This window comes from Bombus vancouverensis, unplaced genomic scaffold, assembly GCF_051014615.1.
Source record: "Bombus vancouverensis nearcticus unplaced genomic scaffold, iyBomVanc1_principal scaffold0037, whole genome shotgun sequence".
NCBI lineage: Eukaryota > Metazoa > Arthropoda > Insecta > Hymenoptera > Apidae > Bombus > Bombus vancouverensis.
This window is the reverse complement of record NW_027468928.1, coordinates 369,977-442,065: the sequence shown is the minus strand read 5'-3', so window position 1 is coordinate 442,065 and position 72,089 is coordinate 369,977. Positions and strand designations below refer to the sequence as shown.

At 37.1% G+C, this 72,089-nt stretch overlaps 2 protein-coding genes, 4 long non-coding RNA genes and 2 pseudogenes across 8 annotated transcripts; 5 read left to right on the top strand and 3 right to left on the bottom strand.

Annotated features, from left to right (window-relative positions):
- Positions 1 to 2,278: 2,278 nt before the first annotated feature.
- On the bottom strand, positions 2,279 to 5,715 carry LOC143304489 (uncharacterized). Its single transcript, XR_013061155.1, has 2 exons — positions 4,277 to 5,715; positions 2,279 to 3,091 (listed from the first exon to the last, which is right to left on the bottom strand). It is a non-coding gene; the product is annotated as an uncharacterized LOC143304489 (long non-coding RNA).
- Positions 5,716 to 9,915: 4,200 nt separating this feature from the next.
- LOC143304497 (uncharacterized) lies at positions 9,916 to 11,149 on the top strand. Its single transcript, XR_013061160.1, has 3 exons — positions 9,916 to 9,940; positions 10,975 to 11,026; positions 11,098 to 11,149. It is a non-coding gene; the product is annotated as an uncharacterized LOC143304497 (long non-coding RNA).
- Positions 11,150 to 11,504: 355 nt separating this feature from the next.
- On the top strand, positions 11,505 to 12,637 carry LOC143304501 (venom serine protease Bi-VSP-like). The gene is made up of 3 exons (XM_076626977.1): positions 11,505 to 11,559; positions 11,631 to 11,785; positions 12,114 to 12,637. Exons 2-3 carry the CDS (start codon positions 11,654 to 11,656, stop codon positions 12,150 to 12,152), a joined length of 171 nt encoding a protein of 56 aa, XP_076483092.1. The 5' UTR covers positions 11,505 to 11,559; positions 11,631 to 11,653; the 3' UTR covers positions 12,153 to 12,637.
- A 712-nt stretch (positions 12,638 to 13,349) lies between these two features.
- On the top strand, positions 13,350 to 15,440 carry LOC143304499 (uncharacterized). Its single transcript, XR_013061164.1, has 6 exons — positions 13,350 to 13,610; positions 13,823 to 13,918; positions 13,995 to 14,273; positions 14,349 to 14,617; positions 14,701 to 14,797; positions 14,960 to 15,440. It is a non-coding gene; the product is annotated as an uncharacterized LOC143304499 (long non-coding RNA).
- Positions 15,441 to 34,285: 18,845 nt separating this feature from the next.
- On the top strand, positions 34,286 to 35,766 carry LOC117162406 (carcinine transporter-like). Its single transcript, XM_033344297.2, has 2 exons — positions 34,286 to 34,629; positions 35,462 to 35,766. The coding sequence occupies exons 1-2, from the start codon at positions 34,412 to 34,414 to the stop codon at positions 35,640 to 35,642; spliced, it is 399 nt and encodes a 132-aa protein (XP_033200188.2). The 5' UTR covers positions 34,286 to 34,411; the 3' UTR covers positions 35,643 to 35,766.
- A 5,963-nt stretch (positions 35,767 to 41,729) lies between these two features.
- On the top strand, positions 41,730 to 49,297 carry LOC143302421 (organic cation transporter protein-like; annotated as a pseudogene). The gene is made up of 9 exons (XR_013061163.1): positions 41,730 to 41,925; positions 44,751 to 44,946; positions 45,276 to 45,481; positions 46,452 to 46,644; positions 46,751 to 46,856; positions 47,589 to 47,692; positions 47,758 to 47,972; positions 48,368 to 48,543; positions 49,002 to 49,297. The product of XR_013061163.1 is annotated as an organic cation transporter protein-like (transcript).
- On the bottom strand, positions 46,226 to 48,437 carry LOC143304502 (uncharacterized). The gene is made up of 3 exons (XR_013061168.1): positions 48,314 to 48,437; positions 46,583 to 47,986; positions 46,226 to 46,365 (listed from the first exon to the last, which is right to left on the bottom strand). It is a non-coding gene; the product is annotated as an uncharacterized LOC143304502 (long non-coding RNA).
- Positions 49,298 to 49,435: 138 nt separating the features above from the next.
- LOC143304487 (carcinine transporter-like) lies at positions 49,436 to 64,325 on the bottom strand (annotated as a pseudogene). Its single transcript, XR_013061153.1, has 8 exons — positions 63,873 to 64,325; positions 57,041 to 57,251; positions 55,940 to 56,218; positions 55,312 to 55,322; positions 54,983 to 55,197; positions 54,052 to 54,227; positions 53,013 to 53,185; positions 49,436 to 52,931 (listed from the first exon to the last, which is right to left on the bottom strand). The product of XR_013061153.1 is annotated as a carcinine transporter-like (transcript).
- Positions 64,326 to 72,089: the final 7,764 nt, after the last annotated feature.

Genomic DNA, 72,089 nt, shown 5'->3' with positions numbered 1-72,089 from the left:
GTTGCGAGTGGCGTTGCCGAGAGAGTGTGGATTGCGCTGTGTTCTGTACGTTTGGTATGAGTAGTTCAAGTTAAGCCACAATCGTCTTCTCTGTCTGATTAACATCTCTATTGTCCACTTTTTGTAAAATATATACGTATATTCACACGAACAATACTTTTGTCACTTTAAAGCAATATTAATAAATAAATGTTCTAATTGCGGTAGAATAAGGAAAAACGAGCGGCAGACGGAAAATTACTTCGATATTAAGCAAAACTAAAGACCCGTCACTATAACTTTACTGATGACATTTATGAGCAGCCATGTTAGATTTACACGCGTATAGCGACAGGAATATTAGGGATTAATGGAAGTCAGTCGCGAGAAATAAATCATGAAAACACATTGTTAACACTTTTCTTTAATAAAATCTGTGCGCAACTACAAATGTAAAAAATATATATATGTCGGAGATGAAAGAACACCGGAGTCTGTAATTGAACAATTGTAGTTATTCAATCCGATTGTAATTGTTGGAGAGTTGTGATAATGAGCTTGGGCTCGAGGCGACAGTCAGTCGCCGAACGTAGCCGCGGTCACGGGATGAACGTTTTGCCTAACAAGGTATGGAGTAATTCTATAGCTCTCCTTAAAAGAAATATTCGTGGCGACACGCGACAGTAAACATTCCAACGGTTTCTGTCCCGTGGCTCGCCACACGCAGACCCTATTCTTCGAGTAAGATGATTGCCAGATGTCGATGCGTCTCCGCAGTACATGTTCGGCTAGCCCGAGGGCCCGTTATAAATCTTAAGGTTTAGTTAACTAAAGTCCTTCAAACAGACAGTCTTTGTCCTAACTACGGGAAGATAGGGGAGACATATTTTTCAACGAGCGGCGTCTCCCACTAGCAACTTTCCCTCGAGGGCGGCTAGCATCTTTTTCTAACCACCGATATGGAGATTGACCAATTAGCAGCAACGTCAATTTCCCTTACTTCCTAAACGAAGGCTTTCCTCGACGAATCCGATGATCTCGTGTCCTTAGACACACCCCATTATAGTTTTCCTCTGTGGCATCATCGGGACGGGACGGGCATTCTTTTACGCGCTCCCGTCGACCAAAGAGTAACGTCTTTACGCTCAGCAATTATTTTTACGAGTCAGACTTAGATTCAGCGAGAACGCCCATCTGTCATCCCGTTGGCCGCGGATTCGTTATTGAACCGGAGACCACTGTCACTAGTGCCGCGGACGTCTCACCGCCGTGGTAGATTGTCAAACCTGTGTTATTCATACCTGTGTCAATAAATCGTATCTTCGTTACACCGCAACGATGGCTACCTTCAACGAAGACTCCTCAAATACCGACAACCCTATCCCCCCTGCTTCTCCGACATATAATTAATTAAAAAGGGGGAAATATAATTCTGTAATATCGTAGAATAGCTTTGATTGAAGATCGGCTGAAATTAGAAAACACCGTGTACGTCGTCTTTTTGTAGTTTGTTTACATCCAAGAGCGCCTAGTAACAGTGACGCGAGAAAAGATAAACAGCGTCAAAACAGAAGTACGGTTTCATATTTCAAGGAGTGGCAATCGAGAGGCCAGAGCATGTGAGCCAGAAAGTGTGTGCGTGTGCGTGTGCGTGTGCGTGCGTGCGTGCGTGTGTGTGTGTGTGTGAGAGGACGAGAGCAAGAGCGAGCACGACCGAGCAGGAATGCATTGGCGAGGGTCAGAGTTGATCGAGACGTCGAAGCATAGAGTCGTTAGAATTGTCGAGTGTTAGAGTTGCCAGTGAGAGAGAGAGAGAGAGAGAGAGAGAGAGAGAGAGTTACCAAATATAAAAAATACGAGCGTTGCATTTAGTTTTCCTGTTAATCAAACATCGTTTCTCTGTCTAACTAATATCTGTATTTTCAATCCATTATTAATAAATTATAATTAATCGGACAAAATTACACCTTTAATATATTCCGATATTACAATAACTTACCTTTTTCTACGTCAATGGACACGAAAGACGTTGAGTGAGGAATTAGAACAAGTGTGGATCGTTGGAAACCACTATGCTGCGGTCTACCATTCGTTTTACCCTATATATACCACGGAACAAAGGATAATTTTCACCGGCTTGGCTATGGCTACTGGTGTGGATCCAAGTATTCGGGCCATACTAGACGCTATGCAGAAGCAGAACGAAATCAAGTTAAGAAAACTGTTAAAGGAGACTATTAAAGCAGCGACTGATTTCCGTTGAGATAATAGGGGTGATTGAGTTTGTATAACACTGTGATTCACTGAATTATAAATTATATATTTCCAACACTTAGATTACACTGACGTAGAGAAATAAATAGTTAACAACTTGTCGCACGAAGATGTGATAGATATGTACGCTAGAGCAGGGCTCTTATAATGGAAATTAATGTATTAATGGACTTAGCACTATAATATATTTAGGAGAGAAGATGTATGTTCGACAACACCGAGAACCGACAAAAGATTTTCGTGAAGTATGCGACTCTCGCGCTATGTGTAGACTGCCGCGTTAGGCGTTAGTTTTTAGACTGTCTGTCGCTCTTTTTCTAATACGGAAGAAAAGTTCGGTGTGGGTGTGCCCCTGTGCCTAAAGAACGCGGATTCGTTGTTCCCACTTTCGTTAGGAAAAGTGAGGGTAACGAACCGCGGTGTCGATTGGTCATGACCTGCACTACTGCTCGAAGGGATGAGTAGGAAGTCTCCTACCATCGTGGTGGACAGATGACTGTGTGCGTGAGGAAAACATAGCTTGTTTTATTAGAGGGCTATTCGGATTTTCCTAATGGGTGCATACCCGCTTTCTCCGTGTTTTAAGTACGCCTAATAAACCCAAGGACCTCTCTAAAAACCGACTGTGTTTCGAGAATATTTTTAAGCTTTAGAAATTCTTCAAGACAAACGGATTGAAGACACATGGCGAAACAATACAGGGAAGTGAAAGTTATGGTGGGTCCTTAGGTTTATTGAGGGTCGAAGTGACGTTACGCAGGCTGGTTGTTGTCCGGTGGCGCGAGCTGGCGCGGGCTGGCGTGCAGATGTTTTAGGCGGCGTAACAACAAGGAAGATCCTAGAAAATGAGAAGGGTGGATTAGAAGAACGAAGAAAACTCGAAGAAGATACAAAAGAAGAAACTACAGAGACAGAAGTCAATTCAAAAGGTATATTAAATAATAAGTGCGATTTACTTGATACCGAAAGAGCTATTGAAATTAATGATACGGTTCAAGATATTAAATTTACTGAAGGTAGAAGCCGCACTCAAAATGATATGGAAGATGTAGTAGAAGATTCACAAGAATTATCTAATAAAAGTAAGTTATCAGAAATAAGGATTGCACTTAACAAAATTGAATATACAAAAACTATTTTACGGAATAAAAAGAATTCATTAGAAAGAGAAAGAGGAGTAAGGGAAAAGAAGAAAATGTACAGACAGAAATTATTTCAAAAAATATATCAGATGATAAATGTGATTTGCTTTAGAAAAAAAAAAAATTTTATCCACAAACTACATTAGGAATTTATCTATTTTAGTGAGGAGAAAGAGAAAGGATAGAGGAGTTGATCAATAGACTGTGGATTTTGAAGCGTTTATGGAAAACTTACAATTTTAATAAAATATTCAATGTAAAGTCTTTGTTATAATATTCAGATAGATAGATGAAAAAAATACTGAATTTGCATAATTACTCATGGCTTATTGATCAATCATGCGACTCGTTCAGAGGTAACTCGAGTTGTAAAGGCGACAATTTATTAAAAATGGTATATCTGACGTACGATGCATTTGCTCATGTTAAACTATTTAAATAAGTATAAAAATCACGCGAAAAAAAAATCTACTGAAAATAATGTTGAACTAGTTAATAATAATAAATCATATAGTGAAACACAAACCTTAAATCAAGATTTTAAGTTCAAAAAAAAAAAAAAAAAAGAAAGAAGAAGAAAGAAGTTGATAAAATGACAGCAATAAAATGACCAAAAATTGAATTACGATCCCGAGCATCAACTCGCTGATCTTCAAGTAGAATGTTCCGACAAAGACAGGACGACACAAGAGTTCGAGAAGCACATAGAGGACATGAAGGAGGAAGTGCAAAAATTAGAATTGCAACTCGACGAGTTACAAAAAAAAGAAAAACACACACGCACGTAAAAAGAGTTCAATCTTTTGGAATACAAATGGAAGAACTAACAATAAAATTAGAAGAAATAACACAGAAGAAATAAGTCACCAATATGAAATTACCTGATGGCTGATGTTGATCGTTGACGTTTATAATGATTGAATTTCGTCCACGGCGCCATCTGGATCCTTGTTGAAAAATTCAAATAGCCGCAACAGCACCATTGAGCTCATCACGTTTGTTGGTGAGTCGAGGAGCTGGAGGATTTCTCATCCTCAAGGACATAAATTTCACCGGTTCCGGTAATGTTTTTTACATGGTCCAAGCATTCGAAATCACAACATCGCTTTCCAAGACGAAATTTCCTGCATGGCTGTAGTAAACAGAAATCGATCAATTGTACAGATCAATCGTCACTCGACTGCTCGAGAATTCAGGTCATCCAGAGAATAGAATAGAGACGTGGAAAAATGTAGTGCGATCATCGCAGTGGGAGGAAATAGGGGGATAGGGACCAAATGAATGAACGAGATGTTAAGGACAACTGACGACAAGTTCTTCTTTTGTCGAGAATTGCATGTTTGTGAATGGTTTGTGGGTGGTTAGGTGGAGAGAATTGAAGAGTTTGGAGGTGACTGGAAGAGTGTTTTGGGCAAGGTAGATTGCAGAATGGTTGCGGTAGCATTGTGTTAATTATGGGTTTGTACATGTAATCTTTGTATGTATCACTACATAGAACCTAACGTATATTTTTAATAATACATCAGAGTTTTAGTTATTTCATAGCTATGAATTTTATACTCTATAATCTTGACGTTTTATTTCACAGAAGCGTTTGAATATCCATAAAAATTAAATGAACCAATGTATTCATTATCTTATAGAGAAGATATATTATTTTTAATTATGTTCCAATTATTTATCATGATCCTGATTTCCTTATTCTGAAAATTTGAAAGGAAGTTTTGTAGTTTGATACTTTCAGCGACAAAGGGTCAATATTGCTTTAGTATATTTCGTCACATATACATGTATATCTATATATCCACCGAAAATGCGCTCTTGTAGACAAACGCTCGATTCGCGTCATAGCTTTTAAAGCTTGTCGCATCTCAATCAGTTGGAAAAAGTTTTTCCTGTAGCATATTTTATTTTTACGAACCAACAAGGTCTTTGTTTATTTCCTTCTTTTTTTTGCTCTAATTCCCCCATTGTTTTTTCAAGGATAGTATTTCAGAGCCATTAGTCAAGTTCATTGTAACAATAAACGTACGTTTCGGAAACATTTTGTGCTGTGAAACAGAATACACTAAAGTTTGAAGGTCACATCGATTTTCGAAAGTTTATAAATGGAGGTGTATGACAGTATCACCAGCTGTTGCTGTCCCCAAGCGCCAAAATACGTTCTGACTACTATTTTATGTATCTCACAGAAGTATGTCTTCATTCATCATCTCCCATGCCATCCACCAACGTGTTCTTAACATGTTATCTCCTAGTAAAATATTGATGTTGAGTCAGATATCCAACTGAATAATCTTTTCGGTGTCTACTATAAGACATTTAAACCAAGGCTCGTACACACGTGTGCTTATACGTCAGATGTAATACTTAACAGGAAACCTGCTTATATTAATATTAAATTTATGCATAGTAGGATGTTCGACCTTTGTAAAAATGAAATTATAATACATACAGTTTCACCGTGGAAAAGTGAATCTTTCTAGCATGTCCACGCAAATGCAGGGTAGGGGAGGACTGTGCATGCACCAAACAACTTTACGTTCGTAATTTTTCACACAAATGTACAACTGTAGGGAAAAAATTATCTCTGATTTTTCGGATGTTAGGAGTCGACAATATCGCATAACGGAATGCTGTGTTCTACGTATTCTATTTTTGTTACGAAAGTGGTACAAACGAAGTCCACATAAGAATAGTACAACAAAATCGGTTGAGGTTAGGTTATCGTGCAGATATCGCGGCTTTTGCATTGCAAATCACGCAACTGCCAGTCTCGTCGTTCCTTGTAAACGAAAGAAAGGTATTGTAATCGGTCGGAATTAACATAAAACTCGTCGCATGCGACCATATGGCCTGAATGGTGAATAAACGAGAGTAGAGCGCGAGCTATGTGATTCTAACCGTTTAGGCGGAAACTAATGATTGTAACCAGAGCCGAGATATATGCCAATATTACTTTGTTCGACAAAGCGTATAAGATGAGGAGAGAATCGCGATAAGGTAGAACAAGAGACAGATATTCTCTACGTAAAGCAAGTCTGTCAACTAGATTGAAATCCTATAGCTATAACTACAGTGAATCCATATTCTGGCAAATTGTCTTTTCACAAATGAAGCTTCTGAAGAACGGAATTGATACAATAACTACTGTTCATTCGTAACTACTGTTGTAAGAATCTATATATTTGTCTATCTATATCTATATATATCGATCTATATATATTTGTCAGAATGTCATTTTATCAAAAAACCCATTCTCTGTAATCATAGTTTAACGAAGCATAATTAATAGAAGAGGTAGAGCGTTAAGTGGAGATGATTTAATCACAGTTAAGTAGATAAATCTCTATATTAGTCTCTTTAATTAAAATGTTCTACGTTTTATTTGCGTCATTTTTTTCCTTCATCCAATTTAAAATGTTTAAATAACAATAGCCTATACAATATAATTTTATGTAAAAAAATTGATTGTACCATGTTTATTACAGATATTTAACATTTTTGTGTACATACAAAATTTAAATTATACCTCGCTTGAGAACAAAAATTCTATTTGTTTTCCTAACATGTACTAATAATTATTGATCAAAATAGAAAAAGCTGGAGGAGATTACTTAGGAAGATTACTTAGCATCTCATATTCCTGTCAAGGCTCGAACGTTTTATCTTCCTTTAGATTTTCCTAAGTTTCCATTTCTCTGACTTGCTATTTGAGTTAGCTTAGTATACGTGCTATACATAAGTATGTATAGTGTCATGATCGCGACAGTCTTGAGTTACCCACGCTTTATCCTCTGTAAACTATTTATAAAAGAAGAACAAATTACATGTTAGAACTTTCATTCAATTTACCAATACAAATAATTTTAAACAAGAAAAAAGACCTAATGCAGTGGTTTCAACTTAAACATATCCAACAGTTATTTACGAATAAATAGTATAAATCTTTTAGCAACATGAAATTCGCGATATTTATTCAAATATTTATATTTACAGTGCGGCATCAGCAAAGAAAACGTGTTTATCGAAACGTGCGCTATCGATTTTATGCTTTTGCCACGCAAACAGGGAAATTGCAACTCAAAATTGAATTCGCACTGCAAAGCGTCGACGTTACGATATCAATTACATACTTCAAAAACACCGAAGGTATCACACGGAATCAGAGAGATTCTGTGAGAAGTTAAACGCATAGTCACCCTATTGGGAATAGGATTGCTTTGATTCGAGCTCAAACATAGGGAAAGCTGAAAGAATCTTTTGCGGATCTTCCTTCTTCTCTACATTGGATTTTATACAAAACGACTTTAACCTTTTCAAGGAAATACGGAAATAAGGATTTTAGATAGAGAGATTTATCTGGAAGGAAATGGATAGAAAACGTAGAACCAGTTCTTGTTGGTTGAAAGATTTTTTCTCTTCGCAGAGATTCAAGCTTTAAAGAACGATCAAATATGTGCGCAGCTGACTTACGAGTGAAGTTATTATTAAAAAAAATTGTTGCATTTAAAAGGATAAATATTAATATAAATTTAAAAAAATTGTTTGTTCAATTATCATAAGTTTAATTTAAATTTAAAAAAATTGTTAGTCCAATTATCATAAGTTTAAAGATATGTAGATATTGTATTTACATATCGAAAATCAGACAGCAATATTAATTAACACACCTAGTCAAACGCACACGTACTTTAAAACCGTGCTTTAAAATCGATATTCGCTGAAACAATACATCGCTCTGCGCTTCTAATTTGTTTTCGCACGAAGAATCAGTCCACTCATTGTTACCGTCACCATCTCTACCGTAATCTATATTACTCGAATAAATTCTATATCTTGATTGGAAAATCACATATTTTAACGAACTTCCCTATTTTTTGTTTTTTATGACTTTAACTGGCAATTTCCATAATGTTCTATAACTTGACAACAGACTGATAATATTTCAGGATATATATACATACATCATGTTTTTGAGGATTCTGTAGTAAAATAATTATAGTTGGGGAGTCCAACTTCCCAAACCGCGACAAACATATTTCACACATCCACGACGACTTTACAAGCAGACCCCTCGCGGTTTTGGGAAATCGATGAAGGACCCTCAATTAAACATATCTCAGAGGGCAGATCGACGATGCGAAGAACACTTCCAAGCCCACACCCGACGCACCAGCGAAGGACGATACATCGTCGCTCTACCTTTCAATGATCAGCTTCAGTCACTCGGATCCTCTAAAACGCTGGCAATTAAACGACTCGCCTCACTCAATCGCCGATTCCAGCACGACAAACGCTTCGAATCAGAATATCGAACGGTAATACAGGAATACCTGGCATTGGGACACATGACGAAGGTCAATGTCGACCACTCCGACGACAACGGATACTATTTACCCCATCATGGCGTGACCAAAGCATCGAGTCAAACCACCAAACTCCGTGTCGTTTTCGACGGATCGGCACCAAGCACTGCCGGAACCTCCCTAAACGATACACTTTACACAGGACCCAAGTTACAGGAAGATTTATTTTGTATATTAATTAGATTCCGCGCTCATCAGTACGTACTCACTGGCGACATCGAGAAAATGTATCGGCAATTCCTCGTACGACCAGAGGATCGGAAATATCAAAGGATATTATGGCGCAGCGCGAGTGGAGAAACAGAAACATATGAGCTTAACACCGTAATACTCTTATCATAGAAATAGAAGCAGTCCTCAATTCCCGCCCGCTAACTCCTATCTCCACCGATCCAAATGATCTCCTAGCCCTCACTTCCGGACATTTCCTCATTGGCGATTCATTAATGTGCTTACGTGATCGAGATTTCAGAGACATTCCATCGAACCGACTCTCCAAATGGCAGCATATCCAACAGCTTAAACAACATTTTTGGAACCGCTGGCATAAGGAGTATTTGAACGAGCTAACCAACCGCAATAAATGGAGCAAGGGTGGACACAGCATCCAAAAGGGCACAATCGTCATCCTCAGAGAGGACAACGTTCCCTCCATGCATTGGCCTCTGGGCCGAGTTATCAAGGTTCATCCAGGCGCCGATGGTGTCATCCGGACAGCTACAGTTCAGACGGCAAAGAGCATTTTGGATCGGGGCGTCAAAAGGCTTGTCCCACTGCCAATTCAACCCGATCTCGAGAAACCCGAACAACTAGCCACCGAGACGAAATAAGATGGGAATTTCAGCCACACCTCGCTAGTTTGATCGGTACCCTCTCAACGGGGGGAGAATGTTACGCCATGCGGCTTACCATAGGTCATATTCTTAACTATCGATCGCGGCACTATAATGTCGCAGACGGATCGTCGCGTCTGCCCGGCAAACAAACATTGTACTGGCAAGCGCATGGTTCATTAAGCAGGGCGACTTCCAGAAACGTCGACTCGTGGCCCGTATTTTACCTCGCGTAAAAGAATGTGGCGTGATCCGAACGTAGTGGGGGTCGCCTTCCAGAAAAAACGAAAAAAATCGAAAGGCGTTCAGAACTTTTCGAGAAGTCGAACCGTCAACACATGTGGTATGTCGCGCATTACTTATCAACCAAAACGCAGTTACATTTTTTTTGTTCCTTTTATATCTTTCTAGTTAATAAGTTGTTGAAATAAACATTAATTTATTTGTGTTAATTCTGTGGAATTTCATTGAACTACCCTTATTATCATAATCGAAATAAGGGGATCGATCAGTTCGTGGCGTCGATTATTTAATCGTAACGGGAACTTACAACTCTCGTTGACGTGCTATCTCGCGTTCGCGTCTCTCCGCGAACGGTCGAAACAAAATGATTCACTAAAAACTGTCCTGAATTCCTAAGAATTTATTTACCGCAAAACTGACAAAGTGTTTATTTAAAAAATGAGGTTGAAGGTAGTCCTTTTCTTTCATTTCATTCATTTTCATTTTCTTTCTTAAGTATGGCTAACACAATATCTAATCAATTAAAATTTTATATTTTCACGTGAAAAGTTTCTTTAGATAATTATTATCAACATGATGACTAACTCTTACGGATTAATACGTGTCTGTAGGGCAATCCGGTGGACTTGATCGGCTTTTTACTTCGAAAGTTGAGTAATCGGTGTCGCTTTCTTACGCATCTTTGAACTGTATAAATGTTTTAAAATTGTTTGATCCAGAATGTACGTACCACACCGGACAATCAAGAAGGCACGTTTTATGTCTTTCTTTCCGATTAATAATAAGCCATTTACTGCAAAGAATGAACTTTAAAGGCATTAAACAGCACATCAATGTACATTTCAATTAGACTAAATAATAATGCTATGATTTTATCGGTAGTAACTTTACTTATTAACTTGAATTATTTCTTTCTTTTACTTCATGTTAGGAAGAGTATCTTTTTGCTTGAAATAAAAAATTGATATAGGAGTAATAATATGGATAGAGATCAAAAACTGTTAGGGCAGAAATTACACGTTTGAACTTTATAGTTCAGTATAGTTCAAATAGAAATTATATAGAATTATTTGATAATTTGCATTCCACTGGAATAAAAATTTAATTTCTGTCTTTATCAAATCTCTATTTCAGAGTATTTGTACGTATGTACTTATCGTCTGCTGTATGTTCGAATATCGAATAGGTAATAATCGTTGTTACTCGTTATGTGAGAAAAAATTATGTATATTCACAACTATGACTATTGCATTTTAGGCGCTTGGCCATGGATCGCTGCATTAGGTTTTCGTAATCCCCGAAACCCAGACAAACCACTATGGAAGTGCGGAGGTTCCCTGATATCGGCTAGGCATGTTTTGACCGCAGCACATTGTGCACATATGGATGGAATAGAAAACATACACAATCATAATATTGCCATTCTTAGATTGGTGGAGGAATTGCCATTTTCGAGTAAGTCCTCAAATATATATATATATATATGCTATTGAGTATTACTGAAGTATCATATCCTGAAATTTCTTACTGTACACATATATTGTGTCATAAAGCATGTACAATTCTTTCTCATACTTTTGGTCATTCGTTTCCTGCATTTTCATTTATTCTTTTATTTTTCAGGGTACGTATATCCCATTTGTACGAAAGAGCCCCTACGAAAGAGCAACTTCGTCGGCTATAACCCCCTTGTTGCTGGATGGGGAGCATTAAGATATAGTAAGTGATATCAATTTTGTAATAAAATTAAACAGTTCCAGTCTTAAATATCTTTCTTATTTTCTTCGTAGGACGACCACGACGTAATGCATTAATGGAAGTACAAATGCCAGTGATTAAGAACGCCGAATGCAAAATAGCTTATTCCAAATTTCCTAATGCACCTGATATCACTGATGGTATAATATGCGCCGAACATGCTCAGGGTGGAGAGGATTCTTGTACGGTAATTAAGTTATAGAGTTACTACAAACTATACGGTATCTGAAGACAGGTCAATTCGAATTAACATCAAATCGACGTCTTAAACATTAGAAATAATAGATAAACACAATTTAATAGTCTTGCACACTTCTCACACCTCATTATGGTATTTAATCTAATTTCCTTCTAATCTTAGTTTTGCTCAAAATACATATAACATGTACATTATAAATTGGAGTATTTCAATACACAAATCAATAGAAGATTATTACTGTATATAAGTATAATTTCAATACAATTCGATCGATATATTTCAGTATCTTTGATTAAAAATTTAACGATCCTTTCAGGCTGACCGCGGCGGACCACTGCTGATACAACATGAATGAACCTCGTATTTAATAGGTATTGTGTCTTATGCTTATAAGTGAGGCACAGCTGGGTATCCCAGCGTTTACACTAGGGTCACATCGTACCTTGACTTCATTCTCCAAGCGATGCAATAATATGATATTACTGTTCCATAAATATCATTGTGTAAAAAACGTAAAGTTGGATTTTCTTATTGTGGAGATAAGAAACAGCTCAAATTTACATTGTTTTGTACGTTACAAATTATAGGCTTAAAATGTACGAAATGTAACTTTGAAACGACACTAATTTTTTACGCACGATAAACCTCCACGACTTAGGTATGTAAAGATGATAAACGTATATTAATTCTATTAATTTGGTAATAATAAACCAACTTTCTGAGAAGTTCTGTAAATTTCGTTTCTGTTGTATCAAGAGAATAATGGAATATTCCACTTAGATCGTATACTTCTTGTATGTACATACAAAATTTTCCGGCTAATCTAAAACACTTCATAAGATAGAGAGCTTCTGGAAATTCGGACACAGAGAGTACATAAAATACAAGATAAGTCTCGTGTCTTTCAAAATTATTTTTTATTCGCTAAAAACGTCCTGTGTATTCATGCAATCACATGCAACCTCGAAACTTCACTTATTTTTTATCACTTTCCAATTCAATACACTGTTTCTGCATTTTTGACTATATGTAAGAGAAATTTCCATTCAGCCAAAGGTGTACTTACAGATTATAGATTCCTATACGACTCTCGGTAAAAATTTATCCGCACTCCAGATAGTTAAAACTTCTGTCGACCGTATTGATCCATCTGCACTCTTCGTATGACGTCAATATCTGTTCAGTGCTGCTGCGTAGGTTTCATTGTGTTACGTCAATTCGTTTGTGACCGTTGCGCCAGTAATGGCGCTTTGCAATGGCGATTTGCAGGAAAACAGTGCAGGATGCTGTGATTCGTTTCTTGTGGTCGGAGGTTATGTTTGATGCCTATATTTATCAAAGATTTAATGCACATTATGGAGAAAGTGTTTTGTCACGAAGTGTGTTTGAATGGGCACAAAAGTTCAAAGAAGATCGCACAAGTGTTATGAAAAAACAGCTGGACGCCCGTCCACATCCACAATGACAACATTGAACGTGCTCATGAACTTATGCTCTATGGAATAGACGAGTGAAGCTGGATAATGTGGCAAATCATTTGCAAATGAGCCACGGCTCTGCTTATGCAATAGTGCACGACAGATTTGGGTTTTAAAAAGTTTGTGGGAGATGGATGCCAAAAAAGCTGATGAAAAGGTGAAGACGACGATGCATTCGTGGTTCGTAGCTCAGCCCAAAACATTTTTTAATGAGAAAATACGAAGGTCCTTCAGCAAATGGACAAAGTGTATACAGAAATTGAGTGATTATGTCAAAAAATGATGTATGTCTTTTTTGACAATTGCTTAAAATAAATTCTACACCGACAGAGCGGGTAACTTTTTACTCACCCTCGTAAGACACTTAAATTTCCAATCTATTATGATGAATAAAAGAGCTTATACTATTAAATCTAATTGTATTTTGTTGCATGAGAGTACACGTGTATGTGATGTACATTACCTTTATATCCCCTTGAACGCTTCAATATTGCGCATATATACTATATTTTGTACAGCTTCTATAAAATTTTGTATGTTTGTTTAGGCTGTTAATCCAGAGGCTGGAGTACAAAGAAGTGGCACAATGATGTGGGCTGATGACATTTATAATTATCAAGGAATCACCCCTACATTCGCTCAGGTATATATCGTTGACTATAATGTATTTAACATATATGATTGTTAGAATATTAATAATTAATTTTTAATTCTATCAGAATTTTAATGAAACTGTCCCTTGGGAAGGAAGAACTGATACCTTGATATCACGGTTTGTACATCCTATATGTACGACAAATTTTAGAACATTATATAACGAAGAACCAGATCGTCGTGGCCATGTGATGTGAATAAAAGGACTTGAATTTGATGATATTTTTATAATGTTAGATAACATAACTAAGTATCTTCACAGTAAGATAGGATGACATGGTTTACATGATCTTAATGTTGTTCACTTGAGTGATGATATTATAAGGAAAAGTGTAATATCACAGGTAGGATGATTCATAATTTAGAACTACTAACTCATGTATGTATTAAAAATTAAAGAAATATATTAAATTTTATAGGATATTTATGTTTAGTAACCAGTAATTCAGAGATTGGTATTCATGGTTACTATAACGAGGCTGTAGAAACGCACCCTTTCTTCTTTGCAAATGGTCCTGTATTTATGTCTAAGTCGAAACTGGAACCTCTGAATAATTTAGATTTATTCTTGTCATTTTCTAAAATACTTATCTACAGTATACCATAAGGAATGATACCGTATCACACCTAATCAAGTGCCTTAAGAAACATCAACAGGATATCACAGTAATCCCTTATCGACTGATATGTAAGTAAAAGTTATGTGTCATTGTTATACACAGTTATGTGTTAGTGTTATACACAGTTATTTATCATTTTCTATTAATTCAGTTGTAGCCACTACAATATCTATGACACCGGTAGTAATTATAAGATCAATAATGATGTTCTATAAGAGGAAATGATGATTAGGAACAAAAACTTACAGGTAAGTCAAAGTATATGTTATTTGCCATTTGAAAAGAAAGTTACTAACTTAGAATTTTTTGATAAATAATAATTGTGCAAAATATATTGGATTTCAAATTTGTCAAAAATTGAAATTTAAGAAGCATTGTAATAATATAACATTAATATTTTGATTTTTCAGGAGATATCATGCGGTGGATGGATAATATGTAAAAAATATTAAGCAGTATATGAATTTTCATATTGCGTAGAGATAACAAAATGAATTTTAAAAAATGTCGACATGGTAATAAGAAATAGCATCATGACAAAGAATATATAAAGACAGTTTCATTTTTTATAAATAAAAATTTGTTGTTCCAGATTTTGAAATATAGTGAAACGTTTAATTAGTATCTTAATATCTTTAAATAATTATTATTTTAGAATCAATTGTAATTGTATCATACGTACTTTTGAATTCGTGCAAGAACATATGTAATTTTGAAGTAGTTATTATTAGGAAATTGTTAGACGCGAACAGTATGCGAAAAGTTAGTATGCAGTGTAATAATTATCAATCAAAACACAAGAATTAAATTCTTGAGGAAAAAATTTCCGGAATTTCTTATTTACATGATTATAAAGAAATCCATAATAAAAAGGAGCTGCTTTCTAATACTTCTTTTCCTTGTAGTGCCTACGTTAATAATAACGAGGTTCGACTTTTTGTTTTCAGAGGGATACTGGAAAATTTGAAAGTACAGTACCATTGGGAAGAAAATCACGATATTGAAAACGATATTTGCAAGTAAATTTCCAAAAAATCTGTTTTCAAATTTTCGCTTTCTATTTCACATTAAAAGAAAGGGCTGCCTTCTTTCTCTGCAAGACAAAACAAACATTCTGAATCTCGTATCAATGAATGATGTCAATAAGTTATTTTTCTTTTCAGATTGAACAATATTCCAGATTTATTCATAATTTCATACTACGCGAAGAATAGACTTTCATAGGTATATAAAGGAAATATTAAGTATAGGAAAACTCTTTTTCGTTGTAGGTGACATATGCTTCACGGTTGAACACGTGTATTTTTGAACACATATAAATGAAAAAGTACTCTTATGGAGAAAAAGAATTGATACCTTCGATTGACATTAGATAATGTATATAAACTTATGAACAATCACTATCGGTTTGTATTTTAGGTGCACACGCAGATTTGTTGGAGTTCTTATAAAATGTACATCCTGTACGAACGTTTTATTCTTCCAAATTTTACGATACTATGTCTCATATAATAACTATATGGATTAAACGTAATATAAATAATCCGAAAATAGACTCGAACGACATTAATTGTCTTTCTATTTATATCAATATCGAAAATACAAGTAAAGCTGGAACAATAGTATGCAAGAATGGACTATTTATTATTTTAAACCAAATCATAGCATATTCAGAATGCACAGTATTATCATGAAATGTAAATGAATCAGTTGTAAACGAACGATTTTACTGTAAAATCGTTGCCTCCTTTTTTTCATCTGAAATATAGCAGCAATGAGTACATTCTTTTAATATATAATAAAACGAGATATCTTTATAAAGTTACATATGTCATCACTGGTAACTGTTATCTCGTATGACACCAAATATACCGTTAGTATGGAATGATATTTTTATGAAGATATACTTTAATGATAGATTTTATGAATGAAACGTTATATAAGAAAAATTATCTCTTGTTATTCTATGATGTGTAGTAGCTAACGAAGATTAATTTTACAAAGTATTGGAGCAAAAGAGAATTAAAAAATTAAAAAGATCTAAATAAGATTGTTCGTGTGGCTTAATTATCTCAATTCTGGTACACCACTTGTTACATTCTAACTAATTAGCGCTAAACAATAACTTGCAAATATTAAAGATATTAACACCTTAATATTAACACCTAAAGGTTTTCAGGAAATTTTATAATATTTGATTATTGTATATCTAGTCATTGATTGATAAAATTTCTTGTATAAGCATAGATCGAGGTTGACGTCATACGCAGATTGCATATCATTGACAGGTATCGTTTTAATTTATTTTATGGCTAGAATCATTTGAATATTATACGAATAATTATTTCCATTCGAACGATTAATAAATCACGTACCTATAAAAGATATATTATGAAAAAGACGTGACGAAACAAAAAAATATTGGAAATTCCGTTGTCATTAGATCAATTATTTTTGCAATGATTTTTATTTCCATGTAATTACATATGAAATGGGTAATTCATTAACATCTCCTCGAATCGAATATAATTCGTTACACTTCACAACGATTCAAATAATGGACGGGAAATATATAATAAGTTTCCTGTCCTTGCGTTAAAATAGTACTGTACAAATCAGATGATACAGGAAATACCCAAAAAACCCAATTACATCCACATTGCATGACAGCACACTTGCAATGGATTTTTGTGATTTCAATGTCACAGACAATGACACAACTAATCAGAACACGTTCGAGGCTATAGACATTGAAATTACCGCGTGTTTAATACGTTTAAAGCATAAATCTAAATTTCACGCGATTATTTCTTTGTACATTGTGAAACTCTTAAATTATCTTAATCGAATAAATAATCCTAATGTAATAAAACATCTTGAAATAGACCTAGATATCTGAAACAGAAACTCGAAGGATAAGAAATCCTAAAAGGTACTAATCCTAAAATAACAAACTCCTAAATAATAAACAAGTGATAAAACCTGTTATAAATAATAAAGCTTACCTGGAATAATCAAATCCTAACTAATCGAAAATAAAATAAGGCAAGCAATTCTTAATCTTTCAAGTAATTTTTCCGAAAACACAGAAAGATAGAGAAATTAAAAAGACGCAGCACAAATTGCAGCACAATGAAAGTTTCAGAGCGATGAATACGATCGTATTAAACTAAATAATTTTCAAAAGTGAAATTACACTGAAACGTATATCGATGATATTTGTCATTTCTACGATCTGTTTCGCTTGATCGTGCTTCTTTTCTGATGTAAATTCAATTTATAATACGAACTAAGTTTCCTTTATTATTATTAGTCCTGCGTCTTTTTAATTCGTCACTTCTTTTATTTCAGAACAATGACGGGCTCCAAGATGCTGTTCGGATGTTTGGCGTTAATTGCTTTTCTGCATCCATTAGTTCACGTTTGTACTTCGAGTAGTACAGCTCAAGGTTTGTACTTCGAGTTGTCTTTTTCCATGCACTTCAAATTCCAATACGATCTGGTCACGTGGCCTTCGTACAATTTCGAAATTTTACCTGTTTGGTAATCGTCAATGAAAAAAGAAGTTATGCGTGACCTCAACACATTGAAACAATTTTTATGATTTTTTATTTGCCGGTTGGTCAGCAAGTTAATGGAAACATTTCACTTAACTATTCGCGTTAATTTCTTCGGTTTAACTTTTGGGAAATGCTTCGTTAGCTTCGGGAATATTCCAACGATTCGTTTTACGTACAAAATAAGCATGATAAATATTACATCGCGATAATGTAATATCGGAATATATTAAAGGTGTAATTTTGTCCGATTAATTATAATTTATTAATAATGGATTGAAAATACAGATATTAGTTAGACAGAGAAACGATGTTTGATTAACAGGAAAACTAAATGCAACGCTCGTATTTACAACAAATAACTTGACAACTATTTGGTAACTCTCTCTCTCTCTCTCTCACTAGCAACTCTAACACTCGACAACACTCGCAACTCAATTCTAACGACTCTATACTTCGACGTCTCGATCAACTCTGATTCTCGCAACACGCACACTTTTCGATTCGCCTTGGATAGCGAAACCGTCCTTCTTCTAACGCGTTTTTAAAACGCGATAGCGCTATCACTTTCTAAAAGCGTCGTCTTTACATTTCCGATGGCCACGGGCACATCCGACTGCCAGATATACAATTTATTATAAGAGTATCATTACCATACTTTTCATGAAAAGAGCAATTTTTCTTGATAACTATACTCTGTAACATAGATTGAAGTCGCTGATTTGATCCCTCTGATATCGTTGTCTTATGAGAGTCTCGCCTGGTCTTGATTGGTTCTGTTGACTCTTATCGTTATGAAAAATCGATTCGTTGTGTACCTTTTTTGTATAGAGAATTATTTTGTGGTAGAATATAATGTTGTAATATTTGTGGTCTTTACTTTACTAATTTTGTCACTGAGCCGCTCTTTGGTTCGTTGAGCGATTCATATTCCGCATATATTCCGTACTTGCTTCGCTTGGTACTTTTATAATTTTCGCAGTTACAATAAAAAATTTAATTCTTAACAGATTAAAGATTTAACCTCTTGCTTTATAGTGTACAATAATTTTTTTTTTTTTCGTATAGGTTATGTGATCCATAGTTTGAGTAAGTAGTACATATATATATATATATATATATATTTCCTCCCACTGCGATGATCGCACTATATTTCATATATATATATATATATATATATATATATGTATGTATGTACTACTTACTCAAACTATGGATCACATAACCTATACGAAAAAAAAAAATTATTGTACACTATAAATAAATATATTCCGATATTACAAGTGGGGGCTCGTCCGGGATTGAATAAGACAGAGAAACGATACGATTTAACGGAGCTATTTGTGCGGAAGTAGAAAAGAATAGAATAAAATGGCAAACGTTGAAGACGAACGATTGTCGGGTGAAGAGGATTTGACGCTGGAGGAGCTGAGGAGTAAGCTCGCGCGAATGAAACTCCCTATATCTGGTGCGAGGTCAGTGCTTATTGCAAGGCTGAATCGGGCATGTAGGGCTGGACAATCGTATCCTAAGGGATCGACGGGCGATGAAGAGCTAATCGGTCAACGAGATTTAGGAAACGTACAGAGAGCTGAGCGTGATTGTAACGAAGATGAGGATGTTGAGAAAATGAATACGAAGGAGTTGAAGGAGCGCCTCGCTAGTTTGGGTTTAAAAACGACGGGAAGAAAAGTAGAATTACGCGCACGGCTACAAGCGGCCATGGATGGTAACGACATATCGTCGGAAGAAGAAAGCGACGACGAAAGTGAGGATGAAGATGACAAGAAAAACGCAAGAGGATACAAGAGAGATACGCGAAGGGTGCATCAGGACCGTGACGAATGTTGTCGAAGGGCATGTGTTGGTTCGACATTGAGTTTTAGAGACGTCGAAGATGCATTAGAGTCGTTTAGTGGCGACAAAGGTGAAAATGTCAAACGATGGTTCGAGTCGTTCGAGGAAGTCGCTGATACGTGCATGTGGTCGGATGGGCAGAAGGCAGTCTACGCCAGGAAGCTGCTGAAGGGATCAGCGAAAATATTTGCGAGCTTCGAGTGTCATGCCAGGACTTGGCATGAGTCGAAGAGGGGGCTAGTGAAAGAATTTTCGAGGAAAGTCAACAGTAGACAAGTACATCAGAAACTTGAAGAAACAAAAAAGGAGAGTGATGAAGCATGTTTGGCTTACATGTACCGCATGCTCGAAATAGCCAACCATGTGGACATAGAGGAGGAAGCAAAGGTGGAATACATAGCGGATGGAATAATAGACGACGAGAACAATAAGGCTATATTGTACGGCGCTACGCCAATCAAAGAGTTGAGGAAGAGGTTAGTGATGTACGAAGAGCAGAAGAGTCGCAGAGTAAAGTCGATTGTGAAGCCGGCTAAAACCCAGAAGAACGGGAAGCCCAGTCAATCTGTAGATGCAATGAAGAAAAGAAGATGCTTCATTTGCGGTAGTGAGGATCATCTAAGTGTTAAGTGTCCGGAGAGGGGAGAAGGTGTTAGGTGTTCCGAGTGCAGCGGATTTGGACATATTGCAGCGAGGTGTACGGCACGACCGAAAGAGACTTGCGTAGTGTCAAGATCCGAAAAGGGGAAGTATGTGAAGGAAGTAATCGCAGGAATTAAGCTTCTATTCTCTGAAATTACTCTCAAATCTCAGAGTCTACCTTTCAAATTCTCCACACTGGATCTTCGATTCTTAATATTTGTAATATCGTAGAATAGCTTTGATTGGAGATCGGCTGAAATTAGAAAACACCGTGTACGTCGTCTTTCGTGGTTTGTTTACATCCAAGAGCGCCTAGTAACAGTGACGCGAGAAAAGATAAGCAGCGTCAAAACAGAAGTACGGTTCCACATTTCAAGGAGTGGCAATCGAGAGGCCAGAGTATGTGAGCCGAAAAGTGTGCGTGTGTGTGTGTGTGAGAGGACGAGAGCAAGAGCGAGCACGACCGAGCAGGAGTGTATTGGCGAAGATCAGAGCTAATTGAGTCGTCGAAGAGTAGAGTCGTTAGAGGTTTCGAGTCGTCGAAGAGTAGAGTCGTGAGAATTGATAGAGTTGTTAGAGAGAGAGAGTGTGTGTGTTAGATTCGTTGTGACGAGAGTGATCAAATAACTGTAAAGTTATTTGATATAGATACGAGTATTGCATTTAGTTTCCGTTAAATAAATATCGTTCTCTGTCCAATTTATATTTGTATATTCAATTTAATATTAATAAATTGTAAGTAATCGGAAAAAAATTTCTATCCTTATTTTCCGATATTACATATTTGAAGCATAAATTAAAAATCGACACATTGACTACTTCAAAGAAATTAGCCCGAACGAGACATAACTCGTTCATCGTGGTTTTCGCGCGAAGTATATATGCGGTTTCTCAATCGTTGTGAGATTCCAACGACGTTAATTCTGTCGAAACAGCGACGCGCGACGACGATCGCACATTCTGTTGCTAGCGAGTGCTTGCAAATCGCGACGATATCGAGCGTAAAGACTAAGCGCAAAAATGGAGGACACTCGGCGGGGAATTGGAAATGCTCGATGACGAAAGGTATTTCAAGGTGTAATTACATCCACATCCAATTGGATCGCACCTTCGTTCGGTTGCTAGGTCAACAACCTTCGATGTTATTCAAATAATGCAACGGCTGGAGCAGCCGGTAGCGAGTCGTAAAAGTTTCAATAAAACACGTTCCTGCTAGTGAACGTATGTTAAGACTTACACCGAGTTTTATTTCGCTACGCCGTTTACTAGTTCGAAACGATCGATTGCATAATAGTAGCTGTTTCTTTCATCTCGGAAACACGATCGTAAACGGTGACAACGATCCAGCTTATTCCTGATCGTGTTAATTTCCACGCAAACTTTGTAAACATTATACGTCGCGACGCTCTCGTTAACGCGTCATTTCCTCCAACTCGAAAGTCTTGCAACTTTGGTGATCCGTTTTCTGTGTAAAATTGGTTACGAGCATCAGGGGACTTATCGTCGTAATCGGTAAATTGTTTATTAAGGATCTACAGCTTTTAAGGATTTCTCTCTAGAGATTTAGAGATTAGAAGTTTCATTAACGCGTTATCGTGTCTCTAACTCGATCTTTTTTCGCGTAAATTGGTCACGAGACTTACGAGCTTCGTTGTAAATAGAAGATTAGTAATATTTCGTAGTTTCGTGATAGTATATAGACATTTTAGTGCTTAAACGCGCAATTTTTAGTTCGCTTTTCGCTCGCATCGGCGCTATGAAACGGATCAATATCTCAACACTTTCCTTTAGTTCTACGAATCATCTTTCGACCGGCTTTTCTTGGCCTACCGTTTCCTAACGCTGTCCTAATACTATCGTCTTGCTGAGATCCTTTTTCCGATTGTATCTTCTGCTTATTTTATTATAAATCCGAACTTTCATTCACGTCGTATGTTTTACAGCGTTCCAATAAATGTAACCAGTAGGTGCTCTAATACTCAAACGCACCTGTGCGTATCTCTGCATATTTGCTGAAAAAAAAGATGAATCTTACGTTACATTTTCAATATGCGTAATAAGCCGAAAATTTCTCTGATGCTAATCCTTCGTAACAAAAGGATGGCATCACTATATGCATGAAAATAGCATTTGGCAATCGTTAGAAACACAATACATGGATATATATGTAGTTGCCAAATTAACCTTCGCGGTGTTCAAAGTGAACGGCTAGAAACGATTGCTTTTTGTTCTGCTTTTTGAACTTTTTATCCAAGGAGCATTGTGCGAGCGCAACACGTTGCGACACCACATCCTTTGCCTCTCTCGAAACGTCTTAATAACGAATTATGGTGCAATCGAACCATCCTTCACAGAACTTCTTTCCCTTCAATTTACCTAATTTAATAATTCTTCAAAATTTTCTCATTTTCATTTCTCATTACATTGTTTATTATATATTCTACAAACCCGTATGAACACAACGCAATAAATTGACACGATAAAAGCGTTGAGATAATAACCACGAGACAATACTCGACAATAATAATACGAGACAATAATAATCGAAAAGGCTGATGAAACAAAGGAATGAGTAATTTGTAAAGACAGGAAAACAGCAATTAACGTACATCCAGCTACAATTGAAAATAACTTTCTTCGCTTTAAATGAAATTCCAATCAAATACGTTTTATCAGACTCGACTAACAATCAATATTATTAGCTCAACAAATACTCGAGATTCCCAATGTTTTTTGTCGAGTTTCAAATAGAACGTTAATTACTCGCTTGTCGGAACGTCCATCGGCATCGAAGACCGTGAACCAATCTACGTTATCTTCTCCTTCGTTTCAGGCTGTCGCTGGCGATACCAGTCAACCGCGAAGGTTACTCGAGATGCAGCATGTACGATGTAAATTACACGGAAATTTTGCTAAATGGAAGCCACGCACCGGACCCATCGTGGCCAACGAAAGATTGCCAACAAGGATGGGAATTTAATTATACCACCGTCCCTTATGCGTCTGTGGCATCCGAGGTGACAGAAAATGTTCGACTTGTAATTTCCTGCTTTTTGAATATTTTATCTGTTCCTATCAATCAATCCCTTTATACTGTGTATGTCGTATTCGATTACTTGCATGATCTATTTCGATAAAAAATAAGCGTAGTGTACAATTTTTGGAAAGAAAGAAGAACGATGAAAAGGGTCGAATAAACGTTTGTGGAAAGATCGATAGTTCAGAAGTGGGAAAATTAACAATGTCGATTTCCACAGAGGAAAATTATAGTACGTAACAGAATTACCAGTACATATTGCAGTAATAATTAGTGCATGTAGTGAAATTACAGAGTACATTCTAAATTCAAGCGTTACATTGCCAAATAAAATACAATCGAATAAATATTTATAAAAATACTTAAAGAAAGAAAAAGGATAAAAAATTTCGAATTATGAAAGCTGATAAAACTAGGTTGCGATAAAACTGAAAATGAAAATATCGGATTGAAAAGAAACTTTAATAAAACGTTATAACGAGCAACAGCGCGAACACGCAGATTTGTTCGACATAAATTGCAAGACTTTTTGCTCCAGTGGATTTCCATGAACTTTGCGTCGCTCGTCAGGAGGAGAATTATTCATCGAGGGGTAGGAAGCATCCAGAAGAAGGACGCGAGAACGCGCAGGGTCTTAAGCTTCTCCTTCTTTTTTCCTCAAAGGGAAAGAAAAACGGACAGAGGCGCGCTTCATTAGGAATTTCGAAACTTTGATCGAAAATTCGTTTAATCGAGGCGTTGAAATTGCTATAAGATTTCTGTGATGCTGATCGTGATCAGAAGTAAATCATTCGACTGTAGTTTTCTGTTGCAGCTGGGATGGGTTTGTCAGTATGATGCATTGCTAACCATAGCTCAAAGTATCTTCTTCATCGGCGCTATCTTCGGAGGATTAATTTTTGGATGGGTTGCTGATCAATATGGAAGAATACCAGCTTTGCTCGGAGCTAATTTAATGGGATTTCTCGCTGGGGTGGCTACTGCGTTCACGGGTAGCTTCTGGCAGTTCACTTTGTGTCGTTTTTTCGTTGGATTCGCCTTTGATAATTGCTTCACTATGATGTACATATTAGGTAACCGTTTTTCAATAATTTCTTTTTTGCCCTGAAATTGAGTTTGAAAGCCACACAGTGGCTACAAAAAGTACTTGTACGTATGTATCCTTATTTCCCAATGAAGCGTCTCTCTTCCTTTTTTCTAAATCAGTTTTTACGTTTCATTTTGATAGCATTAATTATTTATAAGCATGTATGAAAGTATTACAAATGATACGAAAGCTAATATTTTAATCAGTTTTATCTTAAGACTTAGTCTTAATTAATTGGTATATATATAAATGCTGTTCTAAATACGATGGTGTACAGTTACTTTTTGTAATTACTGTAAGCAGAAAGATCTCTAAGTTTAAATAACAAAGTAATCTCTACAACATACTGTAAAACTGTTGTTATGCTTGATTTACGACTGACGTTTCTACAAGTATATGAATTTTGCAACAGAACTCACGTTGCCATGCAACAATTTAAATGAAATTGAAAACCATTCAAAGTTACGAAGAAAGATGCTTAAATACATATGAATATACATGAGGTCATACATATTTATTTTTTAACTGCGGCGTTTATATCAAAGAGAGGGAGAGAGACAGAGAAAAATTAATTTTCCTGTTTTATAAGAATTTCATGCAAGATAAAAATATGAAACTTTAAGATATTTAGATTTATATATACCATTGAATATTTATAATATTTAAAGGTAGTTAGTTCGCAATCATTTTCTATACTAATATTTTCCCTCTATACTCGCGATCAATTATAATTTTGTTTTCTCTTTTAACGAGACAATATTCTGATTACAAAGGATTAGTTGTTCAAAATTGCTTTTCATTTCTGGACAACTATAGCATACCAGGGTTTTCATAAATTTTCACTTCCCAACGGAAAGCGAAGGTAACGAATGAATGGTTCTACAACGAACGCTTCCACAACTATAAATCTATGTATATATATACATACATACATGTATATGGTTTTAATTAAAATGAACATCTTCTTCTAGCAAACTTATTTAAAATTCGTAAAAATATCACATAATAATATAAAACAATCAAGTAACATTTTAAATATTCCATTGAAAATTCTAATAAATTGTTTAATATAAGATCGATATAATTCATGCTGAATTCATTGTCTGATATCCATAATACAGGCAATTTATAATACAAAATTTTATTATAACTCTACATGAAAAAATTTCAATTATAATACTGTAGAAATATATTTTCCAGTTATTGTTCTAATATCAATATACTGAAGAGAAAATCTAGACAGCGTTAAGACCCTGATTGAAACTTTTGAAGAGACTCTGTTGAAACGTAAGAACGCTGATTGAAAGTTCATCAGACGAGTCATTGAAACGAGTTTTCTTGATCGAATAGCAAGTTTGTCCTGCAGACAGCATTTCAATTGTGAAAATCGAGACCAAAGAAACTCAGGTGACGTGCATTAACCCTGAATCGATGACTCAAGCCGAGGTTGGAAAAATTTACAATTTGTTCGACAAAATAAGGCCAAGTTGACGAGATTCGTGAGCAAGTGGCTGGTTCGTTAATGATTTGGCGTTCGAATTTTCTTATTTCTATTCTAATTATCAAGGTCGATTAAACGATTGATCACGAATATTCGACGGAAATATTGAGAAAGAAGGCTCGATCTGTACGAGTGTAAATCGTATTTTAATCAATGACTTGAGAAAGTGAGGTATTGATTGAAACTAAGATAAGTGATACTAATTCGTTTCGAGCGCGTAACAAATTACATCATCGGATTCATTGATTTGCAAATAATTCTATATTCAGTTCCGTATTTATAATCGAGCGTAGCGAAGATAAAATGAAAGGGACGTGATTATCCGAGGGTCTCACAACTAGAGGAAAATCGATGGGAACGAGGAAATCCTTAATTGTAGAAACTGCGTAGAAAATACCGTGGAAAATATCATATATATTTTAATAGAAATATTTTTGTACCTTTTTTTAAACACTAAAACTTTAGAGCTTTAGAAGCTTTATGTATTAGTATACGTATTTATACAGACTTTGAAATTCATAACAAATTTCTCTAGATAGATGCGGATTTTTTGTATTGTTTCGTATGTATACTTGTGTCACTTTTCTTTCTAACGATATTTAGTTAAAAAGTTCGTCTATATCATTTATAATAGATTTTGTTTTTATTTATATTAATGTTAATTTTATATTAATAAAAATCACTGAAATTTTCAGTATCATCATTATTTAGTATCATCGAATTTCTTTCTTCTTTATGTTCCATATTATTATTAAAATTCTCTAATAAACATTCAAATATCCTATAGAATATTTCCATTATTTTTCACGTATTATTTGCAGTCATATTTTCCATATTTTATTATCGATAAAGTTTGAGTTGGTTGAGAAGAGGATTTACCAAATATCATTGTCATCGAAGCGCAGAGACGCTCCGGTGATTCTTATCTCCATTCATCTCTCCGAGTGAAACTATTTGACGTCGCCTTGAATAGACTCAGACAGTTTTGTCGGGGGTCCGTGTCGTCGCCTGTAGCCAGCTCGCACGATCGTGAATGGAAAGACTCGTATAAAATCAAAGGGCCGACAGACTCTTCCTGCTTAGACGAGATCAATAAGATCTCGTTCAATAGAGAAGTTACCTTCTCGACCGCCGGCGCCGTATTACCCTTCAAAGTCACCGGAAAGTCATATAAGCCAACCGATGCAGCCTAACCTTTATCCACAGATAAAATAGGTTTCTCTTATTCCATCTGAATTTCTAAAGAAACCGAGACTTGATTTCAGTCTGGTTAAAAGCTTCGCTCGATTAAAGCTGTTTTTCAAGCAATAACCTACTTTGTGAATTTCATGCACGCGAATCCAAGTATGTATGCGGCAGAAATGAAGCTTTCGTGCATGTCTAATTGTAAGTTGATGCGAAACAATGCGCATGCGCCGAAATCCCACCACTTTGCGGACCTACATTGTGCCTTTTATTAAGACGCCTTGTTTGTTTACTCTTCTCGAGCTAATTCTTCACTATTATTATCTACATTATTTTCACTGGCTAACAACTGGTTGGTCTGCAATTGACTAACCAATACAAATTTTTCGTTACGTGCATATATTCGAAAGAATTCGAAATTAAATTATCATGTATTACGGGCAGTTACGATAGAGTGACACAAAGCAATCTGTGTTTGAATGCCTCCACTCGTGGACAATATCGATATAACCTAAATGCGATAAATCGCGAACGTTTGATTCGACTCATGGGAAATTTACGCGTTTTTGAATCGTTCCGAGTCGCACGCGAAATGCAGGTCAGAGAACCGTCTAATATTTATTGTTGAGATCGTGGGCTTGATCTTAATGGCGCGGCGGCACGCGATTCTTTACCAACTATGCTCCTTCACTCCAGCTCTCGACCTTCTTCCCTATTCAACTAGCTCGAGCAGTGAAATTGACTCTGCATGCCTGTGATTTTGACAGGGAATGGGAGTCGAGTTCGTAGTGAATGCACATTGTGTATACGTGTTTTAGGTGGTTTGTGTGAGTTTGTTGCGGAGATTCGAGACATTTATTTAACCTCTTTATCATATTCGAGCCTGTGCGATATAACCATATCTTAAATGTAATAAGTTTTATTTTTTATTGCAAAGTTCTTGAAATATATGTAATATCGTGATGTAATATGTTTACAAAAAGTGGACAATATAGAGATGTTAATCAGACAGAAAAGACGATTGTGGCTTAACTTGAACTATTCATACCAAACGTACAGAAAACAGCGCAATCCACACTCTCTCGGCAACGCCACTCGCAACCACCGTCTCCGCTCAACTCGCACTCGGCTTCTCGACTCGCACTCTGTTTCTCGACTCGCGCTCTGATTCTCGACTCGCACCCTGCTCCTCGACTGACCCTCTCTGGCCGTTGTCGCATTCTGTTGTCCTTTTCCTAGGCCCACCGCACACGTGTTCTGCAGACGCTCGTAGCCAGGGTCACGTAGGTCTTTTCCACGAAACTGTGCACTTGAAAAGACCGATGACACATTGATGGGCCCGACGGCGCCTCGGCTCTCGCGACAGTGTTCATAGTTCGCCCGATATTTCCCAGGCCTTTCGTCCACGATACTACATGTATGTAGAATATGTGTTATATAAAACATTCTGAAATTTCATTAGCATTGTAATGATTATATTGGTAAAGTTTGAAGCATTTCTGAAGATGCACATAGAAGTTACGAGATATTTAATGCAAACATTTATTTAGTACAAATATACAGCATAAATAGTTATCTTAAACATGTAATAAATGGTTATCAAATATCGGGATTTATTAATATAATAAATGTTTGACTATTTTTATAATTAAATATTTTTGTAATTACTGTGAAATATATAATTACGCTAAATAATTTTGTATGTTGTATATAGATTTTTAAATTTACTTAATTGAAACTCTGCATTATAATAACCGTATTTATCATTCTGACGTCATATTCGATATAATTATTATATGACTTTATTACGATCCTAATGAAATTCCAATATATTCATGAATATATAACAGAAACGTAATAATACTTTGTTGTACTAATTATGATACCATCATATATAATAAATATAAATAAATAAAAAATGTCTATAAATGCTAAGATACTTTTACGAGCCAACAGGCGAGAAGGAAGAAACGAAAGAAAAGAAAGAAGAGAACGAACGTTAATCAGTTTCGAAACGTTAACAACGTCCTTGCGTTGGACGGTGCTCGCGTTTATCGATTGGTCGCATTGCGAGATATCGGTCAGATTATTATTATTAATACGATCGTCTGTAATTTATCTTTGCTAACTGTGTCGCACGGAATCTTCGTTTACAATAAATGAGTTGTCGCTTTTGATCGAGCGGTAACACGATATGAAATAACAGGGTGACGGAAACAGCTGGGAGAAAAGCGAATACTTTTTCTGCGCGAATAATGTAATGTTAAAGGCAGTAAACCTTGAGAGGCGAAGTGATGAAACGAGTGGTCTCAGAGAAGCTTCTTTACGTCTTCTTCTCCTTTCTGTATCCTTTCTATGAGAATAATATCTCGTCTTCAGAAGAGATCTCCTCGCCCTATCTACGCGTTGTAAAGGCAATACAAACTGAATGATACATATATTTAAAAAACGATATTTTGTTGGTTTTATGAATGTTGATTTTTATAACGTGAGGTTCTTCTACTCTTATTTTCTATTAAATTAATGATACATATATTTTAGAATGGCTGTCGCAATGGTGATGATGATGATGGTGATGATGATTTGCGAAAGAAGATGTTGAAAATTACAGACAGCATAAATAATATTTAGATTTCATGGAAGTTGATTTTTGTAATGCGAGGTTCTTCTATTCTTGTTTTTCATTAAATTTCTATGTAGAAAATTATTAAACATTTGGATATAACTGGGAGATTATTTCCGTTCATGCGTACCGGAGTTACTCGATGGTCTCGTACCGAAGCTGATAACCAACCCAGATTTTCAGGAAAGCGATTAATAGCTTAAAATTTATTCGTGCGAGATAATAATCCAAAATGTAGTTAAAGTTTTTAAGCATTGTTTGTTAGGATTACGAGAAAATGATGAATTAACAGTTATGTATAGACACGTTATATATATGTAGGAGGTCCAGAGCGTATTGGGAAAATTTACGGCGAATTAAACAGGAAATTCCGAGATATTTGCTCAAAATATCTGATTTGTGGAATTATCCTATAGCTATTTTATTTAATAAAAATTAATTCAGGTAATTTTAGAGAATAGAAATATCTGAAACTCGTGATTTAAACGAACGTTCGTCATTTTGGTTTATTATGAATTCTAATTGGTTCATTATGAAGCATGAAAAGTAAAGATCAATGGTACAAAGTGATTTTAAATAAGGAAGCGAGTTCCATGGTAAACATGGTTCGAGCATCGCAATTATAATAAAGCAAAAAAAAAAAAAAAAAAAGAAACAACCACTGAGCGGTAATTATCAGGAAGCCACTAGTTACAACTAATTGAAGGTGATTCCGGATTAGAAGCAAGCCACTATTAAATGGCTAACACGGTTGCTTCATTAAGAGCAATTACTCCCTATTTTACGGCAACTACAAATAGACGTTGTTCACTATGATATATTTCCACGTGTTTATCGCATCTTGTCCTGTTATACGATTAAAGAGTTACAACCTTGCGTTTCTAATTTATTGGACGTATACGCATCAGACATTAATTTCGTCTACGTATTCGTGAAATTGCGAGATTCATTCATCGCGAAGGTCAGTTCAATTGTTCAAGATAACTTCTCATCGTTTTAATCTGTTTTCTTGTACGAAAATAGAGCAATATTTACTTGTCATTGCACTGTGGATATATATCGATATGTTCGTTCAGGAAGTCAATTGTTTTCATCGAATTAGACTCGACTTTCCGTAGAGAATGTTCGTTTCGACATAAATATGTATCTCAGGCTTATCGATCTTTCAATATCTACCATAAATAGCTTAACAAGGTAACACACGCTCGTGTTTGAATTATGTAAATGATCCTTTGACTCTAACGATCCGTTTATTTACAGTTAATTTATGATATTGCTAGTTACGCGTGATTCTACCTTTTGTATCTTTAAGAAATACAGGGTGATTGGTAATTGGTGGTACAAGCGGAAAGGGGGTGATTCTACGCGAAAAAAGAAGTCGAAAATATAGAATAAAAATTTAAAAATTTAAAAATTTAAAAATTTAAAAATTTAAAAATTTAAAAATTTAAAAATTTAAAAATTTAAAAATTTAAAAATTTAAAAATTTAAAAATTTAAAAATTTAAAAATTTAAAAATTTAAAAAATTTTAAAAATAACGTCAATTGAGACAACGATCTACAGTGAGATCCGTTATAACGAGACGTGATAAAGTGCACGCGTACCGAGCGAAAATTCAAAGTCGATTTTCTCGAAAACAAAGCCTCAAACGAAAAATTTTTATTCTATATTTTCGACTTCTTTTTTCACGTAGAATCATCCCCTTTCCGCGTGTACCACCAGTTACCAACCACCCTGTATAATTCGTAAATAGAAACGTATTCTTGTCGATAAGTATCGAAACACTTACGGAAATTTAAATGGGCTTGAACAATCATCGGGAAATTATTAAAGTCCTTGTTATTAGATCTAAACACGATTTAATCGTAGAACTAAACACGTTTGTTAAATTAATCTATATATTGTATATCTACTTTTTATATATTTGTAACTCAAATTTTTCTTCTTCATATTGCGTTAAGTTGCCCCAAAAGTTTCTTTCGTTTTATATTATTTTATTGAATTACGTATGATCTATTTTGTCCCAATGAATATAATTCAATAAAATAATATAAAACAAAAAATAGTATGCGTCTATTATCTCCTTACGAGACGAAAGAAATTTCTGCGACAACCTAATATATTGTTCCATTCTTTATTCACAGAATATTTCTTTCACAGATGATTCTTCTAAATATTATGTTTTTTATTCCAGTATTAGAATACGTTGGACCAAAGTGGATGACATTCGTGGCGAATATGTCGATCGCAATATTCTTCACATTTGCAACTTGCATTCTACCCTGGATCGCCTATTATTTGGCCGACTGGAGGATGACCTGTATTGTCACCTCAGTTCCTCTTGTTCTAGCCGTAGGTACGCCATGGTTGATACCGGAAAGCGCTCGATGGCTGGTCAGTCAAGGTCAGATAGACAGGGCCATTAAAATCCTTGGTAAATTCGAGCGAATCAACGGCACCAAGGTGCCCGATGACATCTATAGACGATTCCGGGTAAATAAACCGATTACCGCAATCTTTTCCGTATTTTCTACTTTTATGATCTTTCCTGCTTTATGTGCGTTCTATAAATACCAATTTATATGCCTTTAAGCATATCATATAATCATTTTCTTTGAATAGAAGTCTAATTGGGTCTTTTACGTAATGAAAATTTGTTTACAACCTAGTAATTTTATATCTTATTCATCACCTAAATTGCCAGCGATAAATTGCTGTCAATTTCTGTTATTGTCTGTTATTGTCTATTTCTGTAATGTTATTTATTGAATTTGTATATTGTTTTTATCTTTGAAAATTTTTATACAAATAGATTAAACATTTGGAAACTGCTCAGTCTATGAATAGATCATGGCAATATTAACATTAATGTACGATATAAGGAGATAATCGACTTTCAGAGGTTTGATGTTTTATAAAGTAAAATGAAAAAATTTGCGAACGTCCAAGTAAACTATTTCGAAAGGATCGTCTCATACAAATATAACATAAACTTTCTTCCGGATTTTATCGTAATCTTTGTACACATAACAGATTCACATAAATTTGTAAGAAAAACAGACAAACGACATTAACTAGTTAAAAATTTGCTAATAACAGGAAACCTGTGCCAGAATCTGCAAAGAGGAGGAAGCAGACAAAACGTACTCCGTGTTGGATCTATTTAGAACGCCACGACTACGGAATATCACGATTCTATTTATTGTTATTTGGTTCGTATCGCTATTAAACAGATATCAAATAGATTGACGTAAAATCGGAATTGTATCTTGTAAAAATCTCACGAACAGTTTTATATCTTTTGTCTAAAAATACTTCATTTCTGAAGCAAGGAATTTGCTTCTCACATGAAATATGATAGCGTGCTTTTCTTTATCATATGAAATTGTTTTACGAAATATAGGATGGCGATTTCTTTGGTGTTCGATGGTCACGTACGAAACGTCGATAATTTAGGCCTGGACGTGTTTGTTACGTTCACGATTGCTGCAGCAACCGAGCTGCCTGCTGACACGTTCCTCACGCTCGTTCTTGATCGATGGGGCAGAAGATGGCTGGCGTGTGGTTCCCTCGTCATTTCTGGTATCTTCAGCATCTGGGCTTCTGCCGTTTCCAATAGTTCGTACATTTCGTTTTTATATATTCACCCTTCTATATTACCGATCAATCTTCTAAATAACCTAAGTCGATAATTTTGACTTAATCAGACGAATATTTTTCATTCGTATAACATTGTGCTTTTTGAAAGGAAGAAAATGTATATTTTGGAATATTTATAACATGCAAATGCTTGTAGATTATTTGCTACATTGCTAGAATAGTTTCCAAGCCCTATCATGTATCCGTTGTAAAGATATTTTATTTCCCCTTCTACTGCTTTGATCATAAGATCGCTTCGTATTTCCGCATATATCAAAGGGCGTTGGCAATAGTCCTCAAAATGATGGGCTTCAGCGCTCCAGCAGTGCTATATGGCTTTCAGTAGCCGTAATCCATAATACAATCCCTTAGATTCAAATTGGCTAGATTAACGTTTTATAGATAAGAAGCTTATTGCTTGTGCTTAGCTTAGAGCTAAGCACGCTTATATTAAGCTTAGCAAATGCTTGTATCAACTATTGCAGACAACCAGACAAATTACAGACAGATAAAATAATTTCTTCCCTTTTTATTCCTTAAAATTTTCTAAAATTATTTCATAAAAAATTAGAATTAAAAACTAATGCTAAAATTTTTTTCAGGTATATATACAGCTTCTCTGGCAATTCTCGGTAGATTTTGGATAAACATTTCATACAATATCGGTCTCCAATATGCGGCTGAAGTATAACCAACTGTGGTTAGAGCTCAGGGTGTAGCTTTGATACATATAATGGGATACGTTGCTAGTATCCTCGCACCCTTCATAGTCTATCTCAATGTTGTGTCCTCGTTCCTACCTCTTCTTGTGCTGGGCACACTCGGAATTATGGGCGGTCTTCTGACTCTCTTTTTGCCGGAAACATTGAATAAGGATCTTCCGCAGACGCTGCAGGACGGCGAGGATTTTGGAAAAGATCAGAAGATGTGGGATGTACCTTGTATCGGAAGGTAAAATCACATAAAGGAACTTTCGGTCTCCTTTTTTCAAAGATATTCACAGATCTTCAAGCTCCAAGTTCAAGATTCTCAAGCATTCTGTTAGATCTACATCTTCGTATGCTTCCGTATTACTTTCTTCTTAAAATCTGTTAAATCTCTCAAAAGAAAACTGGACTATCTTCTTTCTTCAAATGCTTTTTAAATCTTTTGAACAGAAGAGAAGGATCGAGTTGGGAAGTTATTCAAGTCTTTAAGCGATTGGATTCAATATTTTTAAACGCAATGTGTTACGCCACGAGCCGTACAACAGGCTGTATTTTCTAACCGTCGCTCGCGGTCCTACAACATCGCAGACGGATCGTCGCGGCTGCCCGGCAAACAAACATTGTAGTGGCAAGCGCATGGTTCATTAAGCAGGGCGACCTCCAGAAACGTCGACTCGTGGCCGTTATTTTACCTCGCGTAAAAGAATGTGGCGTGATCCGAAAGTAGTGGGGGTCGCCTTCCAGAAAAGACGAAAATAATCGAAGGGCGGGCAGTTCCTTCTGACGAGTCAAACGTGACACACCGAACATAGCAAACGAATTTATCTAGAGATCAAAGTCGAGTCAAATTTCTGTAACATCTTCATCAGATTATTGTAAAATATATTGTTCTATGTTAACCTGTTAATACAGTGTTACATTCATTAAACCACCTCTGTTATCCTAAACGAAACAGGGGAACGACTATTTCGCGGCGTCGATTAACATGATCGTAGCGAGAATTTACGACTCTGGCTGACGCGTTCTCCTAGCGGCCGCGTCTCTCCGCGAACGGTCGTAACACAATGTTTTGACAGGAAACGCGAGGACGAGGAGACACCACCGGTCGCCATGTTCCGATCATTTTCTAAATGCAGTGCGAGGAATTCGATGAGAGCGTCGCTTCGCGGTGAACCTTTAAGGAGTAGCATGCTACGGAGATCGAGTATAAAATCGAGGAAAAGCGAAAACTCGATCACAGAGGTCGAAAGGCTGTAGCGAAACGTTCACCACGAAGTACAATATTTGTCGCGTTGATCTCGAGCAAAGAATCTTTAGTCTTCCAAAAACGTGCAATACATGTATTAGAGTAAGACAAGTTACTGAATCCAGTAATCTTAAATTCCACCGTCATTAATATTCATTATCATAAAACAGCGGATTTTTATGCAATTATGGGTGATTCGAAGATACGAAAATTTATAGAATGCGTATGACGCAAAATTTTGTAAAATATCCAAATGTACAGCACTATCGATGATATTTAATGGATAGAAACATACTTTTGCCCAAGTCCTTTCGATTGTATCAAATCTTTCAATTGTATTATTGTATCCACGAAAATATGCATTTGCATAGAGATCCGCAATGCAATTATCATCGCGATTTTTCATCAACAATGATTGATTAAAAATTCAATTATTAGGCGAGCGAATAAAAATTAGAGAAAGAACGTAGGTTAAAATAATTGTCGTAAATTGTCGTGGGTAGTTAATGTTAAAAATTAGTACTTTCCTTTGTTATAAAAGTTCCTGAAATTGTTCGTACAAAAGCTCCATCTTATAGAATATAGTGCAATAATCGTTATACTAGTAAAATAATAACATCATAAATATACAAAATATATTAACGAGATGAAAATAATATGGACAACGTGGTGTATGGCCACGAGTTTTGTACATATGTACGTGTAAGTATTTGTAGATCGATTAGCAATCGCAGAGACCTCGTGCGCATGTCACGCGACGAGATAGCGCGATTGTTTTTATTATGATGTAAATCGTTCTTAGATGTTTTGTAATAAAACTTGCCAGTAAAACCTTCCCTGGATTCTGCTAATAGTTCTTCACCACTTGTTCCTTAGTCGATTGAATTAACGATACAAATAAGTATGAGATTATCTTAGGAAATCTCATTAATATTTTTGTCGACATCTGCGACGTAAAAGCGGGGTAATAATATTTTGAAGTTTTGACGACGCGTTGCTTACTATAGATATTGTCTGTACAGGATTCATCAATTTTTAGAGAGCCTAGTCTCGCCGAGATGGACATAATCCTCTTTAAAGCTGAACGTTTTAACACGTAATCCCACTAACAAGCCATTGCAAAAATGATATTTCGATTAATGATGGAAAATCGCTTTTGAAGACAGAAAAATCTTCTTCGAAGGAAAAATTTGACCTAAATCTTTCGAATAAAATTAACGTAAAATCTGTGTTACGCCACGAGGCTTACCACAGGCTGTATTTTCTAACCGTCGCTCGCGGCCCTACAGTGTCGCAGGCAGACCGCCCTATCTGCCCGTCGGATCATATACAATGTATCGACGAGAGCATAGTTGTTGCCAAGCAGCGAGCTCTAGAAACGTCGATTTTTGACCGTTACGTTTTTCACGCAAGAAGAGGCATACGTGATCATAGGCGCGAGCGGTGGCGTGACCCGTGCATAGTGGGGGTCATCTTCCAAATGAGACAAAGGAATAATCGAAGGGGATCAGTTCCTTCTGACGAGTCAAACGTGACACTTCGACAAATCTGACGAGCAAACGAATTTATCTAGAGATATCGTAAAGTCGAGTCAAATTTCTGTAACATATTCATCATATTATTGTAAAATATATCATTCTATGTTAACCTGTTAATACAGTGTTACATTCATTAAACCACCTCTGTTGTCTTAACCGAAACAGGGGAACGACTATTTCGCGGCGTCGATTAACATAGTCGTCGCGAGAATTTACGCCTCTCGCTGACGCGTCCTCGCGACCGCATCTCTCCGCGAACGGTCGTACCAACTGTAACAAAGCATTTATTGACAAATTTAATATCTTTCTCCATAATCTCCATAAATCTGCAATACCCTTCCTTTGTATTTGTGTGCGTTATTGAATTGAATAAGACACCGATATAACAAGTTATAAATCACAGTTTATTCCAACAACGTCTCTCCGCGAACGGTCGTAACAATCTGTATATAAAATCGATAATTTCAGCATTCAACATGCTGTATATTATAATGCCAAGTTCACGTTATGTTCATAAAGAGTACAGAGATAATCTTCCAAGAAATTTCTCCCTAGAAGTGCTTGAAATCTCTTCTTGGAGAATCTTAGAAATGCGCGAAGAATATTCCAATTTCAGAGTGTTTCGAGAAATATCGTCGAGCTACAAATACCTGGAATTCGAATCGCAGCGAGTATTCGACGTATGCGTGGGAGTCGTTCGTGCTGTTACAGTGGAGAAACATGTTTTTGTTTTTACGGAGGTACAATTCAAGACTAATTGTAGATGTAACGCGATTTAAAGCTATAATAAGCGTGGAAAAACCATTCGCGATCGGCCAATTACTTTTTCCACTGTCAATTTATTAATTACGATTGCTTCTGAAAGTTTTCCTACGCGTAACTGCTAAACGAGAATTTTCCCATAGATCCCAGAAATTTCGTACACTTACTTTGCCATACCAGCTACCACAAGCAACCAAGAAAATATCGATGTCTTAATTTTCGCAACTTTCAGACATTCTTGAAATTTAGATAAATACAAATACAAATGCAAAACAATGCCGTTATAGATAAATACAAAAATTTCGAAGTTTTCCGCTTCTCAGAGAAATTTTGCTTGCATGTGTACGCAGTGCTCAGAAACTCGGCAGATTTAAGCCTAAAAGGATTAAAATTCGATGAAAAGATTACGAGATAATAAACTTCAAAGTCGATTACCACGGAAGTTTACATCGTGTGAAAGATTAAAAGGAATATTCTGACGAGCAGCTCTTAATAGTTTCAGCGTCTAATCCTCTAAAAACGTGACATTAATTGTTCGTGCCAAAGAGGCAGCTACGAATTGCAAAATATCGCGAGAATTCGATCTCGACGGGCGTAGAAAAGGCAGGGGCGGGAGAACAAAAGAGGATAACGTCTCAGATTTAAAAATGCGCTTGTCACATGATTTTTAAAACTTGTTTTTTTCGGTATCTAAAGCACACTTACAAACACGATTTTTTTTTTTTAATTCGGTGAGCCGCGGAGAGCTGAATACGACTTTCGTATGGAAAGTCACGAAGGTACGATACGTTATATTTTTGCGAACTACTTACTTCATCTAGTCGGTTTTTTTCTTCTTTTTTCTTGAAGGAACGCATGGTTCTATATCGCTCTCTTTCTCTTCTTCTTCTTCAATGTAATTTTCACGTAGGAGACTTATCCGCCTCAAGTACGTATTATAATCTTTTATTGTAGACCATCGACGAAATGATTCTTCTCGATACCGTTTAGTAGCATCGTTATGGAAAATTCTTCTCTCTTCTCATTTTAATTCCCTTAACAGTCAATGGAATCCGATGCTATGCGCACAGCTACGTACGTGCAGTGCTATATCATCTCTATTCCATAAATATCGTTCACTGCCCCAATGTTAAGGTTCAATATACGAAAGTTCGCGACCTTTATCGTAGTTTCTGTCGCTAATTAATATTAACGTGATGCAATCTGAAGCGACGAGTAATGAATATGCCCCTCTAGCGTGACGAGTTATCGATCATACATGTTACGAGACGATTGTACCATTATTCGGTGCCAACTAGTAAGGTTGCGGAGAAGCATGCTGTCGACGACAGACGAGATTAATCTTACTGATTGCAGTCTTGACACAGACACGCACATATGTAAATGGGACACTTGTAAAGTTTCTATCACGATCGTTGTATTCTTTTTTTGCTTACGTAAAATGTGAAAGGCATTGAGACTCGTTTGCGATCATTGATAGTTTGTTTGGTGAGTGTGCTGTTACGAGTGGGATTTTTATGATTGTAAATATTGACATCTTTTGACGCCGATTTGTATGTTTTTTTAATATTAATATAGAGTGGAATAGATACACCATTGGGGATTAAATGTTTTTAATCTTTCGTTTCTAAGCTTTAATTAATTACGTTTCAGAGTTACTCGAATGAACTATATCTTAAAGAATAAAATTCGAGTTTGATTATGCGTTCGTAAAAATTGGATTAAATTTGAGTTATTGCCACTTGAAGACACTTCGTTACAATAATCATTGTAAATAAAATTAAGAAGTTAAGTAAAACTAGGAACATTATATTTGTCTACGATTTTTTACATTTCTGCGAGACGCACATGTTTCATTGCTAACGAAATAATTAAGTTTATTATAAAATATGAAGGTAAATACGCTTCGTATTAGCAAGTTAATTTTCGAAAGCTAAATGTAGATATTATTATTTGAATGTCATAAATACCCGATACAACAAGTACATACATGATGTGACACACACTTGTGTATTCATGAGTTTTTAATTGCCTTCTACGAGTTTACGAATTATAAAATTTTATAATTACAAATTACACACTCGAATGATAGATTATTTAAATATTTAAATACGTGTAATAAACTTTCGATTTATTCGATAAATATTATGTTCAGATAAACTCTCCGTTTTGTCTACTTTTCATATCTTTTGGAATCTTGTTAAAAAATAATGAAAAATGGGGTTCGTTATAAATTCATGATTTAGTTAACGATGTTCAAGGACGTTTAATCTGAAGGATCAGAAGGAAAATCACGATCGTTACGAGACAACGTGAGAAAATTTAATGCCGCAGATTGTCTGAAATCAGCCATAATCGCATTGTTACTTACTGAGCGATTCTTAGATCCTTTAGTTCTGTTTGTTTTGCCGACGAAACACGTATAACATGATCTGTTACCGATACTAGGTGATAAATGAACAATAAGGAAGTGAAACTGGTAAATTCCATGAAGGAATACATTATCAGTTTGGAAAAGATAGATGATCAAGATAGATCACGATCATTATGTATTAGTATGGCAAAATGAAGACTGAAATATTTGTACAATATTACAGTAAATAATTAATAACAGATTTCGTGTTAATAAAATGATAAAAAATATTAAATTTAGGTTTAATATTTTAAGCATTTAAAAAAGATGGAACAGAAAACTGTGATAGGCTTTGATCTTTGAGTATTAGATGGTACGATAAGTATCGTTTTCGAAAAAAGAGTATTAATAAATGTAAAGCATTTTAAAAATGAAAATTTTCCATTAGCAAATTTCTCGTCTCTTCTAGTCAGAAATTAAAATTGAATGAACTGTTTTTGGGTAATATTATGGAATTCTCTTTAGTTACGTGTTTATAATACATAACAGAAATGTATCTATTGTTCAAGATCCATCGTTCTACTGTTATGGAAACCAGAAGCGAAGACAGATTTCCCTCAATCCGACCTCTACACAGTCAGTGAAAGCATTTTCATACAACAAAGTAAAGATAAAAAATTTTCCTTCGACGACGCAATGCGATTCCAGTCACGTTGCTTAATGATCTATCAAGGTAGACAGGATTCTTGAGGAACCAATGTAATTACGTGACTACGATCATAATTTTTCTAAGGTCTCTGTACCCATAAACAATATTGTGATCCCGTTTGTTATTTAATATAATTACTTATATCTAGTTATATTTAGTTATTAAATATTAGCATGATTTACTATATGTAATTCAGTAAATCGGTACAAGATCTAAAGAAAATATTTCTTACGTATGATTTTGACGAACTTTGTGTAAAAATCTATAAAACTAGAAGTTGCTTAGTTTATATACAGATAAAGAAAAGCATCGTTTATATCGTCGAGATATCACATTTATATCATTTTAAAAATAAAAATTCTTCATCAAAGCGAAGAACATTTTCATAAAAAATTACGAACAGAATATCAAAAGTGATATCAAATAATCCGTAATGACATTTATTACTCCAATCATATCAGTCAACTACTACCTACCGCGTAATACGCGATCGATTTTCAAACGCACCCTCCCCGTCCCCCCCCCCCACCCAAATAGAGTTTCCAGTGTAATTCTGTTATTCTTGAATCTTCGGCTTGTTTTTCATTTTTTAGCTCACTTTAAAATTTCTTCTGGCTTCAATTGTGCCACGATTTAAAGTTTTCCGTGTATACGTTTAGGACGTTACTGCGTGCGGAAATAGTACAGAAGGCCTCTAATTATACCGTCTACAATATTATTTATAGACTTTGAACCATATAGTACGTAAGTATGTAATTGTATATCTGTCGTGGTTCATTTTATCCTTCTCTGTTGCGTGAACCAGCGGTTAGGAGCGACACTAAATCAAGTGGGAATGAAACTCGTTGAAACAACGCTAGACATGGTAACGGATCCATGACTGTGCTTCTGTTATTACCAACGCCAGTAACGGTTAAACCTATTGCATGTGTGTAAGTTGGAAGTTACGTACATAACTTATGCACACCCGTTGTGTGTTTCGCGATCCCATATTTCTTTTAATTTGAATTTTATAAAACTTTTTGTTCGATAATTGATGTGCCATATTACATCCGTCACATTCAATGTTATATGGTGTAATTTCTTCAGTTGTGGTGTTATGTAAGTTACGAGGTCATTCCTGTGTTTGGACATGTGTTTGGAATGTAGTGTGTATCTTTCTCTTCGTATGTACATACTGAGTAGAGACTGTCTGTCTTTCGCTAGAAGAATATTCTGCATATAGTTATTTACTGTTCTTGATATTTGATTTTGGAAATTTAATTTTCGCTTTGCTTGTATCTTCGAGCGTAAGGTGAAATTTGTACAGACATATCTAGTAATTTGTTAATCGTACTGTTCGAAATTATTGTGTGTGTGAATATTTCGGTGAATATAAACTACGAAAACCTGTCCTTGATTTTTTATGGTAACAAAGCAGTCTTTTCAGAAGAAACAATATTCATAAATCAGTCCCTTCGCAAAAAGCTAATTCTACGAATCTTGTTAGAAGAAACCGGTTGACGAAACTACGTGTCCCTTCAGGAGAGGTCTAATTTATAGAGGTAGCTTGCAAGAAAAAACCAATCTCACAAAAAGCTTGAGCATTCTTAATTAATCCTCTTTAGAATTCAATTACATTTATGCCTTTTGTAAATATTAATTCTAAAATAACGATGCTAACATTTCTAACCTACAGAGTATCAACAAATAACATAACGCAATTCCCCATTTCAATTAAATATGAAAAATATACTAGAGTCGATCCAAGATCAAACCCGGTAAAACAAACGACAAATTTACCTGAAAAGTCCACTGAATTCGTTTCAATACATCCGTTATTTAAATTGCAAAAATCAGTTGTGTTTCAACGTCAATTTTTAACACCGTCCATATATCGCAATTTTAGTACGCGACAAGACGACAATACAATTCATTTCAACACCATTGAAAAGTATGGCTGGCTTCGGACAACCGGTTTCCGGCGTGGCGCCACTATGCTTTGGAGAAACAAGGAAATACATATGTATGCACCTTGCTTTTTGTGAGACAGAAGAACTCTGTGTCTCTGTTCTACCAACGTCGCTGTTGCGACGATTTGCCGCAAACCTAAATGGAGTTCGATCAATGGCGACGCGAGCACGTGGTCCTCGATGTCCGCGATCGGGAAATCGTGTTTTCCAAACTATTTCTAGTTTCGCCGGTTCCACTGTCAATCAACGTTTCTTCCTTTGGTTCCGTTTCTCTTCGATTCTCTCCTTTTTTATTGGCAAACACGTGTCACCGAGTATCGTGTTCGTCTTCGCTAAGCAAGCTTATTTCATCATATTTGTACAAGACTTCGTGAACATCGGACGTTTTTCTCCTCTCTTTTCGAATAAGAAAATCCTATCGTTGTTTAACTAACAATTGCATTTCTTTAAATGGAAATGTGGTCGTGTCTCCTTTATATTTTCAATTAGCCAGGGAATTTAGGTTTATTGCCGTGGAAACTTGATCGGTCGTTTACGTAAGGATCTGCGACTCTGCTTCATCTTCGAGGAAAATTTCATCGAATACAATCGTTTCACTCAATGATTGGATCAGTCGAAAGGGAGATTCCGTGACTGCCTGTATAAATATTGATCATAGTGTCTCTTGAAGGGAAGCTGTACCAATCTTGTTGATTTAACTACTGATCCTACTTTATCCTCGAGAAAAATTACTTACTTTGATTGTTTGACCATTAATTTTAGCGTTTCTTCGAGGGAAACAGTGTTGATCGCTCGAGTCTGCTTCTTTCTCAAGGTAAATTGTATTTACTATTTACTCGATCAGCTATTTTATTTTCTTTTCCCGGAGAAACCTTGTTTCTCGTCTGTTTGACCATCCGCGCTATTTCTTCTTTGAGATAAACTGCAGCGATTATTCGTGTAATCAACAAATCTACTTTTTCTTTCTTTACGAAGGAAATCGTGTATTTAACGAAATCTCGCTTGTTTAGTCATTGATTCCGCTAACTTTTCCAAATAAATCGTCGATCATTCGCTCGATTGCCAATTCTAATTTTGCTTCGAAGCAAACTGCGTTGATTATTCGTATAAACTTTTTAATAGAAACTGTTTTTCGCCTATTTTATCGCCAATTTCCTTTTCAAAATAACATGTATTAATTATTCGTTTAATCGCAGATTTTATTTTATTTTATTTCTATTTCTATTTCGTTTTATCATCGATTTTCCGCCGTCTTCAAAGAAACCCACGTGAATTACTTTAATTGCTTTTTCAAACTAATTTTATTTCTTTACTTTTAAATTAAGAAGCAGCAACGAAAATGCTACAATAACGGAAAAATTCTTCGGTTATCTCCACAAAGAAGACGAAGGTATCGAACTTAGTGTATTGAGACATTTTGTTCGTTGGAAGTTAGTCGACGACATTTGGAACGGAAAGATACATTTGACGTGATTTAGTGTGACGTTGAGAGAGAAAAATGGTTTGATCGAGGGTGCCCTTAATTACTAATTTCATAACTTGCTGTTAATCGATCTGACAGTGATATTAGTGGATGTGGTTGGTAGTGCCTGATTAATCGTGATCGATATTTTGAACAAAGAGCAACGAGAAACGATCGCGATTTCTGGAATTTCTCGAATTTTCGAACATTTCGAAAATTATTAGAAAATATTGTAGAAAAATTTCACGATAAGATACAAGATATTTTTGGATTACTCTGTCTGGACTTTGGTTCTTATTTTAATAATTAAAATGATCAATCATCTATCGTATGGGGTGTTTAGGATTAAGATAGCGATTCCAGTGACGAACGTTTATCCCTATTACGAACAATGTCAACGGAAGGACGTAAACTTCACAGAGCTGTTGAAGAGCGATAAGAGCCTGAGCTCATCGGGCTTCCAAACAAACAAAACGATAAAATGTACTCAATGGGAGTATAATTTTACGCAGATTCCATATCCTAGTATAGGAACTGAGGTGAAGTATTCACATCGTTGTCTGAATCGCATGCTTCGAAATTCTTACACTTCTGCTGCGTTCTTTGGGTCATTTCCGATCTAATCTAATCTTGTTATAGTAAATTTCTTAAGTTTAAAGAAAGTATAAGACGATAATTGTTAGTACGGATAATTCCTCGTTCCGATTTTACGCGAACGTTTTTTTCAGAGCATAAAGAACTCTTTCATTCATCGAACTGCGAGCAGAATCGAGATATAAAAATTCGAAGACCGCAGCAGGATTAAAATTATATTCTGAAAAATATGAATCTGGTTTTTCGCTGACTAACTCTTAACCTTGGTGATTAGCTAGATTGGGTATGCGACCGAGAATACCTCGTATCAACGGCGCAGGCCATCTTCTTCTGCGGATCCATCATCGGTGGTTTCCTAGTCGGTTGGATCGCCGATCACAAGGGTCGTATCCCAGCTTTAATGTTCTGCAATGGTATCGCCCTTTTTGCCTCCATTTTCACTGGCGTTCGATAACTGTATCAACATTCCTCTGATTATCGGTAAGCCTTCTACGAAGTAGAAAGTGCGAGAGGTTCGACCGATAAGCCAATGTTTCAGTCACGCGAGAGATAACGTTAGTATGAAGTCAATGTTTCTATTACGTGAAAGATGATGTTGCGTGAGAAATTTTTGATGAATTGTTCCTCGAAGATAATTTTGACGTTGCTGTACTCGATTGAACTATACGGTTCGAGAGTTCTTGATTCAAGAGCTTTTGCCACCACCAGAGATGAATATATTGATTTTGTTATTGTTAAAGATCGTTTCATCGATTTTCATGTCGTCGAGGATAGTTATATCTTGATATTCTTAAATCGAGTTATACAAGGTGGTTGGTAACTGGTGGTACAAACGGAAAGAAGTCGAAAATATAGAATACAAATTTTTTTTTTAATTCTTCCATCGAGACAACGATCTACAGTGAGATCCGTTATAACGAGACGCGATAAAGTGCACGCGTATCGAGCGAAAATTCAAAGTCGATTTTCTCGAAAACAAAGCCTCGAACGAAAAATTTTTATTCTATATTTTCGACTTCTTTTTTCGCGTAGAATCACCCCCTTTCCGCTTGTACCACCAGTTACCAACCACTCTGTATATTCGTTCGAAATGAAAATTATCACAAAATTTTCAACACGTAATTCGTTTAAATACGTTAGAAGCAAAACACGTGCATTATGTAGCGCTTTTTGTTATACGGACCAGCTCAAACTCGGAACATTCACGTTTGCAGAGTAAACGGATTAATTTAAAATCGGAATTATATTTATAATCTTACAATTATCCTACAATTATGTTGATGGTATCGTTCATTCGGCTCGTCATCAATTGCTCCATATTAATAATAACCGGTTTCACTCGATAAATCTTCCATGTTCTATTACTGCAACATAAAGAATAATCGTCGTTAAGTATCTTGATATAATAATCAGTTATTCCGAGAGTCATCGACGATCAATTATCCCACAGTTCTCGAATATATGGCTGTTTCGAAACGAACGTTGGTCGTGAATATCGCCTTTGGCGTATACTTTGCAGTGGCCAGTACAATTTTACCATGGATAGCCTATTATATCGCGAACTGGAGATATTTTACTTACGTTACTGCCATACCGCTGTTATCTGTCGCTATCACACCGTGGATTCTTCCCGAGAGCGCCCGGTAAGTAAACTCCTAATCGTTCGATTATTCGAATTCTCAACTTGCGCTTTGAGATTTATGCAAATTTACTTATCGATCCATATCACTCGTATTTGCTCTGTTCAAGCTGGTACGTTTCCAACGGGATGATGGACAAGGTTGTTGAGAAACTACGGAGAATAGCTAGGATCAATCGCAGAAATCCAGACTCGCGTATTTGCGATATATTCGTCGTAAGTTCGATCAAATAGAATTCTAGAAAGCTTACGCGAAATCATACGGTACAGTACTTGAATCTGTGCTGACAGATATATTTGATTCACGTCGAAAACACACAGACTCGCGAATGTATTTTAACATGCATAGACAGGTTTTAAAAATGAAACGCGATGAAAAATGAAATATGAAATGAAACTTGACTGTCGCGATTCCATTGTGGTATTATATCGATCTCGTACAAAATTTGAAGTAAATCTGGGAATTTATATAGAAATTATAAAATATTTACAATTTACAAGTACAATCGGGGATAAAAATAAGCTGCTATAGTTAATGGAAATAGATGTGAAGAAAGTATAATCAAATTAGTATCAGCCTCATATACTTGAGTTTTATTTATTATATTTCCTTCTAATAATATGCGGATAGTTCAGCAAATGATTGAAATGAATTTTTACATTTTCTCCACTAATCCACTTAGTTTTGTTCCCGACTGTATTTCGGATCAGAAAAGTATTTAATCAACCAACCACCCATTATATTAATAAATCTCGATATCAAAAGCCATGCCGACTAATTCCATAAAACAGAATGCAAAGTGCCACTGTTCGTGCTATCTATTAATGACGAATAAAATGAAAATAAAATTTCTTTTCAGTGTGTTATGAATTTTGAACTGTGTAAGGGCTAAAGGCACGACTCGTATTATATCTTTCGTTAATTATTCTCGAAATAAATTCTTGCAGAGTAACATGGAGGCACCGGACAAAATTCAAGAATCAGCGACGCTGCTCGATCTGTTCAAAACGCCACGGTTGGCGAGAAACACTATTCTTCTAGTTGCATTCTGGCAAGTATAAGATACGAGTTCATGTTGCGAGAAAACCTTCATAAATAACCGATACAATCTTGTAGGTGTTTCACCCTGATCTCGTTCGACGGTCACGTGTATTCATTAAAACTTATCCAGAGCTCGGTGTTCGTGTCGTTCTCGATCGCCTGTGCCACAGAACTTCCAGCTGGGTTATTACTCGCCCTTTTGCTCGACCGATGGGGTCGTAGACTCTGCGGATTTCTCACGATGGCAATGACCTGTGTACTCAGTATCGCTGAACTTATGCTGCATTCCAGTAAATATATCGATCTGTTTATTAAAGTAAAATTAAAACGATTATAATGACGTATTATTGAGAAAAATCTGAAATTAAGTTTATGATGAATGTAAAAGAATTTTGGCAACTTCGAAGGTATTAATCTTGGAAAATAATTATTTTGATGGAACTAGAATTTAGGAATTATTAGGAATTAATTTAGTGGCGAAATTGAAAGAGGTGTGCACATTTTAGAAGCAATAATTTTCTATATGTTGGTTTTCTAGAATTTGGAGATTTATAGAAGTTTAAAGTTTGTGTGAAATTTTAATTTGATTTTGATTAAGCTTCGATCGGACTATATTTTTAATTAATCTTACAATCAAGTATTGTGTATCCAGGATTAATTTTGTATTTTTTAATTTATTCCCCAGTGCTCGCGAAATTAGTAATGTCAATATTGTCGCGATTCTGTCTGAACATGGCAGCCAATGTTGGTCTTCAGTATGCAGCAGAACTTCTGCCCACGCCAGTCAGATCGCAGGGCGTATCTTTCATTCATATTTTCGGAATAGTTGCACACTCTTTGGCGCCATATATCACTGACTCGGTAAATAAATATTTATACTACTATTGTTGTTACAACATTTTTGAAACACCGCTAAGCACATCCACGTTCAACTTCTCTTTAATTTATTCCAAAAGATACAATAAGCGCTATTAGAAATTATGAAAAAGTTCTCATGTAAATTTTCTCATGAAAATGTAAAATAGTTTTTTTCTTACCTTAAAACAAGTTGTTTCCTGAAGAAATTAAATATTATAAAAATCTGATCAAAATATTTCTCACTTTCTAGAAAGCCCGTTTTGGAAGTTGCAACCAACGCTTTTCTTTAACTGATCTTTAATCAAAAAATTGAAATTTAAAATAAAAAATGATGGAATAACTTAAGATATGAAACTATATTGGTTGAAACTTTCTAGTGAAACTTTTTAAATGAGAAATACTTTGACCAGATTTTCATGGTATTTAACCTTTGCTCATATAAATTAATATTTGTTCATTAGGCTGCAATTTGGGAGGGATTTCCAATGCTCATTATCAGCACGGTGTCCTTTTTTGGCGCTGCACTGGTTTTGTTCCTGCCGGAAACTGTCGGCCAGAATCTTCCTCAGACTATCAAGCAAAGCGAAGAATTCGGAAGGGACCAACATTTCTGGTCGTTGCCTCGCTACCATAAGACACACTTCAATGGACGTCAACACTATCACTCCTGTGAACGATAATTATCTGATTTTTAATACTAATTCAATTAAAAAACACGAAGGAGGATTCGTGTTTTTTTAGAAGTAACAATATTACAAGCGGATCAGTCTGACGATTTTTGTACGAGAAAAAATCGGAACATATTATTTTTCTATTCTCCTACATTAATTTTTATTTTTATCGTTTACGTTTAAGAATTTGTAAGCCTTAATTCTAAAAAGAGCGAGCTTAGAAATCGTGTTCCTATATAATTTTTATTATTATCTTTTAAGAGCTTTTATAATTTTAATGCTAATTTTCACTTGCGTTACGCACGTTCGAATCGTTCAGCGGTTGGTGCTAATTTGATATTCAAAGATATTACGTAGAATAATATCGAAAATGTTACGTAAATTAATAATTACGTAATTTATTAATTACGTAAATAATAAATTAGGGAGATTTAAATTTTTGATTCCTTTAATGTTTTTAACATTTTTTACTGGAATATATTGGACAAAATCTTATTTAAAAAAATAGTACGTTTAGATAATTTTTCTTTGTGAAAAGAAACAGTTTTATATCTTTTGAACGATTATCCACGTATTTTTAACGATTATTTATCTATTCGTTATATTTTTTTGTACGATTTTAAATAACGTACAATATTAATAAAATCCAAGCTTGAAGACTTTTTAAATTATTGTTATAATTTCTTCAGCACCAACTGCTGGACTTTTATCTATCTAAAACGAGTTGTGCGTACATTAAAAAAAAAATAACTCTAATTGACTGTTTCTATGGTTTAGGAAGAAGAAAAAAAGAAAGGAAAGAATATTGTAAGCAAATGGTGCCATCGTACGACGATCAGTGTTCGTCGTTGTGCCAATAACAACGCAATCAATCTGAAGAAACCTATTCATAGTATTCATAATCATCACTCACGTATACATTCGCGTATACACTCACGTCCATAAGATTGATTCGCCGAATAAAACTTCCATAAACCTTAATATAAGAAACAATTCTACTTTTTATTTGCACACACATCGACGAATCCCCCGAACAAAAACAAACTGCTAAATATCTCTATAATACATTAAATACATTAATGCTCGATGATCCTCGTTCATCATTATACGTCTAATCTAACTCCATCCTATAATTAGGAGTTCTACGATAACGATCACTTATGTTACAATGTATTAACCCTTAACAGCCGAACTTAATTATAATTAATTATAGAAAATGAAATGCTTCATTATACGGATATTTGAAGTAATATTCTGTATTATACAGGGTGTCTGGTAATTGATACTGTGATAACCAGTGGTTAGTTAATGTGGTTAATAACCAGTGGTTAGTTAATGTGGTTAATAACCAGTGGTACAGAATAATACTATGTGAAAGGATCTGTTGAAAATATAGAACGAGAGATTTTCGTACGACGTTCGAGAGAATGAAATTCTGAAGCTTTGTCAACTCGTGTTCACACGACATTCACGAAACATATTCAAAATTTATTTTCTCGAAAATACGAAGAATCATCAGTTACGAAACACTCTGTACTATATCACATTATTATATCACTATCGTATTGATAAGAAATGTCGATATTATAACTCCTTAAGACTCCCTTAATATTTATTTGCGATTCAGCTTAATATGTATTGGCCCTGTGTAATTTCAAGATTAAAAATATAAAAGAATTCATTCCTGATTACGATATCGTACATGATTTACAAAATCATCGACCGTCAAGGGTTAAATGAGAATTCTCTCGTCCAGAATTATTTTCCAGACGATCGAATTATTATCCATTGCATCACGAGGATCGAACTAACTTGTAGCCTTGAACAATTATGTACAGTTGAATCTCTAGCGTAGGAATATTTCAAAGAATCTCAGGTTTTGAGGAACGATAGCTGATATTTGCAACGAACAATAGTATGTCTTTTTAATCGGTAACTGAAAGCAGGGGCTAGTCTCATAAGTACGCGAATGATTCTAACGATCGAATGATTCTAGTTGCTAGAATCATTGTTTAAAGGTGGTATAACGGAGATTGTGCGCTTAAGACGAACAGGTCGGAGGATCGAAAGGAACGAGATTGGAAATATTCGCGTCTCTTCACGAATCAGAATTTTACTATTTCTAATTGAACACGTGACGAAGTTTCGATCTGTTTCAAGTAACATTTAAACCTGAGCATTTTCAAAATTAACTCATTATCTATCAATTTTTCTTCTAAAATTTGTATATAATTCTATAAATTATTTACTGCTTTTTCCATTGGATTTAAACAGAAGAATTTCGGAAGAATGTCGAACATTATGTTAATATCCTTTGTATTAAAAAAAATTCCTGCTTAAAAAGATCCTACAACTTTCATTTTATAATCTCAATTGGGTATGACGGTAGCTAATGAACGCTTAGCAATTAATTGTTTTAATGCATTCCATTTTATGAATGATCAGTAATTACGGATTCAAGGATACTTATTAGAAGTAATATTCTTATTATATCTAAATATATCAAATAGAGATATTTCTCGTATTAATACTGAAAGATCATAAAAAAGAAAATATCATAAAAGAATTTCAATCTTGATGTTTCATTAGAATAATATATATATATGTATGTATATATTTAAATTAAATAACAGAGATCTCAGAGTTTTCAAAGCGTTCAACGTGTTGATGCATAAATGGATGATGAAAAAAAGCCACGTTGATCGAGCGAACGCAAAATACACTTCGGTTTAAAAGTCGATCGAAACTCTCATTTCAAGTGTCGGCGATTTATGAATCACCTATATTGATACAAAGGCGATTCGTAATAAAGGAGACAAGTTGAAAGCTTGACAATGCGCGAAGACAGCTCTCTTTTTGTGTTTCGAGTCTCGTGGCAATCCTTTGTTATTCACGGTATTTCATAGTTAAATCAATTCAACTAGAGTATTCCTTCAACGAGAAAAGAAAAAAAAGAGCAAGAAGAAAAAGATATAGCTCTTTCTTTTCGATTTTTAAAGCGAAAGATGCATAAATACTATGGTATATTATTTCCTTATATATCGTTTCCTTTAATACGTATATCCAATACTGAATTTAATTGTACATTTACATAAGATACTTGAATCGTTTCTCATTTCCAACACTTTACCGACGTTATAGTACGCGAAATAATTACATCGCAATATGTGAACGCAACGTACTTTAAATGCTGCGTTCTTAATTCTTTAAATTTCTTCACATTTTTATACAGTCATTCCAATTAAAAAAAGATACACTTTAAAGAAAATTATCTTGTGTGCAACAAAGCTACTTCGTCGATGAAGCGTCAATTAATTGCTTAAACGTATACCTTGTGTAATTTGACGATTCTTGTCTCTTTCACTGCAATAATCGATACTTCCTCCTAGTTTCTCTCAATAGCTCTCCAATCTCAATACGTTCGTAATATCTTAACATCTAACATCACACGCACACGTTTAATAACTATATTTACAACGAATTTGGCAAGTTTCACGCCACTGGCAATTTCATGTCACTGACAAGTTTCATGCCATTGACAAGTTTCATGCCACTGGTAAGTTTCACGCTACTGGCAAGTTTCATGCCAGTGGCAAGTTTCTCGCCGTCGCCAAATCTAACCGCTATAACCTAGTACAATCCATTTTTTGAACACTGCCAGTAAACGCTGGATTTGAAAGGCCTTTCTTCTTTCTATAAGATTTTTTCAGCATTTTGCTCCTGTCAAATTGAAATAAACGATTATTAGTAAATTTATATTGACATAAGGCGGAGGAAGAATATTATAGAATCTATACTTACGAGGATATACACGGAACCCACCAGAAACTTTGTTCCTTGCCGAAGTCGTTACCCTCCTGTAGGGTTTCTGGTAATTCCTGGTTCAACGTTTCTGACAAGCCAAGGGTCAGGAAGGCGTGTCCAAAAGACAGCAAACCGAGGGCAACCAGCGGTAAAGATGGATCAATGTCAGCCTAAATTAAACGAAAAATATTCTCCCTTTTATACGCTTCCCCTTATACGCCTTCCCCTTATACGCCTCCCGTTATACGTCTCTCGTTTTACGTCACCCGTTATACGTCTCCCTTTAGACGCCTCCCTCTGTGCGTCTCCCGCTATACGTCTCCCTCTATACGTTTCCCTTTATACGTCTCCCTTTATACGTCTCCCTTTATACGTCTCCCTTTATACCTCTTTTAGAAGTAATAGCGATTAATTCCGCTTTCCGCTAATTCCTTAATTTCCCTTCGATTTTCGGGAAATAAATGGATACTTCCATAAGTTCATTTTCGGTAATAACATTACACAAATAATAGTATACTTTGAGGTAAATTTATAATTCAGAACAGAATAACTTACACAATAATCGAGAGTGTCCTCGCAAATATTCCTCTTCGTATTTTCTGTATACTTAATATTTTTTTAAATATTAATAAAGAATATTGGTTAAAGACAGAATTTGAAGAAGTTGTCAATATACAAAGAATCATTGGTGTTACCTGTGTAACGAGATTTTGTAAACATTCGTTTCATTTAGAAACGAAGCTATAGTGTAGTATCGCAAACCTGTAAATAATTACAGACAATAGAAAAGTTACATTTCCTTCACAAAAAAACGAAACGGAGGAAAATATATCGAAAATCTATCTTGTTTCCGTGATTCGTAAGATCACAAGAAGAATCCATGGCCGACAAGGAACATAATTTTTCTACAAATTAAACCAACTTAAAAAAACGTATTTCAATAACAGATAATATTAGTCGTAAATTAAAAAAGAGGTTGAGTAATTTTCGGATCGTAGAAATACGATGTCGTTAACAGAAATTTCGATTCACTTACCAGATAAATAATGTAAGGTCCCAAAATGTGGGCGATATAACCGATGATATGGATCAAAGACACGCCCTGAGCTCTCACCACAGTCGGCAGCATTTCCGCTGCATATTGGAAACCAATATTCGCGGCGATATTCACCCCAAGACGCGCTATAATCGCCATGGCAACCGTTGTCGAACCTTGAATAAGTTGAGAAATATGTAAATGCCACGATCGCCGCATTCCACGCACGATACATACGCCCGATGCGCGCATGGTCCAATTAAAAATTAAATGTCATCCCTGTCGAGTATGTGACGTTGAGAAATAAATGTCAATCGTTAATGGAATAGGATTTAAAGGCGAAAAAGAAAAAGAAAAGAAGAGAAGAGGAATATTTGTATAAAAAGATTTTATAAGATTCGATTATTATTAATACTAAGTAAAATGACCGGATTGTATAATTGTAAATTCTCTATAATACGATTTTAAATAATACGGGTCTATATTATTATGTCGTTCAAGTCTGTTGTCTATAAACGATAAAAGAGAATTCGAAGGAAAGTTTTGTTGCAAGATGAGGAAATAAAAATAGTAAATTGTTTTATAACTACAACGTTCTATTCTAAATACGGATTAAAAAATGTCTATTTTCCACTCCTTAATGTCCTTGAAAACGCGGATATCCCCTAACGCTACCGCTTATCTCCTTACTATCTAACAAAAACATTATTCTTGCATCAAGCACGAGCTTTCATTTCTCAATCTCCCAAAGCTTTCGCCGGAGAAGCTTCAGAAAAGCGCTTTTTAAAACGACCGTCGATCGATAAAACCGGATTTTTTCTATAAAATTCACCCCCGCTTTCTCACTGCTATTCACACGTTCCTGCTATTTTATTGAATAATATCGATTGACAAGTCATTTATCAAGAAATAAAAAAAGAAAAAATGTTACCAGAGGGGGTAGCGATGGCAACGAAGGAGAAAATGCCACAGAGGAACATCGATGCGAAACCCATCCATCGTCTGCCCCATCTGTCGAGGAAAAGGGCGAGTAGAACAGCGGCCGGAAGTTCCGTGAGGGACGCTAAAGAGAACGACGTGAAAACGTCGGGGTCCAGAAGTTTCATGTTCCAAACGTGGCCGTCGAACACCCACACCATCAGTAACCTAGAAAAAAATCAGCCGAGTCATACATAAATCACGCTGGACTTCAAGATCGTTTATTAATCCTTCGCATACTCGTTCCCTCGCGTTTGACGTTTATCGATGCTAATTATATACTTAAGCAGGTTCTTAATGACCCACATAAAATGCCCCATATACTCTCTTAATGTTCATTCGAGTAATTTGTATCTAGTTTATGGTAATTTGTGTCTATTTTAATACTGGTTTTATAAAGACAGGGAAGTAGCGTCGAGGCTGATTGGTAACTTGGTTGAATTAACGGTATAATATAATTGGAATATCGCGAGGCTGAGAGTTAAGAACATATTCTTAGTTAATTTTATTTTAGGAAATGCAGGAAGATTCAGAATTATCGTAGTATTAAAAACAAAGAAAATATAAGAAACGTAAAGGAAGTATAAAATTGAATACCTTTCCTATCTACAGGGTGGTTGGTAACTGGTGATACAAGCGGAAAGCGGGTGTTGTACGCGAAAAAAGAAGTCGAAAATATATGTCGGGTTATGGTTAGAATTTTGTAACAACTCTTCACGTGAATTAGCCATTGTTTCACAAAGTCGAGATTATATTTACACGTATATACAGGACTATCACAAAGCTTAACAAATAATAAGTCTAATGAATAATAAGTTTAACGATTATAGTAATAGTTAATCGATACCGGTGCCTCATTATTAGGTCATAAATTATAGTTTTCCTATTCTCAACAGCTTTTTCTCTCTTATAATTTTCTCGATGACTCACCGATAATGAAAAGCACGTTGAAGCAGTTATCGAACGAGGTACCGACGACTAATCTCGCCAGACAGAAGCTCCAGAAGCTGTTGCAAAACGCAGTGCCGACAGACGCGATGGAACCAACCGCGTTACACGCAACCAACGCCGGAATTCTGCCACAATGGTCGGCTATGTAACCGAATATTAAGCCTCCAAGAATGCTGCCGACGAAGAAGGCCGATTGTGCTGCTGAGCCGAGGAATGCGTGGTCGCATACCCATTCCAGCTGAAACAGAAAAGGGAGATGCTTTATGATTGCGGCTAGTTATGAAAAAACACCGCGTGGTTGGAAAATCGATAGAAGGTGAAGAGAATAAGGAAGACGACGAAAGGACGAGTAATAAATTCCGTAGTTTTTTAATATCATCAGAATTGAGAATCTGAGTCGTAGGTTAGTTAATTGTAGTCTTTTGGTAATATTTTTAGTAATAAAATAGTAGAGGTAGTTTGCATAATTCTTGGATATGATTAGAGAATTTGTCATAGTGGAAGGAATATAAATTTGTTAAGTAGAAGATAGTATCTCCCGATTTAAGTAGGACTTTTTTAGTAATAAAATAGCAGAAATAGAAATTAGAAATAATAATAATAACAATAAATATTCGATAAAAATTTCTTGAGTCGTAAGAAGTTACCAAATGCGTATTTATACGTTCAATTCGAAATATCTGTCTATTGTGCAGTTGTAACTTTCACTTTCCGATTTATGCGATATTATATGAACGGATTCATGTTCGTGATTCAATACGCCGAGACGTACAAATAATTAAGGATGACAAGGTTAATTTTATGTTCCGCTATAAACGAGCTCTGTTAAAATGCAAACAGCATAACAAGTAATTACACCTACGTCTAAGTTCGTGCAACCAACAAGGACTTCTTTTATAATGGCTGCATTATATGCTATCGTCAGCAGCTTTACGAAAGACCGTAAATATTTATAGAACAACGGTTCCAACAGTTTTAATTTAAATAAGAATTTGTTAATCGGTGTCGAAAGTTTGAAGTTACTTTATATAAAGAATATAATTTTCTCTTGTGATTTTACCTCGACAGCTATAGATTTGTATGGTATCATCGTGTGATTAAAGGTCCATCCATATTGGCATGGTTTTATTGGCCAGGATGGGTCTGCCTCTCTGATACCACTCTCCAATATGTCGGTATAGTTCACATTGTACATGTTACATCGCGAAAACGAAGTCGCACCTTCCGCCAGCAATTCCTCACTCGACGCTGGAGGGATCGATAGTGCAATCCTACATAAAACAAGAATACGTTACATTAACGGTGATGAAATTTGCAAGAAGTATTTTTAAGAATACTAATTTTCGTTTGATTTTCTTATCGTTTTTTAAATAACCAAGGAAAAATGACAGCAAATGGTAGAGAGAGGGAGAGAAATTGGAAAAATAAGATGAAAATTCTACTCAAAAGTGCATAGTTTTTAATCCTAATCTTAAATTAGTCCAATTCCTTGAAACTTAATTCGAATCCTGTTTAAATAAAAAAAGTGACAAAAGTAATATACATAACAATATAAAAATCTATAATAATTTCTCTAATAAAGAATAACGACGATATCAGTAACAGTAATAACACATTATCTTTAATAGTGTTTACATTTTTGCATTTTAAAATTTTCTGTAAAAATAAAATTCGCATAAAAATCCGCGGCCTACTTATTATTTATAAATCTGCTGTTTCAAAAAAAAAAAAAAAGAAAAAATCAAAAATGGGAAAAGTGAAAGAATAAAGTAACAGGAAAACAAAAGCACAAAATGCAAAAGAGGAAAAGAGACAATGACCGTAAAAATAGGAACAAAGGCAAGAGCTGGAAGGACGATCGTCCCGTATCTATTGCACTCCGAGGCATTCTAATTGTGTTGGGATTTAATTACCGATCGCTGCACGTATCGGTGAGTCTATTTCCAGACAAATAAACGGTACGCGGGGAGATTCGAGAAATTGTGCGAAACGAAAAAAAATTTCCTAGCCGATCAGTTCGCGGAACACGTAATGAGAATAGCCACAACGGCGGACATAGGAGCCGAACTGATTCGCCGGGCCGCCGAGGTGGCCAAGGCTGCCGAGGCACCCCGCGGCCACAAGGGCACGCAGGGGAAAACCCTGAAGGAGGCGGCGAGAACCATCACCGCGGGCGTGACAGAGTTAGTGAGGAGAACGGACCCTGTCACCGACGCACTCGCTATAGCGCAAGGACGCATAGCAACACTGGAGGCGGCGGTAGAGGCACTCCGAAAAGAGCCGGCCTCGCGCCCCACCGCGGATGAGAGCAGCTACAGGGCGCGTCTCGCTGCAATCGAGCACCAAGTAGAGGAGATGAGATCCTTGCTGCACCGACTGGAGGAACAACTGCAGTGAACAGAAAAAGGAGAAGGAAAGGAGGTCGCCCCTGCCGCGAACACGAGAGGGATGGAGCCTGGAGCCCCAAGCGCCTCAGCGCCCAAGGGAGGCCGAACGGCTGTCACCGAATGGCAGACCGTCGGAAGGAAAAGAAGAGGAAAGAAGAAGGAGGCAGGGAAGAAGCAGCCGGCGAAGCTGATCCCCGAGACAGGGGCGGAGAGCCAGAGGAAAACTCTGGAGAGTGGATTGGAGAACGCACGAAGAGGGGGAGGCTGTGGGCCCCTCCCGCGCGCACCGCGAACGTCAGCGGTAACAATCATCCTGACGGACAAATCGAGCCAATCCTACGCGGAGGTGCTAGCTGCGGCCAAGGACAGTGTCTCCCTGACCGAGCTCGGCATCAACACGATGAGGATGCGGAAGACCATCACCGGAGGTGTCATCTTAGAGGTCCCTGAGGACCAGGGAAGGGAGAAGGCAGCAGCGCTCGCAGCACAGCTGACGCGGGCTCTGGACCCGAACGAGGTCCGCGTGGCGACCCCCTTCCGAGCCGCGGAGGTAAGGGTGTCCCTGATAGACATAGCGGCCACCAAGGTGGAAATCCAGAACACCCTGGCGAGGGAGAGCGGCTGCAAGCCGGAGGACATCCGGCTGGGAGAAATCCGCCCCGCCCGGAACGGACTTGGCACCGTATGGATACGAGGCCCTGCCAGTGCAGTGAGGAAACTCGCCTGGAAAGGTCGCCATAGGCTGGTCGACGGCGAAGGTCGAAGCCATCGAACGGAGACCGTTACAGTGCTACAGGTGCCTTGGGATAGGACACACGGGGAAGACCTGCACCGCCAAGGAGGACAAGGGGCACCTGTGCTTCAGATGCGGCGAACCAGGGCACCAGGCGAGAGCATGCACTACTGCGAGCCCGAAATGCCTGCTCTGCGAGGCGCTTGGAGCACCGTCGGTGCACAGGATGGGGGGACCGGCCTGCGCCCCCTCGAAGAAAGGAACGAAAGGAGCCGCCCGCGGATCCACGGCTGCAAGAGGCAGCGAGAAAGGCTCCTCGTCGCAAAGCGACCCTAAGCCCGCGAACAAGGAGGTAGGCGCGGAGGAAGCCACAAACAAGGAAAGAACACTAAAGAACTGAGAATGCGCATCCTCCAGACTAACCTGGGAAGGTCAAGGCGAGCACAAGACCTGCTCCACCAAACCATCCGGGAGAGCACGGTCGCCCTAGCGGTGGTGGCGGAACCATACAGAGTACTGGATGCCCCGGAGTGGGTCGGAGACACGGACGGAATGGTTGCCGTCACCTGGACATCAACGCCCGGGGCGTTCGCCCACGGAGCCCTGCTGGAACGCGGCAACGGGTACGCCGCGGTCGAGTGGGCAGGGATGATGGTGGTGGGGGTGTACGTGTCACCTAACAGCGGACGGGCAGCGTTCGAAGAATTCCTAGACGGAGTTGGCGACTGCGTCAGGCGACGACTCCCCCAACAAGTGCTCGTCCTGGGAGACTTCAACGCGCACTCCACGGTATGGGGGAACGCCAGGACCAACGCGCGCGACCGCACGCTATCATACTGGGCCGCGGGACTTGGACTTCTGTTAGTGAACAGGGGCTCGACCAGTACCTGCGTGACGTGCAGGGGGAGCTCCATTGTTGACACAACATGGGCCTCCCCCGAGGCATTCAGGCGGATCTCAGGCTGGAGAGTGGCCGAAGGGGTCGAGACGCTGTCAGACCACCTCTACATATTCATGGAGGTGGACGCACCTGGACCTGGAATGCCGACGACAAACGACGGGCGCGGCCCGCCGAGGGGGAGACACGCGCGCCCACCACCTAGATGGAAAATAAAGGAGAGGAATGAAGATCTACTCCGGGCGGCTGCTATAGCAACAGCTTGGAGCTGGGAGGCCTCGACAACGACGACCGAAGCAGACGTGGAAGAGGAGGCCGAAATCCTCCGCCAAGCCATGACTGCAATCTGCGACGCATCCATGCCACGAGCCACACCGGGCACGGTGCGAAGCAGAGCAGTTTACTGGTGGAACCCCGACATCGCGGAACTGAGGACGAGATGTGTCCGGGCCCGAAGACAGTACCTAAGGGCCCGCCGCTGGCGACGACGCGACGAAGAAGAAGTCTCCTTGCGCAACCAGACGTACCGCGCGCTACGGCGCTCGCTGCAAAGGGAAATTAAAAAAGCGAAGGACCGTGCCTGGTCCGAACTCGTCGAAACAGTCGAGTCGGACCCATGGGGGAGGCCATACAGGACGGTGACACAGAAACTACGCGCGAAGGGCCCCCTGACAACGGCGGAAATGGAGCCTGCGCTGCTGACGCGGATCACCGGAACGCTCTTTCCCCCACAAGAAAACAAAGCGGCGGAACGGCCACGGGAAACGACACGACCGCTGGAATGGAGGGACGACTGGGAAGTCACGGAGGAGGAGATATGGGAGGCAACCAGAAGAATGACCGCCCGCAACGTGGCACCGGGCCCGGACGGAATCCCTGGCCGGATCTGGGGGGAAGTGATGGGGGTCATGGCCCCCAGACTCCGGCACCTCTTCACAAGATGCCTGAGGGAGGGAGTCTACCCCCGGGCGTGGCGGACGGCGAGGCTGGTCCTGCTCCATAAAGAGGGCCGACCGACGACCTCGCCGTCAGCGTACCGGCCGATATGCCTACTGGACGAGGTCGGCAAACTACTCGAGAGGGTAGTCGCCGCCCGCTTGGAACGACACATAGCGGGCCAAGTGCCAGGTTTGCACGAAAGCCAGTACGGCTTCCGGAAGGGGCGCTCGACGATTGACGCGGTCAGACGCGTACGAGCGATTGCGGAGGACATGGTCTCCCGGAAAGGCGTGGCGCTGGCGGTTTCCCTGGACATCGTCAACGCGTTCAACACCATGCCATGGGACAGGATAGTGACGGCTCTGGAGCACTTCGAGGTTCCCAGCTACCTCGTCCGATTTATCCGAGCCTACCTCGACGACAGGTGGGTGTGTTACACCAGTAAGGAAGGAGAGTAAAAGCGATCCGTCGAGCGTGGCGTCCCGCAGGGCTCGGTGCTGGGCCCCATACTATGGAACGTTGCGTACGACGAGGTACTACGATGCCCGCTACCCCCAGGCGCGGCCATAATATGCTATGCGGACGACACCCTAATCCTGGTCGAGGGTCGTGGCTGGCACGAGACGCTGCGCATTAGCGGAATCGCAACGGCCTGTGCGATCCGTGCCGTGAACGAACTGGGCCTGAGAGTCTCCCCTGCTAAGTCGGAGGCCACCTGGTTCTTTGACAGGAAGAGGCGAGGGACACCACCGCCCGGCCTATGCATAAACATGGCAGGTAAAACCGTCCGGGTGGGACCACAGATGAAGTATCTGGGACTCACCATCGACAGCCAGTGGACGTTCGAGCCGCACTTCGACTCACTGATCCCGAAGGTGTCAGCGGCTGCCAATGCCCTGTGCGGCCTACTACCGAACATCGGCGGGGCCGGAGACGCGGTGCGCCGACTTTACGAGGGCGTCGTTCGGTCACGAGTGATGTACGGGGCCCCAGTATGGGCGGACGACCTGATGGCAAGCCGTCGCAGCATTCTGCTCCTGAGAAGGCTGCACAGAGTGACCGAAATCAGAATCATTAGGGGATACCGGACGGTGTCTCACGCGTCGGCGTCCACCCTAGCCGCGTCCCCCCCGTGGGAACTGCGGGCGCTGGCGCTCAGAAAGAAATACACCCGCCGGAGAGAATGGCACCCGGGAGAAGACCCCACCGAGCAGGCGGCTCCAAACGACACAGGAACCGCGGAGGAGGACACATGGAACCTGTGGCGATCCCAACTGATCGACGGGAGAAGCGAACACCGAGGCGCGGATGCGGTCCTACCAAACTGGGAGGCATGGAGGAGCCGCCACGGCCTCCCACTCACATTCAGGATGACACAAGTACTCACCGGACACGGCGTGTTCGGCGAGTTCCTGAAGAGAATAAGGCGAGAGACGACAGACATCTGCCACCACTGCGGAGAGGGCAGGGACACAGCGCAGCACACCCTGGAGCTCTGTCCGGCGTGGGAGCTGCCCCGCTACACCCTGCGGCACGCCATAGGAGAAACGTTGACCTCCTCAGCGATTGTGGAAGCGATGTTGAGAGGGTCACAGGAATACAAGGCCGTCCGCCTCTTCTGCGAGCGAGTTATGCTCGCGAAGGAGTGAGCGGAAAGGGAGAGAAAAAAAACTCTCACCCCTGCAGGATAAGACGATGGAGAAGGATGGCAGTCAGATGACCCAGAGCCGCCTCGCCACCACCCCAACGGACTACGACCAGAAGAAGTGACAGCGCTAGGGACAACGACCTCCCCCTAACGCCTACTCAATAGCCGGCTCGAACAAGAGAACGCGAGAAGGGGATGCAACTGAAGTTAATTCATAAGAGGTTCCTAGAGCACCCCTGTCACGCGCATAAGATGGTCATCGTGGAGTTTTAGTCGGTAGGAGTCCGACACTACTCTGCTGTTACGCGATTATTGCAGCAGCGGAGTGTCCATGAGGATTTCTCCACGTACAAAAAAAAAAAAAAAAAAGTTCGGGGAACACGTGAACGTCTAGAATCTGCCGGAGGTCGTCGACCAAACTGGTTTCCGGCGGGCCTCCGGAACGCTAAGAAATCGTCGATCTACAAAGCGATAGTTTCGCCTTGGCCAGGGTGATTCAATGGAAAACAAGCGTAACGAACGATTTTCCTCGTTGACGCATCGTAGAAAACCAGATCTCGCATGCGTCGTCAAGAATGGTAACACGATTCGTTGGAATCGTGCCATCCAGACTTCCTATCCTTTCACCGGTAATTCCTTACGTTCTTGAAATAGAACACGTGAAAAAGACGTTGATAATAGTATAACTATGGAATCGCGATTTCCAACTATTTTTATCTCGTCGCAAACTGGTTACAGGTATCTCCCCCACTCCCGTACGACACGATATTTACATATGCATTTACATATACAACGCGATACCTGGGTTTTCCTGATTCAATAAACACAGTTGTTTCGTGCAAGTTATCAGATATTATATTGTGGTTTTAAAGAAACAAATTGTCGCGATGCGATACGTTATCACAGCTGAGAAAATGGAAATCTCCGTGCAAGTGGAAGATTCTGTCGTCGAGAATATTTATTGCGACCTGCATGGAAAACAAACAGGCTTTCGAGAAGCCTGGTTTAAACTACGTGCACGTGACTTGAACAGATATGTACATATGCATATAAATTGTCTCCTATAGAAGGTGGTTAATTCTAGACATCGAAAGGAACGTCTTTAATGAAAACATGTATTGATTTGTTATACGATCAACATGATTATTGACCATTTCGATCTGCCCGAGCTGAAAATGTCTATCGCGTAACAGGGTAAATTCGAACATAAAGAAACTATGTAGGATCGTTCGTTACGTATAACTCAATAATTCAAATAAGACAAATTGCACATAAAGTGTCACTTACTTTTGTTTGTCTGTGAGGTTCCATCGTTCGAGTTCCGGAACGGTACACCAGTGTTCAGCTGGCAATAGCGTGATGAAGAACTGCGTGAAGTAGAGGAACGCGTAGACGAAGGTGAAGGAGCATGATGAAAAGGAACCATTGGTAGCGGCTGGCCTCGCCAACGTACGGTAGTATGTCGTCGAAGGTTTCGATCTTCGGACGTTCGCCCTCCTCGGCTTTTACGGACTCCACCATGACTGTCATTATCTCGATATCTGCGAATCAATGATCCTCGATCACCTACTTAACTCGAATTACACGTTACGAGGAAACTAAGTTCAAGGTGAATGGGGTATTATTAGGTCGTCGAATAAATTCGTGTTGCAATGCGTTCATACCTTTTTATGTGTTTTACGAATACAGATCGATAAACGATCAAGGTGATCGATCTTATGATATACAGTGACTCACGGAAGTACTCGAACACTTTCATATCACGAAACGTTCTATAATTTCGTTAGCACTCTAACGAGATACGATTATCGAGATTATAATAGTAAAATTTGGAATCAATCTGAGATTGTATATTGAAGATATATATACATGAGACAATGTATATATATTTCGCAAATATATATGTTAAATGAAAAATTAATATGTATATAACACATGATGATGATTTTACTACGTACATCGTGGCTTATTATTCTTATTAATTTAGCGAATAATTGACTGCTCAAATACTCTGGTAATTTTTATATATAAAATAACAATAATATATGTTTCCAATAAATATATGAAATTTCTATATACACGTTTAGATCTGTTTCAAATTTTCTCAATGTAATTACGACGATCGTGTCTCACTTCAGTGTCAATGAAATCTCAAAGTGTCTCGTATAAAAATCACCAAAGGTTTGTTTAAGTGCCAGAGTACTTTCACGTGAGCGACTGTTGTTTTAGTAGCAAGTTCTCTTATGTCTATCTCTTCGTTACATTTAGTCGGATAATTTCTCATGTTTATCAACGTGTTATGATCTTTCTCTTATTAAGCGGAGAAATCTCTTCTTCGTTAAATTTTCTTAAACGGGTTCAAGGTGAGGTGAACCACATTGTTGAAATCAAGATGAAGAAGATGAAATCTAAAGTCGAGATGAAAGGAAGTAGATGTTTGTATTGTCTAGATATATTGCCATGCTATTTTTTGACACGATATAATCTTAGGTAAAGGCTAATTCAAGGCGATACAGAGTGTACTGGAAAAAGTGATTTGAATTTGCTAGAGAGGAAGAGAAAAGGAAAGATCCTTGAACATTTTTGCAAGGTTATTGCAAAATGGAGGATACTATCGAAGGCTTATTGCTGTCACTTGTACGTTCTAACTGGAGTGTCCTTTAAATAATTTGCTTCTTATTAGATCCTTTTTGCAAATAGGAAGATAATATTTTTGGGACGTGAGAATTGTTAAATAAAAATGTAATGTAATCAGATGTAAATTGTCATTGGAATAGAAGAGTTTGTTTAGAAGAAATGATCATGAAATACACAAAATGTATCGTGCGTAATGTGTAAATAATAATTAATTCTAAAGACAATTAATGAAAATTTTAAATAATAGAGCACCGTACCTCCGGTTCCTGCTTATTTTGACACTGTGCAGAATGTCACACGATTGTTGCCTTTTTTTTTTAAAGATTATTCAGTTAAGAAACAAGCACCAATAAAAAAGCAATTATAGTTAATTATTAAAAAATCCAAGTAGGTATTACATAAATAAAATTATCAAGGAAGATATTTATCGTAAAGATTGTGTGCTTATGAAAGAAGTAAACGAAATTGTTGTAGCGCCATAGTAATTTGTATGAATCTTTGAATCTTGTTTAAATAAAATTTTCGATAAAAATTTGATTCTATCAGTGAACGATTACTACAGTTAATTACTGGATAATTAAAACAAGTAAGTAAAATTATTGTTACAATAATCCCGACAAATTTGTGACATTTATATTTCCGAGATATAAAATGTGAAATTAATATAAAACTTATCACGTGATATTTAGACTTCTATTAATGATACGAGAATTTATGACTCCCCATTTTCTCCCTTTTTCTTTCTACAGTTGAAAGTCAATCTGCTGAAATAGGAAACGTCACATAATGCTGTATATCATTCAGAAAGTAAAAACCACATCGATTAATAACGTCACCATCAAGGTGTTAGCTAATCCGTGGCCAGGGTCAACGTAATAAGGCACACCTGAGATTGATGACAGCTGTTGATGTATCACTACTCTGTTATTATGTATTTCTGTAAGAATTCTATTGTGTATTCCATTGTGTCTCGATTAAACCATTCAACAATTTAGTCTATTAATAATTTCGACGTCTCTTTTTCTATCTTGATGAAAGATACATTGCCACATTTACGCGTCTTGAAGTGACGTTTCCGGTTTATGCTGAATTTTATATATAAATCTTTCCTCTGTATTTTCGAGCTGACATTTTTCCGCATCTACATTCCCATACAAAAGTCTTCGTAATAGAAAGGCTATTTATACTCGAGTAAAATCTTCTAAAATTTCAGCGTAGAGTTAACGTATTTCGTAACAAAACGATTAACATAACTGTTTTATTCTTGCGTAATAAAACAAAAAGTAACTACGATATAGAAATAAAACTGACCAATTCTATCGAGGTTAATTAATCGTTCCGTTTCTGCGAAATGAACCCTATCTACGTATTTTGATACGTAAAATTAAAAACTTTTCAAACATCGAAATCGATCAGTTCAGCTTGTCAGATTGACTCCTACATGCTTTATTTAAACAAAGAATGTCAATGTTTTCAAGACATGCGGATTACTTGGAAATGATTGTACATTTGTCATTTTCCCAGTGTCTGCTGGTATTTCTATTCTTTCTTCCAAGAGTAGAAGCTATCGTAACGATTTGTTATATTCGTTACATTAGCATGATCGATCGTGCGGAGCAAATGATCCACGTTTCGTGTACACACGCCCTCGTTACGCCGTGTTTTTCCCTAGTGATCGAGTGGATTTCATCATCGGTAAAATGCACTATATCAGACGTCGCTGACATTAATATTCAAGGTATTTAACGTTTAAAGACGCGGGCGTGTCGAGTAGTGCCTCTCGGTAACAGGCAATTCGATTGGCAAGCAACGAGGGAAAAAGCTGTTACACAATAAAATAATAGCCATTATGACTAATCGCGCGAGTGGAACTCGCGAGTATCGCGACCCTGACTAATTGTAAGCGAGTACGCGAATTGCGGTTGAATGGAACGTGCTGTCGCGTCCCGGAAACTCGAAAAAGTCAAAGGGAAACGCAATTTCGCGATAATGAATGTGGAATGTATTAATGTACATGGTGTCTCATTTTGATCGTTCCACGCAAACATATATCCTAAACTATACGTAATTCGAGAAGGAGCGTACAATAAAATTGTACGGTTTCAATTGGCCCATCTTACGACGTTCAATTGGATTTGTCTAAGTGGAAGCGTTTACGAGATTCTAAGATAACCGTTGTTTCTTCCAATTGAATTATACGTTTTATCTTTCATACACCATCCGATGCACTTTTTAGTTCTCTACGGAAAAGTATCAAGGTAGTTGTATCTGAAAATTCTTAGCTTAAAAGATATATCATTGTTCATTTCATTAAAATTGAGCGTGTGGAGGACAAGAAACATATAAACGTAAGTGCGCTGTGTTATCTTTCCTTGTCTTTCATGCGATAAGTTTTACAAGGTTGAAGCTGGAATACCTTTTGAACTAATCATTTTTCCATTGAAGTACTCTAATACTGGTTTGTAGGGAATTAAAAAATCCATCGAATAGCGTATGAAAAAAATGTATGTAGAAATCCATTTGAATAAACGAAGGTCACCTTGAGATCTCGAAGCTATGTATTTTTCGAAGAAACACTTCTTTCGAATAATATACGGTTTAAGAGATATTTGCCTGGCTCGATCAAGACGAGACACCTTGTATATACAGGCTGTTGCAAAAACATGATAGGTGCAAGGATTTTGTTAAAGGGAATAAGAAATAATTTCGAAATACACTTAGCATTGTAATTATTGATATATTTATTTAGTATAACATTGTATTTATTATATCATACTAGTTAATTAGGTCCAAGTGTATTAATTTCGGTATTTGGTAAAATTTTATATTAGGAAAATGAAATATAGAAACTCATTTAATTCTAAGAAATGGTTCTTTATTATTCATATTGCTCGATCATGTATGTATCGTATAGTATTTGTCGTTTTATATCCGTCGCGGATACAATCCGCGAATATGGCCGTAATCCTATCGTTTAATGAGTTTCCAGATCAATGACAACATGCGTTATAATATATCATTCGTTTTTTTGCACCACTATTCTTCATCGTCTGTTATTCTACGCGTTGCTGAAGTATTGTCAACTGCGACGAACTATTGTAAACTGCGTCGCGTTGTCGCAAACCTCGGCTCATAATTATAAAACAACCCTAAAACTTTTAATACGACGTAAGCTGCCTGGTTGAATTTAGTAAAGTTATTTTCCCCTCCTTTTTTTTTTACTGCACGAATCAACCTACGCTAATGAGAGCTTAAGACAAGACGCGTACAATCTTTATCTATTTGACATTTTACAACTGTACGAATAATCTCGGTGGATTAAAAGACCTCACGTTTCTTTTTTTCAATTAAAAGAAATTGCCTGGCGATTCGTCAAATTCGGTTAATGAACAATTTTTGTACGATTTATGTTTGAAAACGAGCTCTTTAATTCGTTGACGACTCGTAATATATCGTGAATTGGTAGAATATATCGATGGTCATAACTTTTCGCGAGGATATAATTTTTACTGATTAAAAGGAAAGCTTGTTCGATTAACGTTAAAATATTCTCATTTTATCATTGTATATAAATTGTATATAAAACCACTAATTTTTTCAAATACATTAGAACAGGAGGCTGTAACTGGTCAGAATTTGTGGTGAAAATAAAGAAAATGTGCAAACTAATTAAACTATCAATAAATACGACAATTAATTGAATAACTCGCGCACCATATTTCCTTTGATCGAACGTGGATTTTCCATTCGCTCAGATGAAGTTGAAACGAATGGCAATGCTGCTAAAACAAAATACTTGTTGCGTGTCGCTTAGATTAACGAGTTGCAAATTCGTTGAACGCTGTAGCATACGGATAAGATGACTACTACATACATTCGCTGTCTCTGCTGCAAATTAATGCTACAGAGTGGAGTTTAAATTTTAAATGAGATAGGAATACAGAATAATTCCAACCTTCAGATGACATTAAAATTGACGTACATTACGAACTGAAAGTTTTGATGTAGCGCGATCCTTAGCATAAATCGTGAAAATAACGAATTAAATATTTGTCCCCTTAATATTAAATGGAAATTTGTAAAATAATCAAATGGAGTGACAGATGGATTTCGTTTGACTGCTGCCCGCGTATATTAATTATTTGAACAAATTTATAAGAGAGAGTGAGCTACAAAATTATCGTGGAGAAATATTTGTAGAATGAGGTGGGTAGCAAATGAAGAAGAAATATTTGTATGAGAGAATGCAGTTGCAGAATAAAGTTTTCTCAATATTAATAAATTTTTACAATAAAAAATCCAATTGAAAATATTCCAGGTGGTGTAGTATACTAAGCGAAGTACAAGCGTATCAATTAAAATTACTTTCCAAAAATCTATCCCGACCGAAAAGTTTCAGAAGTTGAAACAAGTTCCTCAGTGATTTTAAAAACCCAACGTCTTTTCAATTAAAAGGTTCTCCATTTAATATTCTTTGATCGAGAAACTTGTCAATTCAAAATCAGATGTTTCAAAATGCTGAACCATGTCAACTATCGTAACTTTTTATCAACGGGGAGAGAAAGTAAACGAAACGCTGGGAAAATACAAGAGAAAAGAAATTACATGTTGTTTAAGAGTTTATCTCCTCTCGAGCGAATAAACTTTTCTCTCGAGAAATTCGTTGACTCGCACGATCTCTACGTCTCGAATTCTCGCGACTCTGCTTCTCGAGTGCCCTTGGTCACGGCATCGATTAACTTATTAAGAACCAAGTAGCAAAATAATACATAAAAATTGTGTAAACGCAACGTTACGGTGAAAACTCTCTATGATCGTAAACTTGAATCTCGTGTTTTTCATTTTTCATTTTTTTTTTTTTTTTTTTTAGACACAATCATCTTTTCTTCTGAATTTCTTTCTAGAAGAAGAAATGTTACGTCGTGTTAATAGATGGACAGAAATGCTGTGCAATTCTAAGTTTCCGTGATAATTTTCATAGTTGAAAATGGTAATTATCATCGTCTAGGCTTTCTTTGACGAGCATGTATGAAATTTTAGCCCAATGCAGGGTTAAGCTCGTGCCTCGACCGCATTATGCAACCCAGTTTCGAAGTTCAGGAGGGACGTCGGTCAAACAATGGTGTAACCCGACCTATGTGGTAATTGCAATTAATCTTCTCAATTTATTTTTGTTGTCCCGTCCCACGGGCTTCCTTGCTTTTTAGAATGTATCGATTTACCTGGAAATCGTGTCCGTGGCGAACAATCCAAATTCGATTTCAAGTTCCATTCGCTGGGACAATAGACTTGATCCGTCGCGGATTTTTCTTTCGTTTCTGTTTTGCACTTAAATTCAGGTAATTCTTTCACGCGAGACCATCTTCAGCGAAATATGTATTCTTGGAATTGTAGACAATTTTACTAATATTATATTTGTTAGAAATATTTTTGAATATACGTAAGTATTATTAGAAAATTATTGAAAGATTAATCCTATGTGTGCTATATCTCTATTCACGCGGAGGACTTTGTTTTGAATTTTCCAAGCGTCCATAACAATGTATTTTGTAGTGTTTTATTTGAATTACATAGGACTGAAGATATCTCTTCACTGTTCCTTTAGGTTTTCAAATTAAGAAACGTTGAAAAACTCTCTATGAAAAATTAATAATTGAAATATTGTATCATAAGATTGCATGTTAAATTTGGTTTATTTCAGTACCAAGTAACGATTTGTTAGATTAAATTCGTGTGAACCGATCGAAGTTAAGAACATAATGAGAGTACAGATTTTTTTTATTGAGAGATCAAATTAAAGATTTTGCCACTATTGTTTCGAAAATTCTTCATCATTTGTGAAACACGTTCTCTCAGAATTTAAAGTCGATCGGTTTTCTAATCAGAAACAAACAAATTGTTTGGTAAATTTATTATCACTTACGAAAATCACAATTTTTCAGTCGACAAGGTTTCCTGGCATGAAATATACGACAAAATTACGTGTTATTTATCGATAAGATTATTTCTCCACTGCCTCGGATTAACTCGAATTCACGCAACTAAATGCAGCAGATTTTTCTCCGGTACACATCTTAATTGCACGTTCGTCGCGATTAATCACAGTTTGATACAATGGAATGAAAGATGCATTAATTATTTCTGCGAAACGCGCTTCCACTAAACTAACGACTTACAGTTCTCTTATATTTACCCCGCCAAAACAAAGAAATGAAAAACCACCCTCTCAACACTAAGATTGCTAAATCTGTTAAAATGACACAGACCGATTTTTCGTTTGTACATTACAATTGGCAAAATTGTTACGGTTTTCGTTATATCGCTTCAATCATAATTATTTACGCTATTGATCAAACATTTGTAATAAAATTCAAGAATTTAAGAGAAAGTCAGTTCAGGACTTTGTATTCTGTTAAAAAACTTTTACATCAGAATTCTATCGAACTGAAGAAAATTACCACTGACAAATTTATCGTTTCAAAACAAAAATTACTAGGAGTAATTCGATGTAGCTATAGTTTAACAGGTTTTTAAAATGTGTACATATATTTTTACACATATTAAACCTTCATAATTCGAATACTAAAATCCTACAAGTAAATGTGATAACATTTCTCTTGACAATCTTTGCATAAAATATCTAAGACAAACTTTTAACGACTCGATCGAGGATAAAGAAAACCGATAGTCTTGAGAGAAAGACACCATATCATATTCACTTTTTTAGAGATTCTTAATGAGAAATAGTTTGGACAAACTGTAAATCCAGAAGACTCGCTACGTGCGTAAATGATGTAGAGACATCAGAGAGAAAGGAACCGAAATCGACGCGTAGGAACGTCGGTTTTTAGAAATATTCCATCCAAT

Bases quoted from the DNA above. Each gene is read 5' to 3' on its own strand.
- LOC143304501 (XM_076626977.1), top strand. From the start codon at position 11,654: ATGGAAGTACAAATGCCAGTGATTAAGAACGCCGAATGCAAAATAGCT. The intron at 11,786-12,113 runs GTAATTAAGTTA...CGATCCTTTCAG, and splicing joins GTGGAGAGGATTCTTGTACG to GCTGACCGCGGCGGACCACT.
- LOC117162406 (XM_033344297.2), top strand. From the start codon at position 34,412: ATGGGATACGTTGCTAGTATCCTCGCACCCTTCATAGTCTATCTCAAT. The intron at 34,630-35,461 runs GTAAAATCACAT...ATGTTTTGACAG, and splicing joins GATGTACCTTGTATCGGAAG to GAAACGCGAGGACGAGGAGA.